At 46.6% G+C, this 71,289-nt stretch overlaps 3 protein-coding genes across 6 annotated transcripts; 1 reads left to right on the forward strand and 2 right to left on the reverse strand.

The window, feature by feature from the left end:
• Window positions 1-16,551: 16,551 nt before the first annotated feature.
• On the reverse strand, window positions 16,552-23,637 carry LOC123164112 (protein FIP1). Of its 2 annotated transcripts, none has more exons than XM_044581528.1 (14): window positions 23,316-23,637; window positions 21,653-21,740; window positions 21,302-21,410; window positions 21,177-21,226; window positions 20,757-20,823; window positions 20,245-20,317; window positions 19,573-19,628; window positions 19,053-19,149; window positions 18,515-18,596; window positions 18,038-18,100; window positions 17,817-17,876; window positions 17,313-17,405; window positions 17,103-17,165; window positions 16,552-17,011 (listed from the first exon to the last, which is right to left on the reverse strand). In XM_044581528.1, the coding sequence occupies exons 1-14, from the start codon at window positions 23,381-23,383 to the stop codon at window positions 16,874-16,876; spliced, it is 1,107 nt and encodes a 368-aa protein (XP_044437463.1). In that variant the 5' UTR covers window positions 23,384-23,637; the 3' UTR covers window positions 16,552-16,873. The 2 variants fall into 2 exon arrangements, with proteins under 2 accessions (XP_044437463.1, XP_044437464.1); XM_044581529.1 differs by having other exon boundaries at window positions 21,302-21,406; window positions 23,316-23,512.
• Window positions 23,638-23,676: 39 nt separating this feature from the next.
• LOC123164113 (UMP-CMP kinase 4) lies at window positions 23,677-27,616 on the forward strand. 3 transcript variants are annotated; one of them, XM_044581530.1, is made up of 10 exons: window positions 23,677-23,882; window positions 24,812-24,904; window positions 25,172-25,226; window positions 25,342-25,459; window positions 25,537-25,693; window positions 25,827-25,907; window positions 26,003-26,110; window positions 26,792-26,863; window positions 26,991-27,033; window positions 27,248-27,616. In XM_044581530.1, exons 2-9 carry the CDS (start codon window positions 24,848-24,850, stop codon window positions 26,997-26,999), a joined length of 657 nt encoding a protein of 218 aa, XP_044437465.1. In that variant the 5' UTR covers window positions 23,677-23,882; window positions 24,812-24,847; the 3' UTR covers window positions 27,000-27,033; window positions 27,248-27,616. The 3 variants fall into 3 exon arrangements, with proteins under 3 accessions (XP_044437465.1, XP_044437466.1, XP_044437468.1); XM_044581531.1 differs by having other exon boundaries at window positions 25,537-25,690; XM_044581533.1 differs by having other exon boundaries at window positions 24,858-24,904; window positions 27,248-27,520.
• Window positions 27,617-68,625: 41,009 nt separating this feature from the next.
• On the reverse strand, window positions 68,626-69,612 carry LOC123170948 (uncharacterized). Its single transcript, XM_044588646.1, has 2 exons — window positions 69,304-69,612; window positions 68,626-68,998 (listed from the first exon to the last, which is right to left on the reverse strand). The coding sequence occupies exons 1-2, from the start codon at window positions 69,610-69,612 to the stop codon at window positions 68,786-68,788; spliced, it is 522 nt and encodes a 173-aa protein (XP_044444581.1). The 3' UTR covers window positions 68,626-68,785.
• Between the last annotated feature and the right edge of the window lie 1,677 nt (window positions 69,613-71,289).

The following is a 71,289-nucleotide window of genomic DNA, read 5'->3' on the forward strand; positions in this document are numbered from 1 at the left end:
AGTTCGACCCGTTGTCAGTGATGATGCTGTGCGGAACTCCATATCTGAATGTCAATTCTCTGATGAAGCTGACGGCAGTACTGGCTTCAAGATTCTTGATAGGCTTGGCTTCAATCCATTTGGTAAACTTGTCGACTGCTACAAGCACATGAGTGAAGCCGCTCCTACCAGTCCTCAGGGGTCCAACCATATCCAATCCCCAAACAGCAAAGGGCCAGACGAGTGGAATAGTCTTCAGGGCTGACGCAGGCTTGTGGGACATATTGGAGTAAAACTGGCAGCCTTCACATTTGTCGACTATATCTTTCGCCATTTCATTTGCTCGTGGCCAATAAAATCCAGCTCGGTATGCTTTGGCCACAATGGTCCGAGAGGACGCATGGTGACCACAGGTCCCCGAGTGGATGTCGTTGAGGATCACTCGACCTTCTTCTGGTGTTATGCATTTCTGGCTGACTCCGGTTACGCTTTCCCTGAACAGTTGTCCTCTTATCACAGTAAAGGCTTTGGATCGACGGACGATCTGTCGAGCCTCTTCTTCATCCTCTGGGAGTTCCTTCCTAAGGATATACGCAATGTATGGCACTGTCCAGTCGGGAGTGATGACCAAAACCTCCATGATCAGGTCGACCACGGCTGGGACTTCGACTTCAGTCGGATCTGTGGCACTCTTAGGCTGCGGGGGCTCTTCAGTGAAAGGATCTTCTTGAACTGAAGGTGTATGAATGTGTTCCAAAAACACGTTGCTGGGAATGGCTTCCCTCTTGGAACCTATCTTTGCCAAATCATCGGCTGCTTGATTTTTCAGTCGGGGTATATGATGGAGCTCTAACCCCTCAAACTTCTTTTCCAACTTCCTCACCGCATTGCAGTAACCAGTCATAGCTGGGCTTCTGACGTCCCACTCCTTCATCACTTGATTGACTACCAAATCTGAGTCGCCGTAGACCATGAGGCGACGGACGCCGAGTGAGATGGCCATACGTAACCCATATAAGAGTGCTTCATATTCCGCTTCGTTATTGGAGGAATCAAAGTGAATCTGGAGAACATATCTGAGCTTGTCTCCTCGGGGGGATACCAGTACCACCCCAGCACCGGAACCATTCAGCATCTTGGAACCATCAAAGAACATGGTCCAGTGCTTCCGAGTGGACTTGAGTCGGCAGTTGCTGTTCGATCCACTCGGCGAGGAAATCTGCTATTGCTTGGGACTTGATAGCTTTCTTTGCCTCAAACTTAATATCCAAGGGAAGGAGTTCAATCGCCCACTTTGCCACTCGACCAGTTGCATCTCTGTTGTTCAGAATCTCTGATAATGGAGCGTCGCTGACGACTGTAATGGAGTGGTCAGAGAAATAATGTGCAACCTTCTTCGTGGTCATATAAATCCCATAAACAAGCTTCTGATAATGTGGATATCTTTGCTTTGATGGAGTCAAAACTTCAGAAACATAATATACTGGGCGCTGAACTTTATAGGCTTTTCCTTCTTCTTCCCGCTCGACCGTAAGTACTGTACTGACGACTTGTCCAGTGGCTGCAATGTAAAGCAGTAAAGGCTCTTTGCTGATTGGGGCAGCAAGCACCGGCTGGGTGGAAAGCAGGGCTTTGAGCTCTGCAAATGCTGCATCAGCTTCAGGAGTCCACTCGAACTTATCAGACTTCTTCATCAGTCGGTAAAGAGGCAATGCCTTTTCACCGAGGCGAGAAATGAATCGACTTAAGGCGGCCAAACAACCTGTAAGCTTCTGGACATCGTGCACACGCACAGGGCGTTTCATTCGGAGAATGGCACCAACTTTCTCTGGGTTAGCGTCGATCCCCCGTTCGGAAACGAGGAAGCCGAGTAATTTTCCGCCCGGAACTCCGAATGTGCACTTTGATGGATTAAGCTTGATATCATACCTTCTGAGGTTGGCAAAAGTTTCAGCAAGGTCAGCCAACAGGTCGGAACCTTTACGTGACTTGACCACAATGTCATCCATGTATGCTTCCACATTCCGACTGATTTGAGTGAGTAAACACTTCTGAATCATCCTCATGAATGTGGCTCCAGCATTCTTCAGGCCGAATGGCATGGTGACATAACAGAAGCACCCAAATGGAGTGATGAAAGCTGTTTTTATCTCATCGGGTCCATACAGTCGGATCTGATGATACCCGGAATAAGCGTCCAAAAAGGACAAGCGCTCACACCCTGCAGTCGAGTCGACTATTTGATCGATGCGGGGGAGAGGAAAGTGATCTTTCGGGCAGGCCCGATTGATATGCTTGAAGTCAATGCACATGCGAAGTGAGTCGTCCTTCTTGGGGACCATGACAACATTGGCTAGCCACTCGGAGTGGTAAATCTCTCGGATAAACTCAGCTGCTAGGAGCCGAGCCACTTCTTCACCGATTGCTTTTCTCTTCTGTACGGCGGACCGTCGAAGATGTTCTTTGACTGGTTTCACTTTTGGGTCGACTCGCAAACGGTGCTCAGCCAGCCCCCTGGGAACACCCGGCATGTCAGAAGGTTTCCATGCAAAGATGTCCCAGTTCTCACGGAGGAACTGGATGAGCGCTTCTTCCTATTTGGAGTCGAGTGTTGTCGAAATGTGAGTCGGAGCAGCATTGGGATCGGTCGGGTGAATATGAATCGGCTTCGTTTCACCAGACGACTGAAATGCTGAATCCGTGGCAGGCTTCTTAGCTCGCAACAAATCACTCGGATCTGCATTTTTTTGATACTCCTGCAATTCCACTACTGCCATTTGCGCATCGGCGATCTTTGAGCCCTTCTGGAAGCACTCTTCTGCCTTCTTCCGATTGCCAGTGATAGTGATCACTCCTTTAGGACCAGGCATCTTCAATTTGAGGTAAACGTAACATGGTCGAGCCATGAAACGTGCATAAGCCGGCCTGCCCAGAATAGCATGATAAGCACTCTGGAAATCGACGACTTCAAACGTCAACTTTTCTTTGCGGTAATTCTTGGAATCACCGAAAACCACATCGAGGGCGATCTGGCCGAGTGACTCAGCCTTCTTGCCAGGAATAACCCCATGGAAACTCATATTGCTTTCACTGAGTCTGGACATCGGAATGCCCATTCCTTTCAAGGTCTCCGCATACAGTATATTCAGGCCACTGCCACCATCCATCAGAACCTTAGTCAACCGAGTGCCTTCGACGACTGGGTCGACCACCAACGCTTGCCTCCCAGGGGTGGCTATGTGTGTCGGGTGATCAGACTGGTCGAATGTAATGGCAGTCTGGGACCACTTCAAATAACTGGGCGTCGCCGGAGCGACCATGTTCACTTCTCTGTTGATGACTTTCAGTCGACTCTTGCTCTCAACATCAGCAAAAATCATCAGAGTGGAATTGACGTGGGGGTAACCATCATCGTCCTCTTCCTTATCCTCAACTTTGTCCGATTCTTTCTCCTTTTCTTTGGGCTGTTTCTCTCGGAACTGCTGGATTAGGAGCCGACATTGTCGAGTGGTATGTTTCGGATAAATGAGATTACCCTCCTCATCCTTTTTGGTGTGAATGTGGCATGGTAAATCCAACACATCATTTCCATCTTGATCTTTTACTTTCTTGGGGTTCCATGGCCCTTTGGGCTTCCCCTTGAACTTTCCTTGAGTCACGGCTAAGGCTTCTCCGGGAGCAGCTGGCTCGGCTTTACGCTTCTGCTTCCGACTGGAGTTCCCTCCCCCGGTTTCGTGGGCGACTGTTTTGTGCTTGCCACTCCGGAGCCGATCCTCCTCTTCACCATTAGCATACTTGGTGGCAATTTCCATCATTCGACTCAGAGACATATCTCCGGTCCGACCGAACTTCAGATTCAATTCTCGATACTTGACGCCTTCCTTGAAGGCACAAACTGCTTGGTGATCAGACACATTCTCCACCGTGTGGTGCAACGTGATCCATCTCTGGATATAATCTCTCAAAGTTTCATTCGACTTCTGCACACAAGACTGTAGCTCTGTTAGCCCTGCTGGCCGTTTGCATGTACCTTCAAATGTTCTGACAAACACTCGGGCAAGCTCTTCCCAGCTATAAATACTGCCAGGTGCTAACTGATTCAACCACGCTCTGGCCGAGCCCTCTAACATCAGAGGAAGGTGCTTCATGGCCACTTCATCATTGCCACCACCAATCTGCACAGCCACTCGGTAGTCCTCAAGCCAAGTGTCAGGCTTGGACTCACCAGTGAACTTGCTGACTCCAGTCGCCAACCTGAAGTTGGGAGGAATCACTGCTGCTCTGATGGCTCTGCTGAAACACTCGGGACCTGAAACATGCACCCTGCTGCCGGTCGGGTAATCTCTATCGTGGCCATCTCTGTGTGCTCTGTTCCTGTCAACCAGACCTTGAACGAGAATGGATCTCGCGTCAAAGCCCGGCTCCCGGGGGTCGACTGGAATCCTTCGCCCACCACTGTGAGGGCGCCTGTCATCGTGTTGCCGAGGCGCGTATGACCCACTCCTTGGGGGAGGCGTGGGTACTCGACGACGATCATACTGCTCACGGTTTCTGTACTGATCCTGTCGATCTCCACGTCCCTCACGCCTTGGAGGTGATCTTGGGCTGTGAGCCGACTGAACTGTGTCTGCCATTACAGATCTACTATGAATCCTATTCCGAGACTGTGACACTGCTGTGTTCTGCTCCCCCGCCGCCCGGAGCAAAGCCCGGATCTGCATCAAACCCCTACCAGCCTCCGACTGGGAAGGCTGAATCGACTCTGCTATTCGGGCAGCAGCTGTGAGATTCTGGATCGGAGTTCGATATACCTGGGTTGGAGGCGGAAAAAGTTGTCGTCGACTGGATTCAGGAACTCGCTGCCGAGCACGCTCGTCGAGTGCGTGCTGGAGATTCTCCAGTCGAGTGCGCTCAGCCAAGTTGGCCAGGCGCACCTCCTCCAAGGCCCGGGCCTCGGGGGTTTCTCCAACGATAGGAGTGTGAAGTGCATCCATGTTACGGCGGCGAAGCTCTTCCCTCTGCTGCGAAGAGAGGGGCTCGGGGCGGTACTCCTCGTGGACACGCGACGGATCGCCTCCGCCATCACCACCGTCGTCGCGGGGGAAGCCAGGAGGACTGCGCGGTCCGTTGACCATCAGAACTTCCGCCGCGGGGTCACTGTTGTCGCACTCAGACGCGGTCTCAACGGAGCCAGTCGAACAGGCCGTAGAGAGTTTCGTCGGGCTTGATTGCCGCGACTTGGGGGGTGGCCGACTGGCGAGCCACCGCGTGCCTCACCCACCGCTGGAGCCTCGACCGACCGGAACGCTTGTGCCGGCGGGCAGCAGGGAGTGAAGACGCCACCGGAGCCGACCGATACTGGGTCGACGGCTGCCGCAGGAGGACGCCGCGGACGCGCGCGCGAAAGTGCGTTGCCCCGCGGACGGGGAGCGCCTCGACGTCGAGTGGAGCTTCTTGGAGCCAAGCGGAGTCGTCGGCGACGAACACGAGCGCGCCGAGATGGATCTCGCGGCCCTCGGCCAATCCTCCGCCTGAAACCATGCTGATGGGGATCGGAAAAATTGCAACTTCTCCAACAAGTCGCTAAGACACCTGCCCCACGGTGGGCGCCAACTGTCGTGGTTCTAAGTCTGACAGTAGAATGGGGGATAGGGATGTAGAGGCAAGATCCTAGCTATGGAGAAGCCGTACGCACAAGTTTTACGAGTTCAGGCCCTTCTCGAAGGAAGTAACAGCCCTACGTCTCGGAGCCCGGAGGCGGTCGACTGAATTATATGCGTGTGTATTACAGGGGGTGCGAACCCTTGTGCATGTGGAGAGGGGGTGGCTTATATAGAGTGCGCCAGGACCCCGGCCAACCCACGTTACAAGGGATTTAAGGTACATCAAGAGGGGGGCGTTGCTGGTAACGTCCGTAATAAAGTGTTATAAATGGCTATTAAGTCTAGGAGTTAATGCTCGACCGTTGCTGTGTAGAGTGACTTTAGGTCTTCTGTCCGTCGAGCGTTTCTTGTTACGGTCGAGTGATCTTGATTCCTCCGCGTGGAAATGTTTCTGGTCGAGTGGGTGATGGTACCCCTCGAATGCTTCTGGGTTTAGAGTGATGTCCTTGGGAGGGTATTTAGGTCAGGCCTGTGACCCTACCCTAGGTACATGTCCTCATCAGCCGGCGCCCGGGCACGCCAGACCGACTGCATGATAGGCGAGGAGGTGGACCCCATGAATTGCAATCGGTATGCCGAAGAGGCCGAGTAGCTGCCAGAGGCCTCAAGCTTCCAGGTGAACATGTCCCTGCCCGTATCAAAGATGGTCGTAGCACTGATCCGGCCCCAGAGAGAAACAAAAGCAGCGAGTAGGTTGCTTGGAACTCGTCCACCTAGGTCGGTTACCCAACGGTTGCCGGTTAGTGCCTGTCGCACGGTGCGGTGCTTGCGTTTGGAGAAGCGAAACAGTTCTGACGCAATGTGGCAAATTGGCGCGTCATGAAGCAAATTGTTTCGGAAGAAAATCCACGTCCCGTGACGCCCCCGCGTTGCCAGCTGTTGTGGCACACACTTTCGCCCGCACGCGGCCTCGGACGCACGCAGAAACGGCAGCGGTCAACCTGGGCGCCGCACGCCCACACCTGCTCCGGTCTGTCGCGCGGCGCTGTCCCGATCGACCCACCGAGAAGCGCTCTCGTGTCGTGTGCCGTCTTCGTTTTGACCGCCCCGCCTTGACCTCGACGGCCTCACGGCCGCCACCTGGACCCGTCTCCGCCTCCGCGCGCGGTGGTGGTACGGGACGAGACGCAACGTACGTACGCAGGGTCAAAATCGGAGTAGTGCCACCACCACGACTGACTCCGCATCCGCGCCGCGGGCGGGCGGGCGGGCGGCAGGAGGGCGACGGCGGAAGCTTCCGAGCCGTGCGTACGGGTACGGCGTACATGTGCCGCACGTTTTCCGAGTGCTCTTCGATCGGTGTCGTCGATGATTGGGTCTGGGTGCGTGTTTCTTTGCACGGACTTCGTGTGCATCGTCACAAGCCGAGTCAAAATGCGGAGGAGCGCCTGGGTATCCACGGTGGTCTGTGTGACACACACAAGCGGCCAATTATAGTCTCTACTATTAAAGGAGAATCGAACGTCGTGATGGTTCAACCTCCTACCTACCCTATCAATACCTCTTCCCCATCCTTCCCCATACTTCTTCAACTCACGTTGATACAACCTAGGAGCTACATGTATCACCTGGCTAGGTAGAGTTACGATTACTGCTCAAAGAAAAGTAGAGTTATGATTCCTATACTACTTGGACAAGCAATCATTGGTGAACTCTAACAATCTGTGAGATCTGTGGGCAACCAAAAGAGAGAACTAGCAAGGCTGGTGAGTTCTCTTTCACTATTTTATCTAGATTCATCGTGCTAATTTAAGTAGTTCTAAGCTATCATGTAAATGTAACATAACTATTTTAAAGGTTATCGATATAATCCATGTTTTGCTTTTCCATTTTTAGCAAATAGAGCGGATTCTGAAATCACATATTTGAATTAGCTTTTGGTCGGTCGACTTGAGTAGTAATTCCTTTTATTATCCCAGTTGTTATTTCTACCTTGCTCTGCTGTATAAGATAACTCCATATAGGAGGTCAAGCTTGAAAAATGTATAATACCCGACTTGTCGAGAATCATGTTAATAAAGCTGTCATGATATTTTCCCTGCTTCAAAGTGCTCCCTGAGGTATTAGTTAACGGTAGTCTGTATTGATTTTTTTGTACAGAATTTGACCATTTGTGCAGGCTTTGGTTCGTGATGGATCGACCTTAAAGTCTTAATGATTACCCTTTCCAACAAGCAACAGTGGGGTTGTTCTGCTCAATCCTGCTATTTTTTTAGTCCAATAATTTGTATGTGTTCTTCGCCTCAGAGATTTTATTAATTTCGGTTGGGTTCTAATTAGAGATGCATATAAATAACTTTGTTCTGGTTTTCATAAAAGTAATATGGCACACACCTAGAAGGTTATTGATTATACGCTGCAACCCATTTTATTAAGTTGGGTTTTCTTGACACCATTTTCTATTGCAGGCTACTGAATATATATAGTTCTTGCAAGAGAACTAACATAAGTGTATTTCGGTGAGGCACCAGATACAACATCTCACTTTCCGTTTTGGAAATTATCTTTATTTAACTCCAAGAGGTCACCAGCTGAAGGTATGGTACATTCTGATCTTTTTGTTTGTCACTAAGCTTGACAACATCTCACCAACTATAGCAGTAATGTGATTCATTCTTTAGGCTGTGTTTGGCAATGGAATAGTAATTTGGCTGCTGAGGTATCAAGGTAAGGACAAAAATATTTCCCATTTTTTTATTTCTATGGTTGTCATAGTCTATTTTAAGCCCGTATTATTTTTGGTGATTGCGAAATGTATTCAACTGCATGTAGAAATAGAAGATAAATCTTGTTTCAAACTTTGAGTGTATACTGAAGTTACATGAAGCCTTCGACACTCCTTTTTAGTTATTGCTGATTTAGTTCAAGTACTAAATCAACGACAACAAATATCGAACAGAGGGAGTATATTATGACCTCCTCTTAACTTGCCTTTAGTAACAAACATGATAGTACCAAAATTAGTTCTAGGAGGATAGTACTAAAACTCTCGTGCCATTGAAAAACTGTTGAGAAATTTTAATTTATTGCATAGTGCAGGCGGAAAAAGTTTAATTCATCCCGAGAAGAGCCCTCCGAGAACAATTGTTTTGGACTTTTGTGGTACTCTCAAGTGAGGGGTATTTTGTGGTCTTGCTAATATAGATAAACCATAACCATATTTTATATGATTTTCAACATCCTTGGAGCGAAAGACAGTAACTGCATAATGAAGTTTGAATCATATTCATTTGTTTGTTTCAGTGATGAGTTTTTCTTTTGTTTGCTTCTTTGACCAGTTTGTAACCAGTCTTCTGGATCAGAGTAACTGAAAGTTGATGTGTAATATTAGGGCTGTGATTGCAGTGTATCAAATGGGCTAATTTTTATATTTGACTCATCACATATAAAATTTGTATTTTTTAAAATCAGGAACAAATATAGTTTAAGTATTTTGAAGTGAGATGTGCTTTTTCAGTTGTTTGCCACATGGTTTGTTTCAGGATGGGATAATGAATTGGTAAATATCACTTTCCTTTGTTGGTACCAATACCAATGCCACCAAGTGCAGTCATATTGACGACAGTCAAATAGCCTTGCAGAATGGACAATGTTCAAAGATAGCAAGCATTATGTCGTGTCTAGATATGAGTGGAAAACGTGCTACGTGTGTACTGCTACTACACCAGCCCAAGTACTTATGTACAGTTCCTCCTGAATTCAGACACTAAGAAGCTAAGCTTTTGCAAATGAATCTACTTATCCAAGAGGCTGGCAACAAGATCGGATGTTCAATAACTAGAGGAGCAACACTCGATCGACAGGAAACTATGAGCATGCATATCATCAAGTTTGCCGGTTCTACATTTTAAACCTTAGCCAACTACCCACTTTCTAATTTTCTTGCATGCAGCGAATTGACTTCCCAAAGAACTACATAGAAGGGATATATGTTTGATTTGTTTTGAATTGATTGCAAGAAATACATGTATGGCACATACAACTCTATTCTCAAAACATATATGAATGAAAATTTATTTGATTTTTTTTAGCAATGTCTTATGTCTAAGTTTATTGTTCCGTGGCAACGCACGGGCATTCAGCTAGTTTTTTTAAGGGTAGTATGCGGCCAATTATAGTTGGCTTCACCTACACACGTACGCTCGTATCGTATGATGATGCAGCAGGGCCGGGCTTCGTGATGGCCGCTGACCATACAGACGTCGAGTTTCCCCACGTACCGTTGGGCTCCACTCTTACGGATGCTTTCTAACCTAAGAGCATCTATTGCCGGACTTCCTGAACCCGTCTGGACGGGTCGACCGGTCACTGATCGGTCATAAAAAACAAACTCAACCGGACGCCTCAAATCGTTCTCAAACATCCGGACTGACCGGCGTTCTTCATACCAAATCCAGATTTAGGGCGAATATGAGGCGGCTCGGATATGCCCGGGCGCGTCCGTCCGGCTCACCTTGACCCCACAAAATCCTCCTCCGGAGCAAACCCTAGTCTCGCTTCACTCCGCTCCGCTCCCATTTCTCCAATCCGCCAACCCCCGAGCGCCGGCGACCATGTTCAGCACCGGCAACCACTCTAACAGCATCTCCAGAGACGAGGACGAGCTTGCGCTCCGTATCGCACGGGAGCGCTCGCGGGTGAATACAAGCGGCAGCTCTGGTTCAGGTGAGACACCACCGCCTGTTGCCCGTGGCCACAGCGCCAGCCCTTCCCACCCGCATGCGGATCTGCAAGGGCAGCTCAATCGGCACCGCACGTCCGTCAGCCTAATCCACCTCCAGCCACGGCTCTGCCAAGGCAGCGGGGGGTTCTACTGCCTGCTCCGCTGGTGCCGCGGATGTGGACTCCAGAAAACGGAGGCGCGCGCCGCCAGCCGCGAGAGGCAGAGGACGCGGCTGTGCAGTCCTCCCGCCGCCGTCGCATGATGCCCGCGATGCCCGACGAGGATGAGCGTCTCATCCAGTGGGTGTACTGCCGGTCACTTACGACAGCGGAGACAGATGCCCGACGGCTCCGGAGGATCAACACCAAGGCGCTCCAGCTCAGCATTGAGCAGTTCGAGCGGGAGGCGGCAGTGGCAGCGAGGGTGGCTAAGCTCAAGCGCAAGTAGGACGGCTACATCGTCATCCCTGGTTCCTCCTCCCTCACGCGCGAATCTGTAGAGCAAAGGGCGGGCGAGGAAGTGGTGAAGCTCCGCCCTCTCGTATAATCCAGCTCCTAGTATCTAGTTATAATTTGCCGGACGTTTGAACTGTGTGAACTATGCCTGTCTGATGATCTTTTGGGGATGTTATATGTGAATTATGCATGTTTACCATAGGTTCATATGTCCGTTTCATGTTGATTTTGGCTGCCATGTGCTCTACATAGTACGTACTACTATACGTTGAATGATTTTGTATGGATATAGAGTGCCGGATATGAAATACGCGGCTGTGAATGCATGAATTTAAAGATTTGCCCGATCATTGTCCATGGATGCACCCGGACGCCCGCAGACGTATAGGATACTGGATTTGGCAAGTCCGACTGTAGATGCTCTAAGCCTCGGCCGCCCGCCCCCCGCGATGCATGGCCTCGCCTCGTGGCCGCACCAGTTAACCTGCTTCCTTGCCACTTTTTAGAGAAAAGGCGCCGGCCGAGCCCGAGAAGAGCTCGAACCTAGCCCGACTTTGAATTAACAAAGCCATTAACCGGCCAGGATACAAGGGCACCACATTACAAAGGGGATGAATGCAAAGCAAAGCGGAAAGAAGATACAAGGTGCTAGGCAGAACAACACAATGGCAACAACCGGAGCCAAGCACACAACACCGTTGCCGACGACCAGCACTACGCCTACACCAACTAGCCAACTGGGAGCCCGAGAGGAGGGACACCCCGTGGAAGCATTGAGCACCGGCTGCATCCACGACCAAACTTGGGCAACACTTGAGATGTCTCCACCGTCGCAAAGGGCCACTACCCTTTCACCCAGGCTCGATGGGTGCCGCACCGGCGACCGGCAGAGTGGCTACCACAAAACCCATCTCAAGGTGACCGAGCTGCCATAGGAGAAGCAGACAACGCTAACCCACGAGCAACGGAAGCCCATCCAGACGAGAACCAGAGCCGGCAGAGGCAGCACGAAGCACATGACGCGAGCTGTCGGACGAAGACGCGCCACCATGAAGAAGACCGAAGAAGGTTCACCACGCAAGGGCGAGCCCGAGCAGGATGAAGTAGGAATATCAGGCCGCCGTGCTTCGAAACCGGGACACCGGCCACTCCACCACCAAGAGCCAATCCCGACCGCCACCTTCAAGAAGGAGCACGCCACCGAGGTGCCGTTGACGCCCAGACCAGGGGAGAGCCGGCTTTCGCCGGAGCTCAAGGGGTAGGCAGGAGGGGGAGGGTCCACCCCAAAGTCTCCAGGGAGGGGATCGGCGCCAAAGACGTCGACTTTGGGGGAGCCGCCGCGCCGGCCAGGGGTTTCCCCCGGAACCACACCCAAACGCCAGATCCGGCCGCCTGGCAGCACAAGGCGACGGACTCCGCCGCCAGGGGCCACCGCCGGCGCAGATCGGAGCAGATCGGGCCGGGACCGAAGCTTCTTCAAGGGACCCGACGGACTGCGAGGAGCCGCTGCTGCGCCGTCGTCCGCGACCTCCACGCTGCCCGCGCAGCCGTGGGAAGCCACCCACCAGCACCCGCCGGCGCCGCGCGCCACCGGCCGGAGCCGTCGCCCCGGGAGCCACAGCCCTCCATCCGAGGAGGAGGCGCCGAATCCCCGCCGCCACCGTCATCAGGGCCACGCGCCGGCGCCGAGCGCCCCTCTGGCAGCGGCGGAGAGGAGGAGGGAGGGGGAGAGCTCGGAGGCGGCGCTAGGGTTGCCCCCGAGTCGCCTCAGAGGAGACGACGCGCGGGGGGATCATTATCACACCTAACTTAGTCTCTTTCAACTGCCTATCCCGCTGCTGCATAGAGCCTTGTTCTGTCCGACGAGGTCCTGCCTTGGCCTTGGCCAATGATCGTCGCTGTCGCTCCTCAAGTCGTCCCTGAAATCGGCCACGTGCAAAGCAGAAAAGTGTTCGACGCTAGAAATTTTCACATGCATCCTAGAATTAGCAAACGACGTTCCCCTGTCTATTACAAAAAGATCGGCTTCCGCAAAAAAAAAAAAAAAAAACTGTTAAACGTACTGCATTGTGGAGAGGAAATCGACGGGTTCGCTGCAGCAGAAATCCGGCCAGGCTCTCGAATCTCACTGCCAACCTTGACCTACGTACGCTACGCACACACTCCCACTAACCTGAGAATATTCTGTGATTTGGCAGCACACTTGCATGGATCTACACTCTACAGGCATGTGCGTAGCGTACATATTTCCTTCCTCTGCCGAAAGAGGGAAAGAAAGGAACCGGCCCGGCTCTGCCCAACCCTAGGACAGCGAGCACAGTACCTAGAAACGGGGGCTCTGCCCAACCTACAGTGCTACGTACGTGCATACGTACATGCATTTCCCAGTGGAAATTTCGTCGGCATGGTACGGGCAGTAGCTCGTGTGGTCGACGACGATCATACTACGACCGAACATGCTCTGCCCAACCCTAACCTAGATAGCTCGTCGGGGTAGCGCGCATTGACGGAGAGACGTCGTCGAGGTCGTCGGTACGGGAGCTTCTGTGGTCGACCATCCCACATTCCTACTATACTTCGTCCCACTTGATACTTCGTCTTTCTGGACCCGCCGGCAATAATACCAGGGAAATGTCGAAAAGCCGAGCGCGGCGTCCTACTTGACGACTGAGTTGATTTTTGCCCAACCCGATAGCTATCTCATCTCATCTCCCGTGCAATGTCCCTATGCATGTACATGCTCTGCCCAACCTAGTACGTATAGTATTTTACAGTGGATGATAGCTCATCGGCATAGCGGTATTGGTGGAGAGACGTCAACAAGGATGTCGGTATGGTCGACCATCATAGGACATCCCAGAGTCCATGACTAATTTAACTATATGCGAGAACCAATCTGTGCTTGGATAGTTGGATTGTTAGAAGGATAGTAATGCCCTCAGCGCACCAGAGATCAAACTTCTAGCGTGACGATTTGGTATCTCGTAAATGTGGAATATTTTTTCAGGGGAGGTGACGTTCCCACCGGTAGCAAGACTCATGCGGTGATTTCATCAATCCCAAGACCTGGCGACCGAGTATCTCAGAGGTCCTCACAATACCAATGCCCCTCCTCTCGTCGCTTTTGGATGGTAAATCCTATTTGCGGTTTGTTACGGCAGATTGGCGCTGAAACGCACATGGCAGGTAGCACAGATTTTAACTGGGCCCGCCTGTTTAGCTAGGTTATTTGTGTGTCCAGTTTCCTGATTTTGAGAACCTTTCGGAAGGTTCCGACTTAGTTCGGGTCCTTTTCTTTTTGTTTTCTTGTTGTCTCTTTTTTTTAAAAAAATTATATTTTTCTCTTAAATCATACGTGTTTAGAAATTTCAAACAATGTTTTTTCTTTCATTAAGAAAAGTCTGTGTTTGTAAAAAATGTTTGTATTTTAAAAAATTCTTCGTATTTACATCTTTGGATTATCAAAAAATGTTTGTGTTATCATAAATTATTCATAATTTCAAGAAAAGTTTGTGTTCACAAAAATGTTCGTGTTTTAAGAAAAATCACATTATCATAATTTTTCCCCCTTTTTAAACAAACCGATAAACCACGTGCTACAGTGCCAAGCCGCCGCAGAAACCAGGTTGCTACAGTGCCACTACAGGGAAAAACGAGTCGCTACGGAAAAACCAACTTGATACAGCAAAATCCGAGTGGCCCGGCTCAGGCAAGCGCGGTATGTGCGTTTGCTCGGCATTCTGCTGCAGCGAGCGGCACATACCTACAGGCAATAATACCAGCAAGGAAATCTCGAAAACTCAAGCACCGAATGCTGCGCGTCCTGCTCAACGATCGGGTTGATTTGCCAAGGAGGTAGCTCGTGCAATGTCCCTATGTGCAACGCCAGCAGCCAGTCGCCACGCCAGTTGCGTAGCGGATGGATGCCTTTCCTCGCGCCCCAGTAAGGGTGCTCGGGCAATGTCCCTATGTGCAACGCCAGCAGCCAGCCGCCACGCCCGTTGCGTAGCGGATGGATGCCTTTCCCTACGCCCCAGCTGGGGGCTATTTTTTTTATATAATACATTTTTAATTAATTTTCATAAATATTACGCTGGATAAATTTTTTTCAAAAATAATGCCTAGTCGGCCCACAGCAGGCCGATTGGATTCCAGTCGGCCTACAGCTGGCCGACTGGCCCCTGTCGGCCCACTGTGGGCTGATTGCGTCCTCGCTGTGTGCTAATTGTTTTTGCAAAAAAAGTAGGCATAAAAAATATATGTTTAAAAATGTTAATCATGTAACTAAAAAATGTTAAACGTGTATAAAAAAATATTCCTGATGTATACAAAAAATGTACAATATATATGCAAAAAAGTTGACATAAAAAATATGTTTTAAAAAGTGTTAAGCATGTATTTAAAAATTGTTAAATGTGTGTATAAAAAATGTTTATTACTATTCAAAAAATATAAAATGTGTATGAAAAAAAGTTGACACCAAAAAAATATGTTTGAAATTTTTTTTCCAGTTCCATACAAAAAGAGCAACCAATTATACTTAGGTCCGTGATGCTCCTATACCGGATCCGGAGCTGGAACATTTTTTTATACACGTTTAACCTTTCATTCCAATACATGAAACATTTTTGTATACTTGTTGAACATTTTTTCAAATACATGATTAACATTTTTTTCACACATATTTTTTGGTGTCAACTTTTTTTCATACACATTCTATATTTTTTGTATAGATAAGGAACATTTTTTCAAATACATGATTAACATTTTTTTCAAACATATTTTTTTGGTGTCAACTTTTTTTCATACGCATTCTATATTTTTTTATAGATAAGGAACATTTTTTATACACACATTTAACAATTTTAAATACATGATTAACACTTTTTAAAACATATTTTTAGTCAACTTTTTTGCATATATATTGTACATTTTTTGTATACATCAGGAACATTTTTTTATACACGTTTAACATTTTTAATTACATGATTAACTTTTTTTAAACATATATTTTTTATGCCTACTTTTTTTGCAAAAACAATTAGCCCACAGCGAGCCAATTAGCTCCAGTCACCCAATCAGCCCACAGTGGGCCGACAGGGGCCAGTCGGTCCAATCGGCCTGCTGTGGGCCGACTAGACCCAGTCGGCCTGCAGCAGGCCGACGGTGTATTATTTTTTTTTTAAAAATACCCAGCGTAATATTTATGAAAATTAATAAAAAATGTATTATTTTAAAAAAATTAGCCAGCTGGGGTGCTCGTGCCATGTCCCTATGTGCAACACCAGCAGCCAGCCGCCACGCCCATTGCATAGCGGATGGATGCCTTTCCCCGCGCCCCAGCTGGGGTGCGTAAGGGTTCATCGCTTTACCCGGATGTCGGAAAAGAAAAATGAGAGAATGCTAGAACACGGGGGCTGTTTGGAACAAGTAAAGAACAGCTCAAGATATATCAGGAAAATTCTGAGTTGACAGAAACTTCACAAATGCATTATAGAACCTGCATGCACTCTAAACTCCTCGAGTAATGAATGAGGCAAGCCTTTTGCCTCTGTTTCAAAAACAATTATGGAGCCTGTACATTTAGATGTGAACTAGAATGTATCCACAGTTTTGTTAATAATAATTCTCTTTTCTTGTGGGCTACAAATTAACATTACTTTCACAAAATTTTACAGACATGTATGTACATGCAGATAAAAAAATAGAATCTTTTTGTGACTTCTCAATGCGAGATTCCTAATTTTTTTTAGAACAGCAGGCTACATAGAGCCCAGGAGACACCAAAACGTCACAGCTCCAGAAACCGCACCGTTCTACTCCCTCCGTTCGGAATTATTTGTATCGAAAATGGATGTATCTAGAATTAAAATACGTCTAGATACATCCATTTATGCGACAAGTAATTCCGAACGAAGGAAGTACTACTTTTAATCGTAGTACTGCATATTTACAAGTGTTCCCATACAGCCAACATACAACATTTCTCATTACTACTGTACTTCAATCTACAACTAACTGATCTCCGAGGTTTGAAGGTTCAAATCTTCACATGACGCCACAAATTTCACCCATGGATTGTTACACAAAAACTGCTGACACAATCACATAAGCTAGAGCACACCTATGGAGGAACTCTCTGATTGAGGAATATCAGGTATTTTCTCCCTGGTTGATTGGCGTTTGAGCTTTGCGCGGTTCTTCTGCAGTTCCATGTTCGACACTCTCTCAGCCTCAAGCGCTCTCTCAAGCTGTCAAGTACACACGTGAACGAGATGATGATAAGGGAAATGCTTCTGTTCAAACTTAAAACAAACATCAGGTTCTGTCATTCATGATTACCTTTGCTGCTCGAGTGCTCCATTCGCCAAGGATAGCTCTTAGTCTCTCGTTTTCTTCAACGTACTGCATGTTATCATGTTCACCATCAACAAATAATGCTTTGCCTCCTCTTACAACGAGTCATATATATTTTGCCAGAACCGACTTGGAACTATTATCCGACTACCGCAAAATTTGCGGACAGACACACAAAACTTAACAGTAACATACTTGATTGTTGTTCCCACGAATGTGCTGGATCTCTGAGTCCTTCTCAGCAATCAAACCACGAGCAAGACGAAGCTCCGAATGCACTTGATTCATCTATAAATGATAGATGAGCAAAGTATTAGTCCATGCTGGACTATTAACAGAAAAGTATGATCTACATATCCTTAAACTAACAAAGAATAGCTTTAGTATTCTTGTTCGCCCAGCACTGTACTTATCCAAGTCGAAGTCTCAGTAACATTTAGAGTATGAACAGAGGCAGAAAGAGAAAATTATGCACCAAGTATATATCCTACAGATTGGTCTGACACAAGTGGTGGAACACACTGACACTCAACAACCAACCTCACCATTCACTTAATTCAGAAATAACTACTACTACTTTGCAGTTATGAAAATAAAGTGATGTAGAAAAGGTAGTTCAAACACCAAATATTTTTAGGTGTTGATACCACCTCTGCCGTATGCATAGTGTGCAATATCTGGTTGACCGAGAGCAATTACCTCAGCAGACAGTGCACGAAGTTCTTGATCACGAGACGCCAAAAGATGAGTAAGATCAACCTGGCGAAATAAGATGAGAAACATAAATACTAAATCATGATGCGCCGATTCATCCAACATTAAGCAGGTTGATTTACAAATAATTAACATTAACAGTTTTCAGTCTGCTTAAGCATTCAACGGATGGCAGGCAAAGGTTTGGCGGTAGATTTAATTTGAACCTGAGGAGTGCTGGCAGCAACACTTCTATGGTACTTACTTAAGCTTTCTTGCAACCTAAGCACCTGATGTAGAAAAAAAACCCACATTAATCAATCAACGCAACACCACTATTCTAATAGCATAAATCAGAAATTGTTCGTAGCGTGTAATGCATTGACTATTCTACTTTGTAATGACAACATGTACAAAATGTCAAAACTTATTACAACACATGCCATTAACCACTTTCTGCAACGGTGTGCTGTGCCCAGCCAGTATCTAGAAAGAAAAAAGGAATGATCAATGATGCCAAATGAGTAACAGACTAAATTACAACACATGTATATTGTAAGGACAACAGTTGAAAATCTTTCTCTTTAATAATATTCTCTACTACTTGACTATTCTTTGATAATAACATAATCGAGGAAAATAAACATGGCCAGTAAATGCAGTTGCTAATCAAGTACATGAAAAAAAAGAATTATTCCAAGTACCTCTTCACTCAGATAATGAATATTCTCCCTCTGGTACTGGAGCAATGCCATTTGTTGGTCAGACAGACGAGAATCATAGTACCTGCAAATATATTATTGTATCAACCCAGAAAGCTCAAATGACAGGAATGTTAATTGATTTCATGAAGAAAGTTCACTGATGGCTACAAGCTTTCAAAATGGCATTGATTTCTATTTTTGATATTCGAAATATTACCACAAAGCTCCTCTTCTCTACGAGACTATACCCTACATTATCATAAAAGCAAACACACAATAACTGGGTGTGGTGGCACTCAGTGAAAGAACAGACAGTTGTACATGCAAAGATAGGAGTATACTCCTATGAAGGAATTTTTAGATGTTAAAACACACGTGCTTTTACTAAAACGGAAAAGCATTTGCATAAGCAGTTAGTATTTGCCAAGAAAAAACACACAACCAATATAATTAGGTAAACCATATCAAGTCCATGTGATAATATATTGTACCTTACTAAGTCCATGTGATTATTAATGAAGCAACAAATATATTGTACCTTATCTCTTCCACCGAACTAGATGGTTGCAGTGCAGAATAAAGTGGCCGTAGAATGTCAGGCTGCTCATTCAAAGAGTTGTATTTATGGATGTGCCCTGCATATCAAAATTTAGAAAAGACAGACATACTATTACAAAATGTCATCTAATTGCTTGCAAGAAATGATTGGGAGCTATCGACTGAACAAAAGTCAGAGAACCCTTAATAACTAACGAGACTACATCTGGAATCACCATGTAATTAATGATTAATGAACAAATATGCAGAATTACCATCTGGTAAGTAAGGCTTATTGCATGTTTCTTGATCTATTGTCTACTGTGATTCAAGGAAAAACAAAGTTAATTGTTGACAGGAATTAAAAATCTAGGAAGATGGTTAATGAACTTTCCAACACTACACGGCCACAAACAGTTAAAGGAAGTCAAGCCCAAAAAGTTACCGAAAAATGACTAGTAATTTATGCTGGCTGCAACATACACAAGAATAAAATAGTTAAACCACACAACAGAATCCACCTATGTATAAGCTCATGAAACATCCAGCGGATATCACTTCAACAACTAGTGCAACCCTGCATAATTAAAAAGTGATAGCATTAAAAACCACATAGGAGTGTTTCATTTCTCTTTAGAACCAAAGCAGAATAGCCGCAGTATCCCGCTACATAAGAAACCAATTTAGCATATGCGTACTGAAATATCATTAAAGTCGGAAAGACATAATACGTCAGTATGCATCATAAGTTCCAGAAATTTACTTGGCTTTGAGGTTGCTGAGGGCAGTGCACAAGATTTAACAAGTATTTTTTGTGTGTAGCTTGCCTACCTAATCATTTTTACTCTAACAAAGTGATGATAATAATCTAAAACTGAAGTTCACTATGCACCTAACACCAGGTGCACTAAAGAATTATAACCATATTTACTGTATCCTACACGCTCCTATAATAAACCTTGAACTTCCTGAATAACCAAGAGCTTCACATGTCATGATATCAGTATAAAAGAATACTAAACCTCCACCTCAAAATGGCATAAACTATGCAAATGCATTCCTTACATTTTCATCCTAAAGATACCAATAATGCTTTTATTTACAGAATGCAGCTTATGGTCTCTTAACCTTTTATGTTAATGACAAGGTTAACTTAAGGAAAGCTTATACTCAACTCAACATAAGAACTGTACCTGAGCAAAACTGAAATTGATAATACTTCTACTTGAGGCTGCCAAACTAGAATTAAGAGCAATAGGGCAGTACCTGCAACCATATTTTTAACAAAATAATTCGTCACTATAATTGCATAAAGAGATCAAACATGTTGATTTTACTCCAAATAATTAATGTAAAATGTAAAATAAAAAGAAATAACAATATTATACTCCCTCCGTTCCAAAATAAATGTCGTGGTTTTTGTTCTATCTAAGGTACCAGCAACTAGCATGAATGTGTTACCAAATCAGCAGATGCAGAAATATAATAACAGTCAAACCAGTATAGATTCTACCACATAATGTCCAGGCTGAGGTAAAAACAACCCAGGTACCAACATATTCACTACAAAATGCAATGCAGATCAGAAGGATAGCAGTTTCTTAGTACAATAATTCTCCTTGAAGGTTTAAAGAAATAAATGGTAGGTGCTGGCATTAGAACATAGCAGATACTCCGTAGCACACATTGGTTAGCTAATACTTACCGCAAGCAATAGCGGCAAATGGAACTCGAGCAATGCGCTTCAGTTTTTGGCTTAAATCATAGTAGCCCTGCATTTACAGGATGAAGCTTGGTAAATGGTATGATAACACTATACCAATAAAATATCCCAACTAACATAAAATTAGATCCAAGGAATTATAAAGCTCGAGCACTGTATCATCAAGTAAACATTACAGAGCTAATATGTAACATTTAGCCATGACTTAAAACAAAGGTTAATGAACAGACTTTAGTCGCAGCAAACCATAACAGTGAATGGTTCATGGCTACACACTGATGGTTGATAGCCCTTTTATATTTTTGAAATTACACATCATCGGCAATATTAATGTGTCAATCCTCTATTTGCGCTGACACAGAATTCATAAAGACCTTCTCTTTCTTTTCTTTCGTGACGTACCTGTAGTCGCACTTTTGTGACCTGATGGACCCAATATTGTTGGAATATACCTGTAGCAAATTTCTGTTAGAGGTTACTCCATAGAAAATCTACCAGTATAGATAACCAGTAAATTAAACAAGAACCTGTAATAATAAGAAGCAGAACATTGCAGCTGCATAGCAATGGAAGGATCATGTCTGGTATAAGAACAAATATCCATGGAGCTGCTATGACAACACCAGCATAACCTGCCTAGAGAAGAAGAAGAAGTTAATCACACAGCTGCCAGAAACTGCAAGGGAGAAAGGAAAACAGTAGCACAATTAAAGGAGTGAAAGGGACTAGCAGGCATAAGATACATATATTCTCCTGGCTAAATATAAAGTAAGATGAAGTAAAAACATGTTTCAAAGGTCTCTCCAGCAAAATAAGAAAAGATAACATGGTCTACAACTATTAATAAAATAATGGAAACCTAGCAAATATTCACTTGCCAATAAGATACAGTACAGAGTGCCACCAACTATGCTTCGAGGCTGCCGCTGACCAGATAGAGGGGCTTCATGTACTACGTCAACAAATCTGGAGAAATGGTAGGAAAGGAGGAAATCAGATTGCAACAACAGATCAACATAAGAAGAAATGAATTAAATGCAATCATATAATACTTGGTGTTGCTATTTATGCTTATGAAGCTTGCTATCCAGGTGCCAGAGCCATGAGTTGGCCGCGAGATCTTATGGGTTTCACCTCTAGCCTACCCCAACTTGTTTGGGACTAAAGGTTGTTGTTGTTTATGCTTATCCTTGTACTAGTGATGTTTGTATTCAGAAAACTAGGCACCGCTGATATAGTGGCATACGTAAAAGGCAGACAAAGCAAACACACACAAAAAATGGAAAAACATAAATCCTGCTGCTGTGGCTTGACAAAGCAAAAGACTAATAAAAAAGTAATACATGATTGGAAGAGTTTTTACGTAACATAAACACATTCAGGAAAAATATCGTGAGGCGTATGTTCATTGCAATTGCACTATGAAATGTACCAAGTATAAGGAAAACTAAGGTTAACATCAACAAAAGAGAGAATACTAAACTATGATGGAAAATAAGAGCCTGTATGAAAGATGACAGCACTGTCATTGCGTTGCAAAACTGTTGTGCATGGAAAACAACAAATCACAGAAAAACCAGGACCACTGCAGAGCCCTGTGTGATCACTGCAATTATCAAACCTGAACGGTAAAAATAAAACTACATGACAGAGACTAAGATCTTTTTGTTCACTAAATGACTACAAATTTGCTTCTCTTGATGAAATGTTAACGCAAATGTCCACCAATAAAACATAACTTCAAATTTATAACCAATATAGTGAACTTATATGAAGATCATTTACAGTTTTTTTCCTCAAAAAGCTCCTTTACGCAGCATGTTGTTGTTCATGCAACAGCTCATTTTTTTTAGTGATTGTGTGAGTGTGCTGTGGGGTGTGCCTTATCTAAGTATATAGAGTGTTCTTCTCTATCATCGATGCAAAGTAATTTTGTTTCTCAACAAAAGAAAGATACAGACTGAAAGTCTAAAACTGCCGCTATTTGTTTACTTATTGGATTTAGACAAGATACCATCATATATTCATGAACTTGCATCAAAACAAATCATATATCATGCATCATCACAATAATCACATAGACTATCAAGGTGGTTGACCACCTTAAACTCAGAATTGCTACATGGACATGCAACTGGTGCCTCCCTCACACACAAATGGGTCATGAAATAGCTAAACCAGTCAAACTCTGCACCAACGATGAAAAGGCAGCACATGAGCTTGTATCTAAACGATGATATACAACATTTTACACACGGACTGCCCTTAGTTCCTCCCCAGCCACACTGCCCAAAGTCACACAGAGCTTCGCAAACCATATGCACAACATGCAGCAGAGCGGAGGCAGGTTGCTGTCCACGGATTCAGCAAACTACGATATGATTCCTCCCTCGAAGAGGGGCTACAAGATCAGATCAGGGATCTGGCATGTTCTACAAGCACCATGGTGCGGTTACGGGGGCGGATCTCTGAAGCCAGATCGAATTCCTCCGCCACAAGCATAACTAGAGCGAGCGTCGAGCCAGGGTTGCGGCGACTCACAGTGCTTCCCCTGCAGCGTCGTGCGCAGCCGCGGACGCCGCCGCCGCGCCGCGCCGCTCGTGCGCCATCTCCTCCGCCGCCTGCGCCCGCCGACGCCGCGGCTGGAGCCGTCAGCGTGGCGCCCCCTCCCAGCACTCCGGAGTCGGATCGGATAGAGGATCGGCCGACGAGCAGCCGCCTAGACCACGGTAGACCAGTGCGGACTCTAGCGTTTCTGCGGGGTAGCGGCGCAGCGCCGCCGAGGAAGACGACGCAAAACGGCGAGAGGCGTGGTGGCCCCTCTCCACCGCGGAACCGTTTCGCCCAGTAGCAACCGTTCGATCGCAATCCAACGGCAGGGAGACGGTCTGCTGAGGCACCTGGCTGGCCATAACTGGCTGGAGTGCGGCCACTTTTTCAGCCGGGTCCTTTCCTCACTCCTCTCGCCGCCGCCGTCGCCGTCACCGCCGACCTCCTCCGCTCCTCCCTTCGCCGCCGCGCCTCCCTCTCCGTCCATCTCCCTGCTATCCGGTACCACTCTCGCCGATTGGACCCACTTCTAGCGGCCCGCCCAGCTCGACAAGTAGGGTACGTGTTTCTCGAACCGATTCTCTGTGCTCTGCCACACTTCTCATCCCGGTTTGATTGTCTAGCCTATAGCGTAGAAGCGCTAGGTCAAAATAAGCTCCATGGCTAGGTCTGCTTGCTTGTCTGCCTGATGGATTCATGGATGCTTTTAACCACTAAATTGGCTCTATTTATTGGGGAAAAGGTTCCCCAAAATAGCGAGATACTCTAACAGAGACCTCTAGTGGCTTACTGGTTAGGTTCTGGTGGAGTGATCTCCTGCGCTGAGCCGCCTGGCAATGGCAGCGTAGGGTATGGATCCGACCAAGAAATAATCAAATAACAGAGGGTTGTGTACCACTAGCCACATCTAGGAGTGGTTGCCGTCATTTTTGTTGCCTTGTGTTTGATACTTTGTTACAGAGCAGCAAATCCAATATTTAGAATGAGCGGCATAGGGTTTGTGTAAGTAATGCCAAATATAAGTGGTCAAGAGTGACTTTATGTACAGCGATGATTGTGTATAAAATGCTAATGTATCGCGTACGCGTAGGCTAATTCAACCCTGAAGAAAGAGTGTAGGCTTACAGGACTGTGCATGTCAACTTTTCTCTCTTGAAATGTTGATGGCTCATCTGCGTGCACAATTTATAATCAGAGCTATGAATCAAGAAATCTAAGGGGAAATCGTGATGAAAAATGAATAGCTGTAGACTGTAGTCACAATGAGATAAGATGGTTTGTCTATATACTGTTACTGCAGCTGAAGCAAAATTATGGCCTCATTTGTTCAGCATTTCAAATCTTAAAATCATGGAAATAAAAGAAACTGCAAGCTCATCTCCTTTCTTGCTAACTATTTAGTTTAATTTTGCTACGTTCTGCTGCACTGCCAGTTTACAGTAGAGTAGTCTTGACACTTTCCCTCTTTTATGCTGAGCTATCCAAAGTTTATTATCCGTTGCTTGCTCAACCTGAGTCATGGAATGCTTGCAGCAATGAGCACAGCCATGGATGCTTCAGTGCCTGTTGCCGAGCAGGAGGTATGTTTTTCACATTAGGGTAAAACTTGCAGTTGTTACTGGATTCCTAGATTACTTTTGAGTCTTCCATCTATGCATCCCATTGCTTTGTAGTTTAAAACTGTACATGACACGTACGTTATACATGCTCATTAATATGTAAGGCAGGTACCCTCAATCTCATTGTTCTATTAAATTTTGATTCCATTTTCAGTGTTACCAGTGAAGTTAATCCTGGATTAAATCCTCACATTCTTACTTTGATCGATTGAATTGCTCGTATTGCAGGATGGTACTGTGAATATCTTGGGTGGGAAGAAAGTCGCAGTTGTATTTGTTCTAGGTAACTTCTGTATTCTGTAACGATGGCTCCAACTTCTTCATAGTGGAAAATGAGCTTGCTGTCAGTACCTATGCTGCTGCCAATTCATGGTTTCTCATTTTATGCAAATCCACAGGTGGTCCTGGAAGTGGAAAAGGTACACAATGTAGCAATATTGTGGAGCATTTCGGATTTACACATCTTAGTGCTGGAGAGCTGTTGCGCTCAGAAATCAAGTCTGGTTCTGAGAATGGGTAACAAACCCGCTCGACCCCAGAGGCTATATTCCTTATTTTATTAATAACACTTACATGGCTATTTTTTCCTACAGAACCATGATTGACAGCATTATAAAGGAAGGGAAAATTGTTCCATCTGAGATAACCGTAAAGCTCTTACAAGAAGCTATGATAAAAAGTGAAAATGACAAATTCCTCATTGATGGATTTCCAAGGAATCAAGAAAACCGTCTGTCATTTGAGAATGTTGTAAGCCCACTTTGTTTTCGGACTTCTATAAAATAATAGAGTTCCTAACTTCAAAATTATTTGGTACTTTGACCTTTTCCTTTTGTGTTTTAAAAGCAAGCTAACAACCTTTAGTTATTTTACATTACTGCAGATAAAAATATCTCCTGAGTTTGTGCTATTCTTTGATTGTTCTGAGGAAGAGTTGGTAAGGCGTCTTCTGGGTCGCAATCAGGTTAGAGTTAATCTCTTATGTTTATTTGCTGGATTGTATGTGACATGATCTCTTCATTGCTTCTAACATTGTTTTCCTTTGTTGATCAACTGCAGGGAAGAGCTGACGATAACATTGAGACTATCAGGAAAAGATTCAGAATTTTTGAAGAATCAAGTTTGCCTGTAGTTCAGTACTATGACTCTAAGGGCAAGGTTAAGAAGGTATATCCATTTTTATGTAAAAGGATGTGACACGCTTCTGCACAACAACTTATTCTTCAGTGTCACATAAATACTCGTTGTGATTTATAATAGGCACATATCACCAGGAAACGATTCAGTATTTTTGTACAATCCAGCTACATATAGTTGAGTACTATGATTCAAAGGCTAGGTTAAGAAGGGGGTATGATTTTGAGTGCAAAAGCATATGTCATTCTTCTGTAGAACAGTTCATTGTTAACAGCCTCATGTATCGACTTTTCATAAATTAAGAGCCATGCTGTAGAATTTTTTAGTATATCTCGTAAATGCTCCTGTAGTTCAGGGTCTAACTGAGTGCAGGTGATACCTGGAATATCAATAATAAGCACACATGAATTCAAGCATGGTGGAAACAAGTAATTTATAGAATACACTGATCTCAGTGAACCAGTGCCACACAACAGAGCATACTATCAGCAGGGACATTGGGAATTTGGAATGAATATCTCATCCTTGAGTAGAGGCTGTAGAGAATATATAGTAGCGAACAAATAGGTGCATTTCTACAAACCGATGTATCAAAATTTTCAGTGTGTCAGGACTTTATTTTTGTGTATGCTCTTCCATTAGCGCTTGGTTGATATGCTTTCTCGATGTATGCACTTTGATCACCTGTTGTCCAATCCACTGTTTAACCAGATTAATGCTGCAAAACCAATCCCTGAGGTGTTTGAAGATGTGAAAACCATTTTCCAGTCTTATGGCCCAAAGGTAATGTCATTTCATACCCAATTGACTAAGTTTCGATAATTTCTTAGTTCACAGATGAAATATAAATACCATTATTTACGACAGACCGTCTTTTTGCAAATGATAACAATATGTTCTTCTCAATCAGGCCGCATAGCGCTCATGCGAAAAATATGTGGTTCGCTAAAACGGTATGAGCTCTCTTAACTGTTTTTTTTTTCTGTTCCATCAACTCAACATTGAAAGTGAGAACTTAAAAGTCATAATTTCCATCTGCCACTCACTTAGGGTCGTAATCATGAAGTAGGATGGAAACCTACTCGGCCAGACTTGCTCGATGAAATAAACTGTTACTGCTGCTGTTGTCGTGCGTGGCCTCATGGCTTCCACTACGTGTGTTTTCAGGTGACCCCAGGAGTACCGAAGGAAAAGGGTGGAAGCTCACGGCGCGCTACCCTGCCAGGATGCCACTAGATAGTTCATCATCTGATTTATAACTATTTCTGATCTTCATTAGTGAGTATAGAGGAACTGGAGCACATATCAGTTTACCTGTGTGCCCACCTCGCTGCCGCAACCTACCGTCCCATTCGGTACTATCGTCAAGTTATGTAGTCTTTATGGACATGGTTAATGATATCTTGTCAGGAAAAAAGATTGCAATTAATCATTCGGCCACATCACTTGTCGTTTGTGATTCAGTAGCAATTCTGTTTGGCCTTCGGGAAAAGATTGCAATTAAGCCATATGCATTATGTCTTTTGTTCAAAACTACTTATTACCTATGTTATCAAAGGCTGATATCACAGTAGCGGGCATTTCAGACAAAATGGTTATTTGTCCACAAGGTGATTAGACTTGCATTATGTACCCTAAAGTTGTCTGTCAGTTGATAAAATACCCAAAAACAGAGTCTATAATAGGGGTATGATTTATCATTGTGTTGAGTCGATTGACGCTTTTGCCTTCATTTCTATGTATTTCTTCCTGAAATGGATAGATGGATGCAAAAATGTTCACGACGTATAGATTAAAAGTACGATTAGGATCACAACGTTGCAACACGCAAGAATGTGGCATTGATGAAGGCGGCGTCGCTGGGACAGCAGCAACAACATTGCTCACGGCTGAGGCTGAGTATTATTTTGTATTTGCGCCAAAATACTTACCGGGTATTTAATCAATTGACAACCAGAACTCCAGATACATAATCCAAGCCTAGTCAACTTCTGGATAAATAACCGCCAATTTTTGCTTGTCTTTCAGTTAGAACTTTAGAGCCAAACAGGGAAGAACTTGGAGCGATTCCAGATAGTACTAGTGTAAGGGAAGGGGAACGGTCGAGGAAATCAACAGGTGTGTGGCCTTGTCGCTGAACCGGTAAATAAGACCTGAGTTAACTGAACTTGAGCCAGGTGTCCAAATATTCAGAGTAAATAGCATAAAACTACCACTTTTCGTCCTATGGTTCCAAAAAACCACCACTTTTTTGTTTGTGACTGATACCTACCACTTTTTTCGTCGGTTGTCTCAAAAAACCCAAATCGCCCGTTGCTAGCGTTTTAAACCGTTTTCTGACGGTCCGGGCCCGCCTGTCAGGCCACGTCAGCGCCGCACGTGACGGCGAGGCCGGTAACGGCCGTTACTCGGACCGACCGGCGCGGTCGGACCGCACCCGCTCGTGCGCTCATTACTCTGCTCCCCTGCCCTCACTCTCACTCTCTCCCCTGCCCGCACTCATTCCTCTGCTCTCACTCTCACTCTCTCGCTCCTCTCCTCTCTGCTCTTCGACGCCGGCGGCGACTTGCGCTGTGGAAGCTCCACCGCCGCCATGCCTTCCTGGAATGACGGGGATACGAGCTCAGAGGATGAGTGCGACATCACAAGCATGGACATGGCTCTTTGGGTAAGTTTTTTGATCTGCTGAGCTAGGGTTAGGGTTCATCTAGGAGCTAGATTAGGTTAGTGTTCATCTTGGTGAGCTAGGGTAAGCTTTGTTTACTGTTATTTAGTAGGCAGGGTTATGGTTGCTGTTTGAGCTATGTTTATGTATGCTTGAAAACTAGGGTTTGGGTTAGGGTTCTTGCTGGATTGGGGAATTAATTTGTGATCTATGTCTGGTTCTGTGAGCTAAGATGATTTTGTTCATCTGTTCATGCAGGAGACCCCTGACACCACCGTGAAGCCTCTTTTCTGTGGCCAGCTGGAGCTTTCTGAACCCACCTGGATGATGCACCACATGAGGCCAATTAAGTGTGTGGCATTTGAAGGAACCTTAACTGGAAGGCGTTTCTATGGTTGTCCAGTGCAGCAGGTATAGTACCTTAATTGGAATCATTTTCTTCTGAACCCACACATGTATTTACAAGGATGACAAGTTGCTGTTCTGAACCCACACAGTATTATGTTGACAAGTTGCTCTTCTGAACCTACACTGTATTATTTAGGATGAACTGCAATATGCCTTGTATTAAGGTATTGAGGGATATGGTTACTATAAAAAATGCTTATGTATAGGAAGCATATATCTGTGAATGTACTTGTACAAGCAGGTTGGGTTTCAGTTATAGTTTGAGTTATATTAAACAACATATTCAGTTTACTTAAGCCTCACCTTTAGTTTCTTAGTCTGATATGATTTGTTGTTATGAAATTGAGTGCACTTAGTGATGTATATTTCAATTTCCAAATGCAGAGTGAAGGTGTTAACTGTGGTGTTATTGAGTGGGTTGACAAGCCCTGGCATCCAATTCTTCAGAATTGCTTGTCCAGGCTGTGGGACATGTACCATGAACAAAATTGTGGCAGGGTAGTTGATAAGCAGAAGTATGAGAAGCATTTGGCCAAGCTTAAGACTGAAAATGACAAGCTGTGCATTGAGTACACAAAGCTTGTCCAAGATGTATCCAAGATGTTTGATTGGTAGGATGGTAGGGTAGGCCACATGGATAGCCAGAAGGCAGTTGAGGAGGAAGAATTTGAGAAGAAGAAGAAAGAGGTAGAAGAGAGAGCTAGGTTGGAGGTTCAGATGGAGAAGCTCAAACTTGCCAAGGAACAAAGGTGCATTTTACAGAGCCAAGCTGACATTATCAAGAATACCAGGAAGGCAAAGAAGGAGGTTGAACAGGAGAGAGATTTGCTTAAGATAGAGAAGGCCAAGCTCGAGCATGTGGTGAATGAGCTGCTGAGTGATGGGCATGCAAGCAAGGAGAAACTTGAGAAAATCAAGGCCATCCTTGATTCATGATGTGTGTTCTGCAGATGGTGAAGTACATCCAAGGCCTTTATAAGTATGTGGCCTAACAATCTGATGTGAAGATATGGGGTGTACATTTTGGGGAATGTGAAGCTAATCTAGTCTATGTCTATGCCAATGTTAAGAACTGTTGTTATGCTGCTAGAACCTTTAATGCTAAGTTATGAACTAAGTTGTAATGACTGTTCTGCCTGTATTTGAACCTCTTCTGCTATGTTATGGAGTCAGTGATAAGCACTGCTGGAGTATGCTATGTGTCTTTTTATGTTTAAAAGGTAGTTATGTTTATTAGTGCTTTCTACCTGGGCTTTGTGGCCCAGTTATATTTACAAACCTAGGCCTACTCCACCCACCCTCCACTGCTCATAAATAGCCTACTCCACCCACCCTCCTCCCTCCAGAACACAACCGCCACACCCCACCTCTAGAAACCCTAGATGGATCCAGAGCTTGGGGAGGTGACAAATGAGGAAGAGGAGGCAGTGCAGGCAGTGGATGTGAGTAGGCAAAGGGCTCGCCCTGCAGTGCAGGCAGTGGAGTGGGAGCTGGAGTTCAAGAGGAGGCTGGCAGAGAAGATCTTGGAGAAGTGCAACTCAGATGAGTTCACAGTTCTTGTCCCTGGCGGCAGGCGCAAGAGCTCAGGGAAGATCATCAGGTGGGCTAGGAGACAGGCAGTACTCGCTCCTCACCCTTCTACCAGAGCAAAGTGGTGTCGTTTCTTCGATCGTTACGATTGAGAGTTGTTGGTAGTAGTTTTTTTAAGTATGAATGAGAGTCTGAGCTATGTATCCCTTCCATTTCTGTACAACTCTTTGTATGAAAGAAAGTTTGGATGGTGGAATCTATGAATGTTTGAATAAATGAATCAATGTTTGCATCGGTGTTCTCTGAATCTATCTAGAAGTCACAAACACTCAGGTTGCATAATGCAACCACTTAGGTTTCAGCAAGCAAATACATAGGTTTCATAAATGCAAACACTCTGGTTTCAGGAAGCAAATACATAGGTTTCATAATGCTAACACTCAAGTTTCAGCAAGCAAATACATAGGTTTAAGGTTGCAAACACTTAGGTTTCAGCACTCATACAACAAGACAACTTTCTCAAATGTTGGAATCTTCAGTAGTTACCACTAGCTGTGAAATATGCCTTCCACTTTCCAGTTGGCTTCCTAACCCTCTTGGACCCAATCTCCATCTCAGAGTTGGCAGCTTGCCTTGGAGCATTGAAAACTGTGTACCCTCTGCTAGCTGTTGATGCTCTGATGTTCTTTGCTGGAGAAGCAATGGATGACCTTGTGTTCTTGGCTGGTGAAGATGTGCTAGGAGCCCCTGTCTTCTTGGTTGCTTTGGTCTTCTTGGTAGGTGCTGATGTGGCTGGTGCTGGAGTAGCAGAAGCAGCTCCCTTGTTCCTCTTTGCTGGTCCTGGAGTAGTTGTGGCTGTTGCAGGCCTCTTCCTAGCTATGGCTGGTGCTAATGGTGCTGATGGTGGTGATGGGGGTGAGGGTGGGGGTGCAACCACACCTGTAGAAGTTCTGGTAGATGAAGAGTAGTTTGACCTATTCTCCTGCACATTTAACAAAGTAAATTATAATTAAACCACCTAGCCTATGAAACAGAAGTTTCTTTATCAATAAGTATACCTGGTGATTATTCTTTCTCATCTGCAGTTTGGGTTTCAGTGGAACACCACAAGTGGTATATCTGTGACCTTGCATATTGCAATTGCTACAGGTCACTGTCCCAATTCTTGATGTATCCTTCTTGGCAGGCACCTCAAAATGTCCTTTCCTCCTAGCTGTCTGCTTTTTACCCTTCTTTTCTTTGAATACTGGAGGAGATATGTCATCCCCCATGGTGTGTGGCCAACAATCAGGGCCTGGAACAGGGTATATAATATGCTTGTAGGTTTCACAGTAGAGGGGCTTCTTGAAGAACTCATGGACAAAATCTTCAGGGTGTAGCTTCACCTTCTGCATTGCTGCTATAGCATGACTACATGGAACAACTGTCATATCCCACCTCCTGCAGTCACAAGTGTAGTTGTTTAGGTTTACACAGTAGGTCTTTTCTGAACTACTTGTAACTTGCCAAATTCCTGGTCCAGCCATATATGCATCACAATATTTTGCCCACTTCTTGGCCTCCTCCAATATCTCAGAGTAAGTGGGTGTGATATCCCACCTACATGTCTCTGTCTTCTCCCTAATCTTCTGAAACTTGATCATGAGTTTTGTCCTAATTCCTTCAAGCATTGTCCTTATGGGCTTGTTCCTAACATCCAGAATAATCCTGTTGAAAACTTCACTAAGATTGTTTACAACAAGGTCTGTCTTGCATATAGTATCCATTCTATGCCTGGCCCAAGTATGGACTGTTATGTTGGACAACCACTTCCATGCCTCCTCACTCTCTTTCTTCAATGCTTCCATGCCCAGACCATGCCCATGTTTAGTGAAAGAATATGCAGCCTGGTCTAGATGTTTTTTCAATTCATCCCCTCTAAACCCAGCTGATTGGAAGTTGGCATATATGTGTCTTAAACAAAATCTTTGAGGGGAATCAGGAAATACATCCTCTATTGCATTGAGCAGACCCTGTTCATTGATTTTGTATTAATAACTAGTGAAGTAAGTAGAGAAAAGCAGTACATAGTGCAAGGAAAAGCAGTACATAGTGCAAGGAAAAGCAGTACATAGTGAAAGGAAAATCAGTCAAATCATGAAGAGTAGTTGTACCTTTTGCCTGTCTGACATAATTGTGTAGGGCCCAAACTTGTTGCCACTACCAATTACTATCCTTAACTGTGTAAGAAACCAAGTCCAACTATCTGTCTCCTCCTTGTCAACAACACCAAATGCAATAGGGAAGATGTTGTTGTTGCCATCCCTCCCTGTTGCTGCCAGGATTTGCTGCCCAGTGCTTAGTTTGATGAAGCATCCATCAAGACCTGCATTTTAAGCCATTAGTAAACAGCAACATGTAATGCAATCCCTATTTAAGCACTATACAGACTAGATTTACCTATGAAAGGCCTGCAACCATTTAGGAACCCCTCCTTACAAGCAAACAGACAATAAAACATGTAATGAAACCTTGGGGTAGGTGCTGGGTGGAGTTCAAATTCCTTTGTTGTCACAACACACCTACTACCAGGGTTTGTGTCCAAAACACACTGCAGATAGTCTCTTAACCTGTAGTATTGTGTCTTGTGATCCCCTTGCACAACATCAACTGCTTTCCTCCTTGCCCTGTAGGCCAAACTTTTTGGAACATGTACTCCAAATTTCTTTTTTGTATAACTCAGTATAGTCTCAACACCTGCACCAGGATTGGATCTTACAGTATCCTCAACAGCCTTTGCAACCCACTTCATGGTAACCTTTGTGTTCTCTCCACTTGCTCCACAGGTGTGATCAAGATTCATCTTCTTGATGCTAAAGGTTGACTCATGGGCAATCTTAGAAGCAGTAATATAAAACTCACAACCATGCTTTCTATCTGAGCACCAGGCTATGATCCTACTTGGATCATTCCTATGGTACTCAAAGTTCCTAAGTGTCCTAACATGGTAGTTTCTCAATGCTTCTCTGAACTCTACCACATTCTGAAAGCACAAATGAATCCTAAACTGTTCATGTGCATCAGGCCTAGAGGAATCATACCATATTCTCTCCTTCTTCTTCTTCTTCAATTTTCTCTTGCTGCCACAAGGCAACCTAGGTGCATCATCTTCTTCATCAGAAATGCCTTCATCACCTGGAAAGCAGAACTCATCAGCTTCTGGCACGAAATCTTCAAACTTTTTGTGATCTGGCTCACTGTGTGATCTGCTTGTTGGGCCTTGTTTCCTCACAGGTATCTTCTGTGCCACAGTTTTCACATGATCTGAAACTTCTTCTTCATCATCTTCTTCAGAACCATTTGGCTCCTGCCAAAACTCTGAGGGTTCAGAAGCACCCCCAAAATAATGCTCAGCCATCTCTTCCTCTTCCCTGTATTGCTGACTTGTTCCTTCACCACCTTCATCTTCTCCCCTAGCCCAAGACTTGTATGAAATTTTCTTCCCTCTGTAATCACCCCTGAAAAACTCAAAATCTGAAGAGGATTTGTCCAACTCATCTTCATCTTGATCTTCTGCTTCAATGCCTTCAATTTCCACTACCTCTTTTCCCTTGTTGAAATTACAGCTCTGTTGTGTGTTAAAATATGGATCAACAGGCACAAGTGGGGGTTGTGAAGAATTTGAGACAGGGAAAAGGACACCTTCTTGGGAAACACTATAAACAATGGGATCACCAACTTGACTAATTGGAATCTGCTCTTCAAGTAAGGTGTGGTCCATGTTTGCATCTGCTGGATTTGGGTCACTAGCCTCTCTCACTGTTATGTTCAATATTTTCTTCTCAGCAAACAAATCTAGCATCTCCTCCACCTTCTCATCACTGTCCAAAACCTCAATCCCCTCCAGCCCCTTACCCTCATCCTTAACATATGACAGATAGGCATCCAACCCATAGCCCTCAAGTTCAATAAGTGCTAACAAAAACAGGTAATTAAAGGAAAACTTCCTTTAATTAAAACAACCTTTCCATGTTGTCTCTACCCTGAAAATGCAGCCTCAATTCCCATACTTCATCATCCAAACTATGCAAAAAAAGAAACAACACATTCAGATTTCTTCAGATTTTCAAGTTAAAAAGTATGCAACAGTTTCACTTGCACAACATATCATCCAAACCTAAAACCCTAATTCATATATTGAGTACAATGTATACATAATAATATACCAAAGAACTAATTCATTAACAATATAAGAAACAAATCCTAACCCTAGTTCATAAATAAACTAAGAAAAATAATTAAAACAATTCATAACTTACTCCACGCCACCAAGTGAGGAGGCCCACTGGTGCCCGCCTTCTGGATCCGCGTGGATGCATTTGGCCACTGCCCTGGCCGCGCGGAACGCCGGCGACATTTGGACCTCCTGCGTCGGTGGCCCAGACGAGCGCTGGGCCGGGAAACTTGCGCTGCCTAGCCACTTGTTGACCTCGGAGTGAGCACCGCCCTCGCCGCTGGCTGTCGGCCCAGGCTCGCCGTCGTCCTTTTTCTTCGCCGCCGCCATCGTCGGGGGAGACAGAGAGCACGGGGGAAGGAGGAGCGAGAGAGAGATGCTGCCGACAGAGAGAGAATGGCAGCGAGCGAGCGGGTGCGGTCCGACCGCACCGGTCGGTCCGAATAACGGCCATTAACGGCCTCGCCGTCACGCGCGGCGCTGACGTGGCCTGACAGGCGGGCCCGGACCGTTAGAAAACGGTTTAAAACGCTAGCAACGGGCGATTTGGGTTTTTTGAGACAACTGACGAAAAAAATGGTAGCTATCAGTCACAAACAAAAAAGTGATGGTTTTTTGGAACCATAGAACGAAAAATGGTAGTTTTATGCTATTTACGCAAATATTCATGCATGCAGTTCAGCACCCGACTGATCCGCGCAAACGTCCCGTCCGCGCACCACCGGTGGGACCGATACGCGGCAGGGGGCTGCGTATGGCAGTCGGAGATCCTCCATCGTACACTCGAGCCTCTCCCGGAAACTCTTGTCAATCGGGCTCCAGGTGTGACAGCCGCCGGCGTGGAGCAGCCGGAGGCGCGGCCAGTGCTTGACGAGAGCGGCCAACGAGGCTCGCTCCATCAGGGAGCTTCTTCGCCACCGCGTGGATGAAGTGCCTGCTCGCCATGTCGTACCAGCACGTCACGTGGAGGCTCCGCAGCAATGGCGCCCTGTTGATAAGAAACATGGCGGATTATCAGTCGGGATCTCGGGTTTAGGAGAGGTTCATACGATCGATCGGCTCGCGTGCGTGCGTACTTGCGGGCGAGGAAGAGCAGGAAGGTGCTGCTGACGCGGCCGCGGAAGGACTCGCAGCGGCCGGCGCTGCGCCGCACGGCGGCACGCGCCATCGCCTGCCAGCCCGACGGTGGGTCTGGGTCCGCGTCCTCGTCAGCGGCGAGGTCGATATGCCGCCATAGCAGCGGCTCGTCGAGGGCCAGCCGCCGCCACGAGGCGCACGCGCGGCCGGCACCGCGGAGGACGTCGGCTTGCGGGACAAGGCTCAGGATGACCCACAGGACGTCGCGGGGCAGCGCCGCCCAGTCCCTCCACTCCGCCTCCCAAGGAAGGCCATGCACATGCCGCACGTCCTTCCTGCGGCGGCGGGACGGCGGATCGGGTGCTGGGGCTCTGGCTCTCCGCCTCGACCTTATTCCCGTTTTGTCTTCTCTGGTTAGGTTTGTGTCTCCACCTAGATCGAGTGGAGCCTATTAATGTAAGAGCTTCTTCAACCGGACCTCTCAAACCCGTCTCATACGCTCAGGGCAAATTGAAAAATAAAATTGAGCGGTTCTGGCATCTAGCGGCAATATAAAAAACTAGTCATTTTGCTTTAAGAATACACAGCTACCAAACATGTCAACATGGTACGCAAGATCCCATCAGAATCAGCTTTAGGCTGATGGTAAAGGGTTTGCATGCATGTGCTGCCATTCTCTCTCTTCGCTCTTCCAAACTAATTAATCCACTAGTAGAAAAAGAGGCTTCCATACGCCCCCATTAGTCCCCAAAATAATCGAACCGCGACCAAAGGGGTTTTTAGTCGCGGTTCGGGAGGAGACCCGCGACCAACTATCTGGGTCCAGCGCGCTCGGTCGACAGCTGGCGGACGGGAGGGGCTTTAGTCGCGGTTGGCCTGGCCAACCGGGACTAAAGGTCCTCAGGCTGGCCCGAAGGCCTTTAGTCGCGGTTGGCCAGACCAACCGGGATTAAAGGTTAGACCTTTAGTCCCGGTTGGTCTGGCCAACCGCGACTAATGGCCCGAACCTTTAGTCGCGGTTGGCCAGACCAACCGGGACTAAAGGTTAGACCTTTAGTCCCGGTTGGTCTGCCCAACCGCGACTAAAGGGATTTGAGGCCTCATTTTCAAACTCTACCCTCCCTGTGGATCGCCTTTTCAGTTTTAGAAAAAACAAAAGAAAATGATGGAGATGTCAAAAAAATAAAATAAAATAAGTTTCCCATGTGATATGTGGTCTAGTTGTTGGGAAAATTAACAAATATGAATTTCGACTTTATTTGCAAAATCTCTCTGGAATTTCTTAAAATGGGCATAACTTTTGCATACAAATATGCTATATAAGCCGAGGGGCCAAGTTCGTAGATCGACAACTTACAATGTCTCGATACATTCCTATGCAATAAAACAGAAGCAGAACATTGGGTATTATCTTCTCTGGAGAGCCTGAACCTGGGTAAAACCTCATCTCAGCTATCATCGTGCCAAGTAGCCTAGCTTAGGATACCCCACCAATGGATCTGCCAAGTTTAGCTCCATACTGGTGTGGCCCATGCAGGTCCTACTAGGTGAAAGCTGTGACGCAATGGGATTTCAGATCAACGCTCAGATCGGTTACGACACGATCTTCGTGTCGGGCAAGATGTTTATCTTTGGCAGCTTCATCCCAACTCGACTAGCCACCTCGGCCAGGATCGAGGCCTTTGCTCTAGGACGGATCATAAGATTCATCAACATGGAGTAAACCATGGACCTCCGTGGAGAGCTGGTCTTCTCAGGTTGCAGGAGTTGCAGGCACCAGATCCGCATCTCCCGATATCGATGTCAAATCGAATCATGGAGTTGCCGGGGGAAGTTGATTTTTTGACCCACCCACCATCCATTTTGTTGCCAACGTCAAAGATCTTACCGACGTCCTCGAAGGAGCCACCGATGAGGTCAAAGACATGGAAGAGGAGGCCGAAGAGTCTGTGGACTGTCGACCACCAGCCACGATTCCCTCGGGCAAGTGGAACGAGACCTCAACCTACGACATCTACATGGTCGTCACGCCAAATGCAAGTAACAACGGCGGCGGCGACAACAACATCAAGGGCAAGAATAGTGCCAACGGAACAACGACAACATCCCTAACAGTCGTTCAAGTGACAGTTCACGTGACGAAAACGAGGATCCGAAAAGTGAGTCCAGGCCCTTCGACGAGGACACCCTAAACGAACCACTTGGCAGCCCGCGACATGATGAATGTCGTGAGAGGCTGGCCAGGTTGGCCAAGAAGGTAGTCAAATATAACAAGGGACTGCTCCAACGGATGCGGGCCGTCGATGATCGCTAGTAATAGATCCTCCAGTATGAGGAGAATTGGAAGAACAAGAAGAAGACGCAGAAGGCGGCCAAGAAGGCAAAAGTCGGAACCCGCTGAAAGACTTGGATGTCACTGCAGACCACACCATGATCTCTAAATGCACGTGGGCTAAAGACCTGCACACCAGTGCAGGAGATCGGCCTCCCCGCCATGATGGTCGGCTGGCCGGTAAGGGAAAACATGCTCCCGAGGTTGCGGGGGGGGGGGGGGGGGGGGGACGAAAAGCAGTGATGATGCATCGCACAACATAGGTAGCTCAGACACCCAAAGTTGGGATAAGTCGAGCTCCTGACCCAAGAAGAGCCACCAAACATAACCCTCGGACGATCTACCAGTCTAGGCTCAATGCGCCACCACGACCTCACACCACCATGAGACATCGGCTGAGCAGACAGCTCGGCTATGCAAATATGCCAGGAACCGATACATGCTAGCTTTCTCCAGATACGCCGAGGATGTCGGCATCAACGACGCGCGTCATAACATTCATGCTCTCTAAGAAATAGGGGCGGCAGTGATAGCTCGAATCTAGGAAATAGATTTGCAAGTTGTGAGCCGCATGTCCTACCAGGCCTCCCTCCCACTGTTGTTTTTGATTTTCCCATCCCTTCCATTTCTGATTTTCTGAGCCGTTCTTAGGGCTTTCAACACATAAGTAATACAGGTTCCATGGAGTCTTCATCGGTGGAGACAGAGTGCCATTCAAGAGCATGGTTCGAGTCGAGATGGTTGCGAAAATGGTGTCTCCCTCTGATGACTTCGGCGGGTACAGCCGGCTCCATGCCCAGAAAGGCACATGGATTAACCGTAGTTCACGTATGGCGAGCGCCATCAGCGCTTGAGGAGCTTGAGAGTAGCTTAGTGTTCTCCAGGAGATGTTTATTTTTAGGGTTCTTTTTGCTCCTGCACAGGTGTATTTCCCGGTTTGTTTATGTAACTTTCATTTTATTTAATGAAATCAGCATATATTTTTCTAACAAAGCATATTGGCTTAAAATTTCCATGGACCAATAGAAAAGAAATGAGTTGAGAGGTGGGTGTATTGCTTGTAGTAAATTAGCGGGCCTTGGACAGACCATAGTTTAACGGGCCAAAATTTTAATTGCATCGGTTGCTATATGGCCGTTGCTCTTGGACCTAGTCAAAATTTGTTGGGCAATTTTTTAATTGGCCTGATTCCGACATGAGCTGCCATGTCAAATGATTTCCCATCTGCACTAGTGCGCCGGCGTTGCCATCTGAGATATTTAGGTCCCCTCGCCTCCGGCTGTTATCTTGGCGCTGAGAGGTGAAGGAACCTCAGATCTTTAAGACCTCGATGTTCTTTGTCATCGTCTAGTGATTGTCATAGTTTTGTGAGAATAAACTTCTTCTTGTTCTTTTGACGGTGCCATGAGTTTAGAGAGTTTTATGTCCTCGCAGATCTGATTATTCGGATTTGATGAGTTTATGTTGCCATGTCAAGCTTTTTTTGTTGGTCTAATTTTTTGTGGAGGTGAAATGTTTCATCTACACACTAGTAGAAAAAGGGTCATCTGTCCCGGTTGGTAAGGGCCTTTTGTCTCGGTTGTTGAACCGGGACTAAAGGGTCGTTACTAATGCCCTAGCCCTTTAGTCCCGGTTCTTACACGAACCGGGACAGATGGGCCTCCACGTGGCCGCTGCGGCCAGCCCAGGCAGGAGGGCCTTTGGTCCCGGTTGGTGACACCAACCGGGACCAAAAGGCATCCACGCGTCAGCATTTCAGTGGCTGGGGTTTTTGTTTTTTTGAAAGGGGGAGGGTTTAGGGGGTAATTTAGGGTGTGTAAGCTAGCTAACAGAGATATATAATAACTGATATATAATAACTCTTCATGCCCGCATCATGCATCATCACAATAACAAGTCCTACTAATCATCATCATACAACTTCTACTCGTTATTAATAACAAGTCATACGATCATCATCCTCATAGTCATCGAACCAACCCTACTTAATTGTTCTTAGCACATGATCATCAGTATTAGGTAGGACCTAAATACCCTCTTTAAGGTAAAATAGCATAAAACAATATAGACCCCGACTCTCCATTATGGAGAATGGAGATCATCCTGTCTCCAATTTTTGCGCTTCACTTCCTTTTGCTTCCAAGAACCTCCTTGCGACTGTCCATACATTTTTTCCATTCTTTGATTTTCATGTCTCCACTTCTTTTAGAAATCCGGTATGGACAGTTGAGATTCGTAGGATGACCTGGTTGTATGTTCAAAACATCAAGGCTACCATTCTGATACATCAAATGAGGCACACAATCCTCTGGGATTATCTGTTGAAAAACATAGTAATAACTTCATAGTTAGCAATGATGTACTAGTTTTAGAAGTATGCAAAAGATGCACGGATGTCGTAATAGTAAGAAATCTTACCAGGGTATCTCCATAGTAGTTACCGTAGTTCAACACGTGCACTAGTGGCACGTATTGACCATAATGTGGAGGAGTTTTACAATAGATATTGTAATTCTCAAGATCAGTACAAAATCCGACCAGATGAGTTTTCTCCTTATAAGTTAACTCAGAGCCATCGGTGTAGTAGGTTCTGTCTACCATGTTCCGCACATTGTTTGAACAATCAAAATAAGCTGTCAATGAAAATAAGCTGTCAACTATTTTGAAATGAACAATATAAATTAGCTAATAACTATGTTTGAGAAACTCACATAGCGGTAGAATTGGAGGCGTATCAACAAGGACCCAAATGTCCATATTGTCTTGCTCGATGTCAGGATCACCAAGATCCATGGTGACAAGCATACCCTCATCAAAACCATACATCTTGCAAAATGCTTCCCAATTTTTGCAACCAAAATGGGTTACGCTCTCAGAATTATACAGATTTACTTCAAAATCTATATCATGATGGGTCCTTAGGTGAATTTTCTTTGTTTCCATACTTTCATGGTCTTCAAAACCCATCCTCTCCAAGACGTAGCGTCTTGCATGGCATGGGATAAGCTAGTCGAATTGTAAAAGATGAAAAGTACACGTTGAAATAGTTGAAGTCGTGCTTAATTACGAAAAAATAACACTTGTCGTCGTTGCGTACCGTTTCAACATCGAAGGTCTCCTCCAGCTTAATACTGAAGCGCCGATCTTCGTCCAGGTGAGGCCTGTCGCACAGACCTCGGTCGTCGTGGCACCAGTCGCACTCCCACGGGAGACTTTCGTCGTCCGAGTACGACATTTCCTATGTTCATAATTCAAATATTAAACATCTACTATTAAATATATGTACTAAAGAACCTAAGTTAGATCATTATTATTCATCACGGGTTGACTATCGGTTTGTCGAGTCTTTTCTTAAAAACTCTCAGCTCACGTGGTGTATACATTCGACCGTTGGTGATGGTCGCTCCTTCTTTCATCCCCGAGTGCATTACACCAAAATGTCTAGCACACTGGAATGAAGGAGAAGCGACCCCCACGACAACAGCCGGGATTCTTCGTCCTCTCATATATATATGGTGGAACTCTCCCTCACTGATTTCTCTCAGACATTTGCGACCGTCGGTGATGGTAGCTCCTTCCTTTCGTTCCCGAGTGCATTACACCAAATTGTCTAGCACACGGAAACGAAGGAGAAGCTACCCCCACGACAACAGTCGGGATTCTTCGTCCTCTCATATATGGTGGAGACTCAATAGACTTAAAGTCAACCCGAAATATCGTTTAATTATCTTTCTAAAACCGGTTCGTGGCTGGTCTCACCTTGAGGTCGGAGGGGGTCGGTGACGGGGACGACGGCGGGGATGATGGAGGGGGGCTCCTAGATTTCTGCGAAAACAAAAACCCTATAAGCTATCAACTAATCATATGCATACGCCTTGCATAGTGCTCTCCAATTTTAGCATTCAAAGTAGGAGTAGTTTTCCAATTTGAGCATTCAATAAGCAAAATCAAATCACAAAATAAAGTATTCAAATTAGGATGCATTCAATTATAAGCAAAACTACATCATCTCCATGCGTCCGTACATCGTCGAATATTATCACTATTACACCTCGAATACTATCATACATATAGCATCGCTAGTATAGCTAGAACCGTAGCGCCCGACGGGTATCGGCGCGGGCGGTGGATACCCAAAGAGAAGGAACCATCACAGGATCATAGCTCCAGTGAGATCCCTGAAGAACCTGCCACGTATTGTCGAACCTGCACTCCAATGCAACCATGTAGCGACGGACGTGCTCGTCCTCCTCGCTGACACGGTGACGTACCACCTCCGCGGTGTCCGGAAGCCTCGGCACCATCACTGGCCCACGCGACCGCCACCAAACAAGGATCGGGTCAATGACGGGCTGGCTCCTCACCAACCTACGCCCCCCGGAAGATAGCACCTCCCAAAACCAGCCCGGCGGAGCCTAGTCCCGGACATGGCCCCTCTGATCAAGCCGGCCTCCTCCGCTGAGTCGACGACGAGGATGCGGGATTGGCATCGTCGACGTCGATGCGGGAATAATTGCTTTAACTAAAAAAATAAACTAGTTCTATTAATTTTCTTGCTAAAAATAAACTACTTCTATAGTAAAATAAACTAGTTTTATTAAATCAACTAGTTCAACTACTAAGCACTTACTATAAATAGAATAAAGTAGTACTTACTAAAAATAAACTAGTTTAACTAGTTCTATTATTTTTCTAACTAATTCTATTAAACACTTTCTCTTCTTATTCTATGAACAAAATTACAACAGAAAAAAATCATAAAAATTCTATGAACAAGATAAAAATTCTATGAACAAAATTACATCAGAAAAAAATTATAAAAATTCTATGAAAAAAATTGACATATTCTTTGCATATATATGAACACACAAACATTTGCATATTCAACAATAATATCACAAAATAATCTATGAACAGAAAAAAATTCTAACTTTTGCATATTCATTTATGAACAAATTACAACAACTCAATTAACTACACATCTAAACTACACATCTAAATTAGGAAAATTCATATGAGCTCACTAAGGGGGCGGTGATCGACGAGGAGGCATGGCACGGGGGCGACGGTGAGGGGCGCGGCCACGGGCGACGAGGAGGCAGGGGGCGGCGACCGCGACGGTGAGGGGCGCGGCGACGGGCGAGGATGAGGCAGGGGGCGGAGGTGAGGGGCGCGGCGACGGGCGACGAGGAGGCAGGGGGCGCGGGGCGGCGACGGCGTCTGGGCGGCGCGGGACGGCGTCTGGGCGGCACGGGACGGCGTCGGAGGCAGTGTAGGAGATATGCCCTAGAGGCAATAATAAATGTTATTGATTATCTCCCTGTTCATAATTATGTCTATGTTCCATGCTATAACTGCTGTGGTTCCCGAGCCCGTATATCCATAAAGGCTCTGGGGAAAACCCATATGCACGTGTGGAATAATAAACGGTAAAATGTATTCCTAGTCGGGCCTCTAAGACTAGCTCAAGTGTTGCATGATGATTATGTTTTCCCAATCATGGGCATGTCTATGCCAAGCAATTTTGAGGGCACAATGTCAGGAAGGACTTTTGTGTTGAATCGACCCGAATTGATGTTATGCTATGAGATACATTCGTCACAAGTTAATGGTTTATAACACAGAGATAGTTAATGTTTGCATAATTCCTTAGACCATGAGAGTATCGAGTTTCTTCTTGCTTGCTTCATGAACTTTGGGGTTTGTTAAACGTCATCCATAACTGGATGGCTATTACGGCGGATTACGGGTTCATGGGAAAGTATGTTAAGTGACTTGATAGCTCGAGATTGGGATTTGCTCCTCCGACAATGGAGAGATATACTCGGGCCCTCTCGGTGTTACGGTGTCCATCATCGTCTGGCCAGACACTTTGTGATTTGATCACGGGGATGCCGGAACACGAAACGAGAAAAGAGAACAAAACCGGTAACGAGGTAACTAGCATAGTGGACAAGTTGTTGATCCACGGGAATGCCAACATGTCTCACCTCAGGTATTTGTAACATATCGCGAAGCAACAGGAATAGCACACGGCAACTGGAGGTTCACTCGAATATTTATTCGTGTGGGTATAGGGGTCAATATGGGTGTCCACGGCTCCGATGTTGATCATTGATCGGAAGGGGTTCCGGGTCATGTCTATACTTCACCGAACCTATAGGGTCACACGCTTAAGGGTCATCTATCTGCTGAATACTAGACAGGGATTGAGAGAAAATCACCGAAAAAGTTTCGGACACCGAAAAGTTTCGGACAGCGGAATCGTACCGCAGAGAGAGGTCATCGGATAAGTTTCGATGATACCGAAAAGTTGTTTCGGGATACACCATTAAGTCAAATTGGTTTCGGCACATGCCTGATAATTCTTGGAGGATGCCAGAATCATTCTGGAAGCTTTTTGGAATTTTCTGAGATAAAAACCGGAAATGTTCCGGAGCTGCCGGAGCCACTTCAGATGTGTTTCGCAGATGAAAATCACTAAAACCGGAATTGTTTTGGAACGCGTTGAAAATCATTTTAATGGGTACTGGAAATGTTCTTAGCCCACATAAATATATTCAATTCGATCAGACGCTGAAAAATGTTGTCGTGAATAGTGAAAATCAGCTTTATGGTTACTTTATGGAAAGCCACCTTTTGGGGCTTTCCTCCAAAAGATCTTGGCGATGACATGGATGGATAGGAGCCATTGTTTGGGCCCCTCATGGGGGTGTGGCTGGCCACATGGGGTATCCCCCCTTGGGGACCCTCTTGTTCATTGGTTTCACTCCTAGGTCCTTGTGGAAGGACTTCATTCATGTGCATTTTGGGTTTTTTGTGAAACTACCCTACCCCCTTGGGATTTCCTATAAATAGAGGTGGAGGGGCAGCCCTCCACACTCATCCTTTGCTCTCATACACATGCCATGCATTATCTGGCTTCTTCTCTCCCTCCCACGAAAAGAGTTTCGTAGAGCCGTAAGGCTGTCTGGGTTCCGGCAGGAACTAGTTCTGGACGGCGAAGCCCTGCCGGATAGATGACACCGTATGTGTGCAACTCTGTAGAGAGATCGTAGTTTCGGTCTTAGTTCGTGAGTGCCTCCCGCAGGGCTGTCCGTGTGACCGTCCGAGTTTCGAAGGTCCTCCCGAAGGGCTGTCCGAGTGACCGTTCGAGTTTCGAAGGTCCTCCCGAAGGGCTGTGCGCGACACCGTCCGGGGGGGGGGGGTGTTCGACCGCCTCCCAGAGGGTTGTCTGAGGAGCAGATGAGGGTATACATCCTCGCGGTTGGGAGGTTGTAAATCCTAGCTGCGGGGATCTGCACCGCCGATCGTCATCGACTCTACTTCCCGCTGCGCTACGAGTCGGTAACAAAAAGATCAAACCATGTATGCAGTCTCCATAGTGGTCCTGGGCTGGTGCGTAGGTCAGAAATTTTTTGTTTTCTGCTGCGTTACTCATCAGTGGCATCATGAGCCGTGCTATGCGTAGATGCAGGTTGCGATCTAGAATACATAGAGATGTATGGGTATTGCATAATATAATTAGGTAGTAGATGAGATCTATTGCTGAAAATTATTTATGCGGGTGACAGATGAAATATGTTACCCGATGTTCTTGTTGCTTCCCTAGAATTTGCGTTTGCTCAATCTCGAGATAGCATGGTGGAATTTGACAAAGTTCTGGCAATCCGTGATCCTGATTGATCATGGAAGTGCTATCAGTTCTTTGGGTTCCGCCGTAGTCAAAAGAAAGATGAAATTCGCAGATGACAGGGCAATGCAGATATGATCTGCACGGGGGTCATGCGTATGACGAAGTTTAGTATGGGGTTCGAGATTTTATTGTCTCGTGCTTCATACACCCTGTAAAGTTAATCTAGCGACATGAACTATCATACTTGATGATGAACGTTGGTCGCTGCGGTTTAAGTCAAAACCTTAGAAGCCACGTAAAATAAATTTTGCATAAACCGATTAGAGGCGTCTAACTTGGTTTTGCAGGATGTGCATGTGATGTGGTATAGCAGTGCTCATACTAATTCGATTATGTATGAGATGACTATATGATGTAATTTGATTAACATGACCTGCGTGTCATGATTCGGCATGATGGCTGGAGCCATATGATTGCACTTTAATCACCTGCGTGTCAACCTTAAGTAATGCATTAATTTTATACGCTATGGAGATAGCAATATTATCTGGTGCATCGACAAGGTGGTGGCAATCTTCGCGAAGGTGAACACCGACGCGAATGCCGAAGACGAAGAAATGAAATACTTCTCCGTCAGAAAGGGCTATACCATATCATGCTATTATGAATTGCCTGAGATGTTTATCCCTTATGATGCACCCTTCTTGATTGCGCGGTAGTCGCTTTTTATTAGGGTGATCTCTCACAAAAATACCAAGTAGTTAGTGTTCTCCCAAGTGTAGCACCGTCACGGCACCTATCTTTTCGGGGTGCGCCGTGTCACACGGGTACGAACGATTAGAGAAGTGTGAGGCGGGTGAGTTGAGACCTCGCAGCGAGATCACTTGGTTGTCTTGACGTTCAGGCATGACCGTCATGATCTCGGAACACACGCATCAAAAGATGAACAAGAGTCACATAGAGATGTGATTGGCAAGTTGGCCTACCGGTTGAGATTTTTCGTCATCAGTGGTGTTACACCAATGGCGAACAATTGAAATGTGGGTCTTGTATCACTCACAATCAATTTTGAGAGATATTGATTTGAGTGGGAGCGCACTGTTGAATTAACATGTTTAATTCTCAATGCAATTAATTTTGAACACTGTCTAAGTGTGGTTTGCATAATAGTTGTAGAATAATGGCTCGCATTTCCACCTTCCCTATTAAAATTGAATAGCAGTTAAATATCTGGTTAAAACTTTACGATTGGTAAAATAATATGAGGATTGTCCTCAAAAGTGCCGAGAAGGACTTTGTCCTATCGCATGCTTTCCGTATCCTCCCGCTAATGCTATGGATCATGTGACTCTCGTCCTTCGATCTAAAAGCTAGAATTCTGTTACGGTCAAATGGAATATGTATGCTTCCATGAAACCCAAACTTCAAAAGTTGGGATAGTTATATGATATTCATGGAACTGAAAATTATTTTCAGATACAAACAAAGCAATGTTTGTTTGCAAGTATTAGTAAAAGTGTTTACTATGCATTTGACTGTTGGGAAAGGGATCCAGAAGAACGCCTGTCATATAATGAAAGGTGAATAAAACAACAACTTAAAGAGAAAGGAAGTGTCCAAAGGGTGTTAGTATGACTTACACGCCTAGGAAGTCCGGGGCTAATGCCACTCTTAAGTTGGGTGCTTCTTCTGAGAGTAGGAGAAATACTAAAAGTTAAACTGTTAGAAGTATAAAGGCAAAATGAAAGAAGACTGGAATATCCAGCTCATGTATGAATGTCATACAAGTTTTTGATGTATAGAAGGCTGGTCAAAGATATAGTTCTTGCGAATTATGGTTAAACATGTTAATCACTAATTCTTGGGTATTGTGAGTTCATCACAAAAATGCCCGCTCGATTGCATTCTGTTGCAACTCGATGTAAGAACTACTATGGCCTGAAAGACTAGCTAGAAATGAGGTTAAGGTATACACAGGGAACATAGTAAATGTTACTATACCTTCCATCGGTGTACTGCCGTCTGTATTTATTTTCATAATTCCTTTAGAGTTTTACAAACTCTATCCCATTGCATAAGGTATCTTGCAAGAAGGTTGTTCATAAGAGAACTTTTTATGTTCGATGTTATGAATAACACAAGGGCCATACTTTCATTGTGAATGAGATGTATGTTATGAATATTGATAATAATACAATACCTCTGGGTTTACTTTCATAATTCATTTTAGAGTTTCATACACTCTAGCCCATTGCACAATGTTTGTTGAAAAAGAGTTGTTCATAAAAACGACAATTGTTGTTAAGTATTATGAATAACATAAGGGCCATACTTCCATCATCGATGGGACGTATGTTATGAATATTGATGGTAATATGATACATCCATAACACTGACGCTGAATGTCGCAAGACTAAAAGAATACCACACAAGTGTGGCACTACATTTGGTCACATTGGAGAAACCCGCATGGAAAATTCCATTATGATGGATTTTGAAGTCTTTTTGATTTTGAATCATCTGACACTTGCAACTTTCCTCCGAAAAGTGAAGTGACTAAAATACCGTTCGCATGCCATAAGGAACGAACAACAAACTTATTAGTGATCATACATTTGATGTGTGTAGTCCGATAAGTGTTGTTAGTGGTGGATTTATTTATCTTCAGAAATGACTCAAGTAGATATATGGATATTTACTTGATGAGACGTAAGTCTGGATCTTTTGAAATCATTCGAAAGGTTCTCAAAAATGAAGTAGAAGTTATTGTAACAAGAAAATTATGTTTCTGCAATTTGATTGCACAAAGGAATATTTGAGTTACATGTTTAGCGAATGTCTGATGAGTTGTGAAAGGGGTTTCATAACTTGCACCTCCCGGAACACCACTGCAAGTGGAAAGTCCGTGGAGATGTAATCAAACCATTTATGACATGGTAAGGTCAAAGATGACATAAATAAATTTGCCATTATCCCTTTTAAAGTGATGCTTTAGAGACTGCGGCTTTTACACTGAAAAGAGCTACATCGGGTCTGTTGAAATGAAGCCATGGTATGGTACGCCCAACCATGTTATATCTTTTCTTAACATTTGGAATATGGGGCTTGTGTAAAAGGTTACAAACCTATTCCAAATCAGACAAGTGCTACTTTGTAGGTTATACCAAAATGTTGGGTATTCCTCCCTCACTATACCGAGGCAAATAGTTTTGCCGCGAAACGGTGTGCTTTTAAAGAGAATGGTTCTTTCAAAAAGGTGAGTGGGAGAATAGTGCAACTCGACGAGATAAACAGTATCTACGTCATCAGATCAAAGGAAAGAGACCTTGGAAGTAATTCCAGAGTTTCCTACTGCGACTGATACGGAAGTCTCTACAATAAAATGTATGAACTTCGGTCGAACTTGCAGCTGAACCACGTAGGCAAGGCTCGTGCAAACCTCTCAGGTGCACAAATGAGATATTGTTGTTAGACAACATTATACCTACGATACACAAGGAAGCGTTGATGGGCCCTGACTCCGGAATTGGCTAAATGCCAATACAACCCGAGTTAGTTTCCATATAAGTGATTCAAGATTTAAACCTTGATACACCTTTCGGAATACTTAGAGTCTAACGAATATTTATGGAACTTAAAACTGATACGGATAAAAAAAATTATCCATAAAGCTCGACTTGTTGAAATAACAAGTTCAAGAGTTGACTACGATGAGATTGTTTTCATCGTAGCGATGCTTAAAGTCGGTTCGGGTTGAACTAGCAATTAATACATATTTCAATCATGAGATATGAAACATGGATGATAAAAGGATTTCCATCTGATGGAAATGAAAGCTAGGACTTGTATATGATACAGTCCAAAGTAATTTGTCGATCCAGAGGATGCTAGTAGGTATGCAAACTTCAGAGTTCCAGCAATGGACGGAAGAGAGCAAAATGGAGTTGGAATCTTCGTGTTTTGATGAAATGGTCAAAGGGGTGTTGACTTCATCAATGGGTAACGAAGATGCTTGTAATTCAAGAAAGTAAGTGGGAGCGTAATAATATTTCTAAAAACCTTATGTGCTTGGCACATTGGTAATTGGAAATAAATTTCTTGACACGAATTAGGACTTCATTTGAAAATAGTTTTTCGATGAAGTGCTTAGGCTAAATAGCCTCAATATTAGGCATGATGATCTATGGAGATAGATTTACCTAATGGGGCTAAGCAATGAATACATATTGACAAGATGCTAAAACCTTTTAGCATTTAAAACGCCAAGGAGTGATTCTTGCCAAAGTCACATGGAAAGAGTTTTTGCAAGACTCGGTGTCCCAAAACACTGATGAGTAAAATACATGATCCAGATTCCACACACTTTTGTGTTTGGATTAATCATGTATTCCATGGTATGTAATGTCCGATACTCCCAAGGTGTTGCGAGTATGGATACCAAAGTGATCAAATTACTGATCATGGGACAACAGTGAAAGATGTCACAGAGTACTAGAGTAAGTGCTGATGACATGGTTTTCTCGCAAGCAGAGATCATGAAGAGTTCATTGTAAAAATGTTACATCGATACAGTCTTCATCTTTTCTCCATGCGATTTTTGATTTAAATTAAGGGTTTTGTGTAACACACAATGTGGTGGCACAGTTAGTTGGAATTTGTTCAAACTAGTTACTGTGGCGAATTCTATAACAAGGGCTAAGTATGTTGACGCTTTAGAAGCGACAAAGAAGATGTTGAATCATATAGTTCATTCATGAACTTAGTATAGTTCCAAGATGGCTTTTGACAATGGGACACTACTGCAGGTAGTTGCTCCATAACTCAGTCTGAGGAATCCAGGTTCGACCTGTGATTCACATACATACAAAGCCAAGTCCACACAAAATATGAATTTTGTGAAAACGTGAAAACGCGAGGACATGCAAAGATACACACGGAACTGAAGTCGTCAGATCCGTTGGACATCAGGCTATACCACAAGCGAAGCATATTTACACCGGTGTGCCACAGGTGTGAAGTGCATTAGCATAAGCTAGATTATTGTCTCTAGTGCAAGTGGGAGTCTGTAGGAGATATGCCCTAGAGGCAATAATAAATGTTATTGATTATCTCCCTGTTCATAATTATGTTTATGTTCCATCCTATAACTGCTGTGGTTCCCGAGCTCGTATATCCATAAAGGCTCTAGGGAGAACCCATATGCACGTGTGGAATAATAAACGGTAAAATGTATTCCTAGTCGTGCCTCTAAGACTAGCTCAAGTGTTGCATGATGATTATGTTTTCCCAATCATGGGCATGTCTATGCCAAGCAATTTTGAGGGCATAATGTCAGGAAGGGCATTTGTGTTGAATCAGCCCGAATTGATGTTATGCTATGAGATACATTCGTCACAAGTTAATGGTTTATAACACAGAGATAGTTAATGTTTGCATAATTCCTTAGACCATGAGAGTATCGAGTTTCTTCTTGCTTGCTTCATGAACTTTGGGGTTTGTTAAACGTCATCCGTAACTGGATGGCTATTACGGCGGCTTACGGGTTCATGGGAAAGTATGTTAAGTGACTTGATAGCTCGAGATTGGGATTTGCTCCTCCGACGATGGAGAGATATACTCGGGCCCTCTCGGTGTTACGGTGTCCATCATCGTCTGGCCAGACACTTTGTGATTTGATCACGGGGATGCCGGAACACGAAACGAGAAAAGAGAACAAAACCGGTAACGAGGTAACTAGCATAGTGGACAAGTTGTTGATCCACGGGAATGCCAACATGTCTCACCTCGGGTATTTGTAACATATCGCGAAGCAACAGGAATAGCACACGGCAACTGGAGGTTCACTCGAATATTTATTCGTGTGGGTATAGGGGTCAATATGGGTGTCCACGGCTCCGATGTTGATCATTGATCGGAAGGGGTTCCGGGTCATGTCTATACTTCACTGAACCTATAGGGTCACACGCTTAAGGGTCATCTATCTGCTGAATACTAGACAGGGAGCTGAGAGAAAATCACCGAAAAAGTTTCGGACACCGAAAAGTTTCGGACAGCGGAATCGTACCGCAGAGAGAGGTCATCGGATAAGTTTCGATGATACCGAAAAGTTGTTTCGGGATACACCATTAAGTCAAATTGGTTTCGGCACATGCCTGATAATTCTTGGAGGATGCCAGAATCATTCTGGAAGCTTTTTGGAATTTTCTGAGATAAAAACCGGAAATGTTCCGGAGCTGCCGGAGCCACTTCAGATGCGTTTCGCAGATGAAAATCACTAAAACCGGAATTGTTTTGGAACGCGTTGAAAATCATTTTAGTGGGTACTGGAAATGTTCTTAGCCCACATAAATATTTTCAGTTCGGTCAGACGCTGAAAAATGTCGTCGTGAATAGTGAAAATCAGCTTTATGGTTACTTTATGGAAAGCCACCTTTTGGGGCTTTCCTCCAAAAGATCTTGGGGATGACATGGATGGATAGGAGCCATTTTTTGGGCCCCTCATGGGGGTGTGGCCGGCCACATGGGGTATCCCCCCTTGGGGACCGTCTTGTTCATTGGTTTCACTCCTAGGTCCTTGTGGAAGGACTTCATTCATGTGCATTTTGGGTTTTTTGTGAAACTACCCTACCCCCTTGGGATTTCCTATAAATAGAGGTGGAGGGGCAGCCCTCCACACTCATCCTTTGCTCTCATACACATGCCATGCATTATCTGGCTTCTTCTCTCCCTCCCACGAAAAGAGTTTCGTAGAGCCGTAAGGCTGTCTGGGTTCCGGCAGGAACTAATTCTGGACGGCGAAGCCCTGCCGGATAGATGACACCGTATGTGTGCAACTCTGTAGAGAGATCGTAGTTTCGGTCTTAGTTCGTGAGTGCCTCCCGAAGGGCTGTCCGTGTGACCGTCCGAGTTTCGAAGGTCCTCCCGAAGGGCTGTCCGAGTGGCCGTTCGAGTTTCGAAGGTCCTCCCGAAGGGCTGTGCGCGACCCCGTCCGGGGGGGCTGTTCGACCGCCTCCCGGAGTGTTGTCTGAGGAGCAGATGAGGGTATACATCCTCGTGGTTGGGAGGTTGTAAATCCTAGCTGCGGGGATCTGCACCGCCGATCGTCATCGACTCTACTTCCCGCTGCGCTACGAGTCGGTAACGAAAAAGATCAAACCATGTATGCAGTCTCCATAGTGGTCCTGGGCTGGTGCGTAGGTCGGAAATTTTTTGTTTTCTGCTGCGTTACCCATCAGGCAGGGGCGACGACGGCGATGGCGAGGCGCAAAGGGGCAGCCTGGCGGCGTCGTCGGGGCGGGGAAGATGAACTGAATGAAAAATTTCACAAGTGCTAGTTATATAGACGAAGCATTGGTCCCGGTTCATGACAGCAACCGGGACGAATGCGACCTTTAGTCCTAGTTGGTGCCACCAACCGGGACCAAAAGGCCTCTTTTCAGCAGCCCAAAGGGCGGGAAGCGGTGGCCTTTGGTCCCGGTTGGTGGCACCAACCGGGACTAAAGGGGGGGCATTGGTTCCGGTTGGTGCCACGAACCGGTACCAAAGCACCCCTTTAGTCCCGGTTGGTGCCACCAACCGGGACCAAAGGCCTTGCACAGCGGGGTGGTGGTGGGAGTTTAGTCCCACCTCGCTAGTTGAGAGGTGCGCGCAGTGGTTTATAAGGCCCACTGCCGCGCCCCTCTTGAGCTCCTCTCCATTGCAGGCTTACGGGCCTAATTGTTACTGCTATGCCTGATGGGCCTACTGGGCCTTCTGCGGGCCTGAATCCTGGCCCATGGATGGGTTTCTAGTCGTATTCAGGCCGTGGTGGCCCAGTAGGTGGCATATTTTTTATTTTTTTGCCTTTTTTTGTTTTCTTTTTTGCTTTATTTATTTTGTTTTGTTTCTACTTACAACAAAAACTTATCTATTTTATTTTATTTTGTTTCTAATTACTTATTTATTTTACTTTATGATAATTCTTTTTGCTATTAAAGTTTCTAACAAAAAAATTTCTTTATGAAATTTCTTTTTGCTTTTAATGATTTTGAACAGAAAATACTTCGATAATTTTAGTTGCATCAATTTTATATAATTTTAGTTTCAATAATACTAGAGGTTTCTTACAATGTTTTGAACAGAAAATACTTTGTTAATTTTAGTTTCATAAATTTTATTAAAGTTTATTTTATTTTGTTTCTACTTATATATTTTAATAAAGTTGATATTATATTGTTTCTAATTACTTATTTATTTTATTTTTTATTTTTCATGCACCATTTTTCATGCATTTATTGATTATTTTGAGTTATAAGACCCTAAAATTGAAAAGCATTTCAAATGAACTCTGAAAAGGTTGAAAGTTGGCATGGTATCATCATTTCATCCACATAGCATGTGCAAGAAAGTTGAGAGGGTTACGGCAAAAACTGGATGCACTTCGTGTACAAAACGGACAATCACTTTCAAAGTATCAGGATTTCATACGGAAACTTGTCTGTTACAAAGGGATTTCATTTTTTAAAACTTATTTGAACTCCTGACTTTTTGTGTGTTCAAAATGCACCATTCAAAGCCACATCATCATTTTTCAATCCTTTCTGACTTCATTTGTTATTTTTCATGCATTTACTAATTATTTTGAGCTATAAGACCCTAAAATTGAAACGCATTTCAAATGAACCTGAAATTGAAAAACCCTACAAATGAACTCTGAAAAGGTTGAAAGTTGGCATGGTATCATCATTTCACCCACATAGCATGTGCTAAAAAGTTGAGAGGGTCCCGGCAAAAGCTGGATGCACTTCGTGAACAAAATGGACAATCTCTTTCGAAGTATCAGGGTTTCGGAAGAAAACTCATCTGTTACAAAGGGATTTCATTTTCTTGAACTTATTTGAACTCCAGACTTTTTGTGTGTTCAAAATGCACCATTCAAAGCCACATCATCAATTTTCAACCCTTTCTGACTTCATTTGTTATTTTTCATGTAGTGACGGATTGTTTTGAGCTAAATGACCCTGAAATTGAAAAGCCCTACAAATGAGCTCTGAAAAGGTTGAAAGTTGGCATGGTATCATCATTTCACCCACATAGCATGTGCTAAAAAGTTGAGGGGGTTACGGCAAAAGCTGGATGCACTTCGTGAACAAAATGGACAATCTCTTTCGAAGTATCAGGGTTTCGGACGAAAACTCATCTGTTACAAAGGGATTTCATTTTCTTGAACTTATTGTGTGTTCAAAATGAACCATTCAAAGCAGAGACTGATTTTGAATGGTGCATATTCAACACACAAAAAGTCTGTAAAGATCGCCAACCCCAACATAAAAAAATGAGCATAGATGCGCCTATAGAGAGAATTCAACCTAAATTCATAATAAATTTCTATGAATTTCAAAGAAATTTACTCTGAATTTAGGTCAAATTCCCTGTATAAGGGCATCTATTTTCACTTTGAGAGGAGCTCAACAAGGCAGAGAGGGACGGACTTATAAACCGGTGTGAGCGCCCTTCGGTTGGCGAGGTGGGACTAAACTCTGACCGCAACGAGGACCAACCCTTTAGTCCCGGTTTGTGGCACAAACCGGGACTAATGGTCATGGGCCAGGGGCGAGGCGCATTGGTCTCGGTTCGTGCGTGGAACCGGGACCAAAAGGTCCAGACGAACCGGGAGCAATGGCCCACGTGGCCCGGCCGGACCCTGGGCTCACGAACCGGGATAGTTGCCTCCTTTGGTCCCGGTTCGTGAGCGAACCGGGATTAATGGTATTACGAGGGCCGAACCAATGCCCTGTTTTCTACTAGTGACACCATGGTGAAGATATAGTGATTCGATGACCTGCATTTCTAGGGGTCATCCCCGGCACAAGTACATTCATCGATCAAGGTTTCCCATCTCTTTCGATGCGCGACTCAAGGCGCTTTCAAAAACCATTATTGGTAATATTCGTGCGGGTGAAAGAGTGACAATATCGTTGCTCCAATCCAATTGCAGCCTCTTTAACGAAGTCTTTGGAATATTTCTTCAAGGAGATATTGATACCGCAAAGAAGGTGTTTTAAAGGAATTTCATTGTAATTCTTAGTCATAGGATTTATTTTGTGTTTTCTTGGATCTTAGGTCCAAGTCATTGTACCTGCAATTGTTATGAGTATAAATAAAGTTACATGTGTTCCTCAAAATAAAATAAATATACGTGACTTTGAATTACCTTAGCAGTTATAGATCTTTCAGCAGCGGCAGATGACGCTTGAACAGTACTCTTAATTCTCATAGGTTTGTTATAAGCAATGAGGATCTAGCTCCCTTGTTGACAACTACATCAATTGGGCAGCCCATATAATTTTGTATATGAAGTCAAATGAATACTCGTTATCCACAAGTTCAGTTGTCCGTCCTACTGTATCTGGAAAAGATCCATAGATTTGCACCCCAAATAAATCCTCTGATGAATGCCGTTGTAGTAAAGCCCACTCTGAAGCTTATCCCTACATGAAGTTTTTTTTCTCAAATACGCATAGCATGCACATCTTTCATTGATGGGAAAGACAAGGGTACAAGAAACCCTCTGCGGAGGGTGTTACACACCCATTCCACCGTTTACATATGCCTACGTTTCGCTAGACTCCCACCTATGTATTCACCCAAAGAAACTCTCTAAGTCCGACTTTAGGAGGCCCGCCATTCTCCAAGCTTTGCCTTCGTTAGAGACCCGTGCTAATAGCCTACCTAGGGATGGTGTTTCGCCATCAAACACGATCCCGTTGCGGTGTTTCTACAATTCCCACAAGGCAAGTATGATGATGGCCCTCACATCCTTCTCCTTCGTGCCATGTATCCGCTTGTTGATGATCCACTCCGGTAGGGTGTCATGTGTGGTTGGCTTCCATTGTGGCATCCCCAATACATGGCAGATCTGCATCCAGAAAGTCCGATATGGTTCATTGTCTCGGCGTCTTGGCTGCAAAACGGGCATGATTGTTGGTGCGGCAACCCCCTCCTTGCTAAGCGATCCGAAGTCCAGCACCTGTTGCGTACCGCTAGCCATGTGAATAAGCGGCATTGTAGGGGGGGGGATACTTCCACGTTGCCTCCGCGGTTGGGGCTATCTCTCTTCCCATGAACTTGGCGGCATACGCCGATCGGGCGGAGTAATGACCATCACGCTCCCAAGCCCACTTGATGGTGTCCAGTATCCCTTCTTGGAGCTGCACGCCCTGAACTCGTGTCCACAGGCTTATGAACTCCATGAGTGTTGGCGCGGCGTGTCAATGTCTGGTCCGATGGTAGCTGCCCACGTCCCGTTTTGCACTGCGTCCTTGACCAAAAGCTGCTTGCGGATTCGGCACGGTACCTTTGCATAAACCATGGGTGCAAGCTCCTCCACCCGGTATCCATCCATCAATCCATCTTCCCAGAAGAGAGAGCGTGTGCCATCTCCCAGCACCGTTCGCATTGCCGCATTGCATAGCTAGAGGGATGCCTTTGGTACTGATATCGTGAACTCGCTACAGGACTTGGTGTCGTCCACACGCACCAACCATGGCCAGCGGGCCTGCATTGCTACATTCATCCAAGCGAGGTCCGGGATCCCGAGGCCTCCGGCCCATTTGGGTGAGCATACTGTGTGCCAAGCCACCGCACAATTTCCTCCGTTCGCCTCCGCCTTGCCACACCAGAGAAAGCCACACAAAATCTTGTTAATTGCCGAGACTGTCTTTGCCGGGAGTTCCAGGGCTAGCATTGTGTGCACTGGCATTGCCGATAGGACAGATTGGATGAGGATCAACTTGTTTCTCTTTGGTAGGGTTGCAGCACGCCAAGTAGGGAGACAAGCAGCAATGTGATCCACTAGGCCTTGGAGCTGTGTGGCCGATTGCTTCCGGATGGTCAGTGGTAGTCCGAGATACCTCATCGGGAAGCCGCCCAGGGAGCAGCCCAGTACACTTATCACCTCCGCCATTTGTTCTTGTGTGCATCTGATTGGTAGGGCGGCACTCTTTGCTAGGTTTGCGTGGAGTCTAGAGGCTGTGGCAAACATGTCCTGTATCGCTGTGCACGTGGTGAGGTCCGTCAAGTGCGGTTTCAGGAAGATGATCACGTCTTCCGCAAATATCGACATACGATTCTTGAGTCCATTCGCCGCCAATGGTGTTAGGAGGCCAAGCTCGGATGCTCTATGAAGCAACCGCTGTAGTGGTTCCATGATTAAGATGAACATCATCGGTGAGAGCGGGTTCCCTTGCCTTAGGCCACATTGGTTGTAGATTGGTTTGCCGGGCACCCCGTTGAGCATGATTCTTGTTGAAGACGTTGCAAGTAATCCACAGATCCACCCAATCCACCGTGTGCCAAACCCCATGATGTGTAGTACCTCAATTAGGAACGGCCATTGGACGGAGTCAAAGGCTTTGGATATGTCAAGCTTCAGAAGCACCGTGTGGTCTCTCAGAGCATGTAGGCGCCGTGACGTGCCTTGCACAAGCATAAAATTGTCGTGCAAGTATCTCCCTTTCACAAAAGCACTCTGGTGCTTCCCCACTAGGTACGGTAGATCCCCGACAATCTTGTGGCCAGTACCTTGTCAAATAACTTGATCACACCATGCACTAAGCTGACTGGTCGGTAGTCTCGTAGTTCTTCCGCGCCATCCATCTTTGGCAGCAAAGACACTAGTGCTTTGTTAACTGCATGCATGCCGCGCATGTCGCCATGATAGAACGCATCCAGCGCCCGCATCAGGTCTGCCTTGATGATGTGCCAGCAGCAGGCATATAATCTGTTTGTAAACCCGTCCGGCCCCGACGCCTTGTCCGGTGGCAGGGCCTTGACCACCTTCTCCACTTCTTCCTCTGTAAACGGCAACTCCAGATGCGATAGATCTCGCCTCGGTAATCCTAGTTCCTCCATTCGTAACGATGCTTCCCTAGTGGAGGCCGAGCCCAGCAACCGGTCATAGAACCCATCCACTTCAGCAGCAATTTGATCATGGCCTGTTATCATCAGCCCATCCTTCTTGATGGAGGTAATCATGTTCCGGCGTTGCCGGTGTCTTGCGTATCGGTGAAAGAACTCAGTGTTGGCGTCCCCCTCCTTCAGCTGAAGCAGCCGGGATCGCTGCCTTGCTATGTTCCTTTCCAATGAGCACAGACCTAGAAGCTTCCTTTTGAGGGTCTTCCGGAGTTGAAGTTCCGCCGTTGTCAGTGCTCTGCTATCTGATGCTTGGTCTAGTCTATATATGAGCTCCATGGCCACGAGAATCTGCATCTTTATATTGCCTATCCATCTGGCGCTCCAGCCCTGTAGTCGTTTGGCCATTGCACGAAGCTTCTTTTCAAGGACGACGAAGGGGTTCCCAATAGATGGGATCAAGTGCCACGCCGTATGAACGGTCTCCATGAACCCCTCCGCGCGTGGCCAGAATGCCTCAAACCTGAAGTGGTGCCCCATGTGCATGTCCGTGTGAAGATCAATGAGCATCGAGCAGTGATCCGAAATAGATGTGCCCAGTGCGGAGAGGAAACAGGATGGGTGAAGGTCGTCCCAGCAGCTGGGTGTTGAACACGTGATCTATCTTCTCCAGGGTAGCATGTTGTCGCTCATTCGACCAAGTATATTTGCGGCCGCTGAGGTAAAGCTCCTTTAGTTCCAACCTGTTCAAAGTAGACCGGAAGTGGCCTATCATCCGCCTATTTATCGCAGTATTGTTCTTGTCACGCTCACTTGCCAGGAGGTTGAAGTCTCCCGCAAGCATCCATGACCCAGCATGTAGGTCTCGTATTTCCACTAGCTCGTCTAGGAATTCCACCTTCTCGTGATCTAGCTGTGGGCCATAAACACATGTAAGTCACCACTCTTGTGCTTCGCTAGGCTTGACCAGCGCCGTTAGTGTGTTTTGTGTGGTATGTGGGTTGCAAAGTGAGACAAGGAGTGCATCCCATGCAATGGCAATGCCCCTCGGGTGCCATCCGCCGGCATGTAATAGAAGTTCTCGAATCTATTTCCGAGGCAATGTCGAACAATATCCACCGTTACAAGTTCTAGCTTGGTCTCTTGTAGACAGACTACCGCCGGGTTCGCCGTTTGTACCACTTGACGTATTGCAGTCCTCCGTGCCGGTGAGTTTAACCCGCGCACGTTTCACACCAAGACTTTCAAAGGTTGTGCAGCCATGGGGGAGGCCTACACGTGTCCGCGCGCCCCTTGTGGCTAGGGGGCCGCCGCCACCGAGCCCGGCACCTCCTGCAAGGGCAGGACCGACGGCTCCCACCCGAAAAGAGCGAGAATTGTTGCGATGTGCGTGTCAGATAATGGGCTGGAGAAGAGATCAATGTAGGCTTGGAGCGCCGTGTCCCCTATCGTCTCCTCCTCGTGTGCAAGGCATAGTTTGCGCATGATTGCCTGCTATTGCTTGGATGCCACCAAGCCACGTCCGGCCCTCTTTGCAATGCGCACGCTGCGTCTGGGTGTGGTCGTCACGAGTTGCTACCGTTTTGTGGGTCGACGCTTGTGGTGGTCTCCGGCGGTTTTGAGATTAATGGAGTGATTGCCCTGGCCACATGCATGCAGAATTTTTCCAACTTTGCTTCAGAGGCTTTCCTCGATTGCGCTTTCGGAGACCCCACATTCCCACCAGTGGCTGCGCTCTGCACCATCGATCGCGCAGGCAATGCTGGCTCGAATCCATCACCTTGTGAGAGCGAGACCCAGAATGTGTCTTGCCCAGGCCCCGCCACTTGTGTTCGTACGTCAGAGAGCTCTTGCATGTGGGAATCAAACTCCTTGAGTTGGTTGAACTGCTCCACGACACTCACGTCCAGCATCTGCATGCGTTTCGGTCCCCCCTAGTCAAACGAGGCGACGTGGCCCATCGTCATTGGTTGCATGGGATCCGTCCCATCTTCCTCGGGCTGTGGAGCATTGGATTTCTCCGCATGCGCATGCCCACAGGAGTTTCCGGCCAATGAGCGATCCTGGGGATCCCCCGTCTCATCCTGCTGTCCTGTCCTTCCTGGCCTTGTCCTCATCTGCAACTCGAGCGAGCCAACCAGAATCCGGCATCCTGTCGGGGTGCGCGCCTCTGTTTGTTTCGCCCGGTCCCGCCACCGAGCAAGGGTGACCGATGGTGGCGATTCCACGTGACCACCCTGGCCCTGCTGATTCGGCTCGTGGCACGAGGCGCCAGAGGACACCGGTTGGGCAGCTCCAGAATGATCCACCAGGCTGTCCGCTTCCTCCACGCTCCGCTGCATGCCTTGCCTTTCCACGTGCTGGCTCGGGTTGGAGTCGTTGGTCTTATTGCGACCGTGGTCAAGGTCGGCCCGACCGCTCTGGCGCCGGTGGGACACCCCTGCTGATAGATCAGATCATCACATCGACTTTGATGATGCAATACCCCTTTAGTTTGAATCTGACCAACGACCGCGTTCGTTGCCGAGGCCGCCGACGGGGCTCCGGCCGCCGGCGGCGAGGCGGCATCTGCACATGAGCTCCACCCAGCTTTCCTGGCGCGTCGGTGGCCATGCTGATCCCCGCTTGCTCCGTCACGAGCCGGCCTGGAGGGGCCGCCGGCGGCCCGGCGGGCTGGCCGGCGGCGAGAGCTCTGGACCGTCGTCCTCATCCACCACTGGCTCCGCCAACTTCACGATCCACCACTGTGCCGCCTCATGTTCGGCTCCTCGATGTAGAGCCGCTGTTGAGTTGGGAGGCGCTCCGGCCGGTCAGTGCGCAGCCACACCTTGAAGCTTGACATGTCGTGCCGGCGAGCTGTGCTTTCCACCACGCCCACGACCAAGCCTAGCCCACGGAGCATCGAATTTGCCGTCCGCCTTGTCCACGCGTGCGCTGGCATGCCCACCAGTGCCAGGGGCACCAGGAACGGGAGCGAGACTCGGTAGCCTGCGCTTGGCGTAGCCATGGCCGCAGAGACAGGGAGAAGCCGGCCGGGGAGGACGGGGACAGGCCACCCTGGCGACTTTTTGTAGGGGCAAGCTTCATGTAGGGAGAAGCCGCCCGACATGAAGCATGCCCCTACAAAAGGTCAAAGTGTTCCCAACAGACCGCTGAGAACGCTAATGTTCTACCTGGGAAGAGAAATGGCACCGCATGAGAAGGCGAAGTCGGTAGTGGCGTAGGCCGCAGGGGCGATGACCGGAGCAGGGTAGGCCATGATGGCACTAGGAGGGGCGGTGCAGGCTGTGCGGTGGGGGCACATCGATACGGAAGGGACGGTAGGGAACGCCACCACACAGCCGGGCGGTTAGAGCATCTCGAACAGTTGCCCAACGCGCGGCGTGTTAAAAACCAGTTTGCAGCGCGACGATCGCCTGGTTTGGCGCGGCGGGCAGTGCTTGCTTCAGCAGCCGCGGTAAAATGAAGCGCGCGTGCGTAGCTCCAGCAGCGTGCAAAAATGAGCACGCGTGCATAGATATTTGTCACCATATATAGTTCAAAGCATAGATAAAAAACGATACAAATATATTTTACATAGTTCATAGCATAGATAAAAAATGATACAAATATATTTTCCATAGTTCATAGCATAGATAGATAAAAAAACTACGGTGCAACTACATAATTAAACTACGGTGCAACTAGAACTACTCCGAGTCGTCCTCATCATCACCCTCGCTGGTGTTGTCCGACGTAGAGATCCACACGTCCTCCCAACGTTCATCGTCGGACGTGAAGAACGACTTCCCACCGGCGTTGACGAGATCGCACTGTGATATGGCCAGTGCCTTCCGCCGACGCCGGTCCACCCGCTCCGCGCGGCGCTTTGCCGTCCTCTCCGCCCAGAAGGCGCGCTCGTTGGTGACGTCCTCCGGGTGGCGCCGGCGCCACTCCGCCATGGCTCGATCTTCCTCCTCGGCGATGAGGAGGTGGCGCTGTCGTCGACGGTGCTCCGCACGGTGCAGGTCCGTGATAAGACGAGGAGGAGGGGCGACGGCCTGCGCCTGCTCAAGCGTGTAGCCGTCGCGGAGGTTCATCTGCGAGCGAGGCCTCTCTAGGCGCCACGCCGCCTCGTCGTACGCGCGGGCGGCCTCGTGCGGGGTCTTGAATGTGCCGAGGCCGAGGCGGACGTCGCCGGACCGGATCTCAGCCTAGTACGCGCCGGAGGGGCACTCGCGGACGCTGCGGTAGCCTGAAGATGACCGGTGGTGCGGCGGCATGGTGGTGGCAGGGCGCTGAAGCGGCGAGAAAGCAGAGGAAGCGGCGAGAAAGCAGTGGAAGCGGCGAGGAGACGGGGGAAACGCGCGCGTGCAGTGTGGCACCGCGTGGCGAGCGCCGCTATTTATAAGCGCGCCGGAAGCGGTGCACCAAATCTACCGCGCGACCGACAACTTTCTCCCGCGTGCGTGCAAACGTTTACCGCGTGTGCTTGTTTCCCGCCTCCGCTGAAGCAGCGAAAACTTCCCGTGCGCGTTAAATGGGCATTTTACCATGCGCGCGCGTCGTTTGGCGTGGCTGTTGGAGATGCTCTTAGGGCATGTACATTACATCAGACGGCAGCTGTCTGTAATCTGTGTCCACGTCATATAAAGATAGAGCTATAGACATATCCTACAATGGGGTGTCTTTTCCACTGTCTGCTAGCAAAGTCGCCGTTGGATGGGCACTAAAATAACTATTTATTAACACTAATTACATGTAGTCTCTGCTCGGATTTACTGCTTGTTCGGCACAGCATAATCTTAGTCTTCTTTCCTCCGTACTATACTCTTCCTCCGCTGTTGAATCTTCTGATTGTTACAGTTTTTCTTTGCCAATTCTTAGCAACATGCAGTAATTAATTACCCTACCAACGACCTAAACATTTCCTCGCGTCCCTCGCGTCCCTCGCGTCGCCATCTCTGGCGGCGGCGGGGAACCCCAGCAACCAGCCGCCACAACCCCTTCCCAACCCCTCAACCACCTCGCCGCCACCGGAGGAGCGGCCGGCGAAGCCCGCGCCGGCTCCCAGGATGGTGGCGGCGGGGCGCCTCCTCCGGCCGCGGCCTCCCTGCCGTCACGCCCGTCCGCCGGCCTCTGTGCCCTCCGACGGCTGATCCGCCCTCCGCCGGCGCGTCTCTGGCGGCGACCTTCTCCCCACCCCGCCCGACCTCGCCTTGCTCCCTTCCCCGTCCGATTTCCACGCCAGATCTCGGCCCGGCGAGGTCTGTCCTGTTGCCGGCGCGTCTTTCTTGCTGGCGCTGGACCCGGGGTTGGGGCTGATGTCCTCCTCGGCTGGCCTTGGGGCTACCCTTGTGGCGCCGCGACGACTTCCCCGATCTGCGGCCATGACTACAAGGATCTGACACCGGGATGGCGCGAGGTGTCGATGGCGGCTGTAGGGTCGTTGCGCTGGGCATGTGGGGCTGCGGCGATGTGCTGGCCTTCCGCGTGTGCCAGCCGAACGGCGACGCTACGTGTTTCGGTTGGTGGTGCTGATCTAGATCAGATCAGTCAGATGGTGGTGTTCGTAGATTGTTCTCCAGAGACTTCCTACGGATCCACGACTGCGCAGGTCATCGAAAAGAGTTCGGGAGGTTTTATCTCTTGATCTGGTTGATGACTTCAGTGGTGTGATACAAATTATGGATGATGACTTGACGCAGAGGGTAAGTTGTGGAGTGGCGGCGGTCCAATTGTAGCTGCTGGGATTGCGGACAAGCGGTGGCGACAACACTTTTGTGACTTGGATGGTGGTGCTGCACGCACCAGGTCTCGAGCTCCGGGGCGAAAGCCTAGGTCAGACCCGAGTGGTTACACCTGGCAATGGCGATGTTTTTATGTCGTTACCTTGTTGGAGGCATTGCTCGGTGATTCTGGCCTTTGTGGTTAGATTCGGTGACGGCGGCGCTTGAGTGTCGCTTCCTTCGTGAAGGCGTTACTGTCGAAGTTCCTCGTCATCATGTGGTGCCAATGGTTGGTGCGAATATGGTCTCAGTTGTAGTTTGTCGATCACTGATCTGATCGTTTTTTTCCTCCTTTTTTCTCGTCCGCACATAGCTTTTGGTCTTATGACTTTGCTAGTTGCGGGTATGTTTCCACGTGAGTGTGTTGGGTTAGCTTTGTGCATCCTAGTTATGCAGAGGCCGGGTGTGTGCTCATTGTGTTATGTATCCTCTTGATGCTTCATTTTGAGCCAATAAAGTCCACCCTTTATCGAAAAAAAACTAAAACTCAGCCTCCATCAATCAAGTTACGGGGCAACAAAATTCTGAAATCAATGCATGTAGGCATGTAGCTACCATTGATGGGAGCAAGTATAGACGGAGTCTGCATGATGATGAATTGAAGACGTTTTTCACGGGAAGAACAGAAGCAGCAGCGGCAGCTGAGTTTGACGGGAAGAAACGAAGAATATCGCTGTTCACGAGGACAATGAGATATATGGGGCTGCCGCTCGCCAAGATTCACGAGCACAGAAGACAGGCCCACTATGGCTTCCGAAAAGAAGGCAGTTAGAGATTTACCGACGCCCATCCATACAACGGCAAAAGAGGCGTCGATAGCCAGCGAGTTTCAAGCGAAGCGCCCGTCTGCAGATTTACCGACGGCCTCCCCTTTTTACCTTATTCTCTCTCCTTCACATCATCTAAAATCCTAACTGCCAGCCCTTATAGACAACTGACTGTACACCGTTATACATGCTCTTGGGCATTGGTGCAAAGTGCTTGTGCCCAGCAGCGAGGCTCTCCAGAGTCCGGGCGCACTACGACGGGGAGAGGATGGCGGCGTGACCGAGGTTCTCGTCGTCTTCCTCGATGGGAATACGCGAGTGGACAGACATGGGCGCATGGGGTGGTGCTGGATCTCGCCTCGGAGGCGATGACGGCGACGTCCGAACTGCGATATCAGGGATTACACGAGATAGTTAGGGAAGGAGAGATCGGAATGGGAGAAATTAAGGATGATACGATGGGGATTGTGCACGCGGCAGAAAATTTCATCCGCTCGGGAGGGAAAATGCTACGTGCACGCGCAGCATCCGGTTAGATCAATCCGATCCATGAGAGCTAATTAAGTGGGGTAATGTAGTAATCAGATCGGGTACACTTGACGGGCGGTCATAAGAAATAAAAATATAAAATGCTCGCTCTTTTAATAGTTATTGGATTGGATAAAAGTCATAAAACAAATGTTGGATACACTTGACGGGTGGTCTTAAAAAAATGTTTGCTCTTTTAATAGTTTTTGGGTAAACAAAGGTTTGTTCTACTGAGATGAGAACAATTCCGATCGGGATCAATCAAATACCCTCACTAACGAATACATATCATATCCCATCTCATTTGTCTCCCCCTCTTCCCTAGAGCCGACCCCCTTTCCTCTCTCAGAGCATCTACAGTCGGACGCCTCAAAATCGCTTCAAACACCCGGGCAGATGGTCTGATCACTGACTGGTCACAAAAATTCTACCTAGACAGGCACCTCATACGTCTGGGTTGACCGGCACCCCTCATATCCAGCCTAAATATGGCGCGGATATGGGGGCGTCTGGGCCCGTCTGCCAACCCCGCTAGAAGTCGTAGTTGTCCCACCTGCAGCCACCGAAGGTCCTTCCTCTCTCGTCGGTGCACCCAAATTTTAGTCACACATCACTGCGCGAGGAGGCAGATCGGCTTAAATAGCGGTGCCGGCGGATGGTGGCAATCTTCTCTGTTATTGCATAGGTCAATCAATTCTCGCTGTGTGGACGCGATAACTTGACACAAGATTGCATCTCATCAACTGATGATTGTTCATCGAGTATGAAGTTTGTCTTGTATACGTTGATACCCCTACTACAATGACATTAGATTTTATTTTGTTCATCGAGTTGTATCGCGACATTGTGATTCAAAAAAAGCAATACTGACATGAATGTTTCTCTCATAGAGGAGATAGACCCTAACTATGAATCTTCTATGTGATAAGCATAGAAGATTTATAGTGATAGTCTATCTTTTTAAGAAGGATTCAATGACGTCAAAAGCTTATCGCTTACGACCCGACTATTTAAGTCGGTCGACTAGCTCGTTTCACAGCGAGGTGGGGCTAATAAGGATGTGTAAATCTTAAGTATGAGCAAGTTTTGGTGTGTGTTGACAGCCCCGCCGGCCTAAGACGGACATGATGATCGTTGTGCATGGCCCCGGCCCGCTTGTAATAGCTATTTTGGAAATAAGGTGTGTGGTTGCAAATGGTAAAATTTCAGACCCGTCCAGTAACTACCTGCGGACATTTAGGGGTCCAAATTTGCAGGTTGCGGGTGTAGATGCTCTCATACACATGGACAATGGCAACTCCCGCCAACCTGGTGGAGCCCTGTGCGCAACTGCTCCTGTTACTGTGCTGGTCTCAATCATGCGACGACGCTCTGCTCTGAGACTAGTCACAGTGGGGAGTAACTTATAGTAGTAACATGCATATGTTACTAGTCTATGTTACTACCTCCACAATGGGTAGTAACATACTCCCTCCTTTCCGGTTTATAAGGTTTATCTCAATTTTTTTGTTTTTTCAATTTAGAGGGCTCATCTCCATCTCTTTTTTAGTTTTCAATGCGCATTAAATCTTCGCATGCAAGAATTAAAGAGGAACACACCAATGCATGTAATGTTCCTACTCATCTAGTGGCCAAGCATGCATGCACTGCAATTAATCCAAATTAATGCATGAGTTTAATTGGGGTAGTTTTGTAAAGTACGAGATACATTCCTCCACTCACAAAATGCCTTGGTTGATGAGATTTGAGATTTGAGCCTTATAAACCGGAAAGGAGGGAGTATGTGTTGTGTCATGCATCACTTTATTTATTAGGTTGTAGACTCATCTTTTCTTGATATGTGTGATGTTACAGTAACTACTCCCTCCTTTCCGGTTTATAAGGCTCAATTCAAAAATCTCACCAACGAAGGTAGATCGTGAGTGGTGAAATACTTTTTGTAGTTTGCAAAAGCACTCAATTAATGCTCTTGTTTTCCTCAAAAAAATATGCTTACCAATGCATTAATTGCAATGCATGCATACATAAATTACATGCATTGGTCAATTTTCTCTTAATACTTGCATGGAATGATTTAATGCACCTTGGAATCTGAACATGAAAAAACTAAAATTTTAAGATAAGCCCTATAAACCGGAAAGGAGGGAGTAGATATGTTACCACATGCCTCTCTTTCTTCATTAATTACATGCTACATCATCTATTTTGCCTAGATAAGTGTAATGTTATCACCCACTTTCATCACTGTGGCTAGTCTGAGCGTTGGCTCATGGTCTCGGGATTCACCAGCGCACACGCCCTACCGGCCGTCTCTTCAGTACCAGCGCCTGCACGGTCGATCTTGTCCACCTCCGACGGCGGGGTGAACACGAGAGACGAAATTGAGCCGGCGTGTCTCCTCCGTTCGCCGCTGCTATACGCGGTCGTGTTGCCCAGTATTTATGACGTTATTGCGGCGGAGCTCGTCGTGACTTGAGAAATATAAATGGCAGCACTTTCCTAAAAGAAACAAATATCCAAATTGTGACACTATTCGCAAAAAGAAAAACAAATTTTCACACATGCATGTTTACTCCAAAAACATATCATTGCGAATGTGTGCGTGCTGGTCATCCGGCGCGACCAGCGCTGGACCGTACAATCTGGCACGCCGTCCCGCGCGTGCCATGGCGATGGCCATGCAACCTGACGTTGCTTGGACATGAGAGCTGCTGTCACGCTGTAGGCCGCTCCTATTTAGTTTGGGGGCTTTCGTGGCCCGCGCAGACGTCCCGTCCGAGGGAACATCGCTCCGTAGCGCAGCAAGAACCCTCCGCGAAACACGTGCACCGGCAGCCGGAGATCCTTGATCTTGCTCTCCAACCTCTCGACCAACTTTTCGTCAAACAAGCTATGGGCGTGACAGCCGCCGGCGTCGAGTACCCGGAGGCGTGGGCAGTGGCCGACGAGAGCGGCCAATGAGGCTAGCTCGACCAGGCCGCTTGACAACACGAGCTGCTCCAGCATAGGGAGCTTCTTCGCCACCAGCACGACAAAGTTCTCGCCGGGCATGTCGTACCGGCACGTCACGTGGAGGCTCCGCAACGATGGCGCCCTGCAGTTGCTGATCGGTTATGAATCATGATATTACTGAGATTCAGGAGAGGCGCGTGTACGTGAGACGAGATCGATAGACCGCCCGATGCGTACGTGCCTACCTGCGGGCGAGGAAGGGCAGGAAATTGTCGTCGACGCGCCATCGCCCGCCACCCGCTGGTGCAGTGGCGGTGCCAGAAATGTTGTCTTGTGTAGTCAATTTAAAACTGTGTAGTCAAATATATGAATTTATACAATTTGTTTCAATATTTCTGCACCTATATGCTAGTTTTATCAAAAAGTTGGGTAGTCAATTGACTACCCAGCTTGTACGTGGCTTCGCCACTGCGCTGGTGGGTCTTTATCCATGTCTTCGGCGGCGGCGAGGTCGATGTGCCGCCACAGCAGCGGCTCGTCGAGGGCCAGCCGCCGCCATGAGGCGCACGCGCGACCCGTGCCGCGGAGGACCTCGGCTTGCGGGACGAGGCTCAGGATGACCCACAGGACGTCGGAGGGCAGCGCCGCCCAGTCCCTCAACTCCACCTCCCAAGGAAGACCATGCGCATGCACGTCCTTCCTGCGGCGGCGGGACGGCGGGTCGGATGCTGGCGCTCTAGCTCTACGCCTCGACCTTATTCCCATCTCGTCTGGTTAGGTTTGTTTCTCCGCCCAGATCGAGCCGCAGTCGGCCTGCGTGCCTGCCGCCAAATATATTGTAGATGGAAATAAGTACGGAGAAGGGCAAAAAAGGCATGGAAATCTCATTGCCCTCAAGTTATCCTGACCATCCAACCATCCCATCCCAGGTGTACTTACGTTTGCATCAAGAGGAGTGACACCACGCATGAAACAATTCTAACCAACCTGAATCACACGATCCACGTTTGACCTTGCATGGTCGTTGCTATCGTGTAAGAAGAACATTTGTGTCCTTCCATCTTCTGTGTTCAACTTCTTGTAATTTCCTCCAATACAAGATTTTAAATTGTGGATTAATTCGTTCCTATCTTCAAATTCTAGCATATTCATGTAGACACGGAGAAAATGAGGTCTTTTGATGTGTTGTAAGCGCATCTCCAATGCCAACCCTCAAATCGGGCATGAATGCGGGAGCTAGTCATCCAACCGCATCTCCTAAACGTCTGTCCACGTCCGATCAATTTAAAATTCAAATGCATAGCACCCGATCACAATCAACGCATCGTTGACATTGATGGATGCCGGTGCCTGCCGAGCTGCTGGGCGGCGTGGAAACAGGGCGGCTTGTATTGGTCAGGCTAGAACGGTGTCTGAATGGACAGGACGGCGGCGACTCCCAGCGGCCCAGGCCCTGCCTCCCCCCCGCACGATCCGCCACCACACCCGCCGCCCTTCTTTTTTAGCAGCACATCCTTTGACTTCTGTTTGAGGCGGTGGGCTTGCCTTGTCGCCGAGGTTATATGATCGATTGCCGTACTATCAAGGGGGGCTCTCGATGAGTAGCTTGATCGTATCGTTCATAGAGAGCTCAAACCATTGCATCCTTGCATCATCTTTGTTGGTTCTTGTTTGGTTCTTCTCTTTGTGAGTTTTGGAGCTTATGGTCATCTTGATGACAAGCTCGAGTTCATCGAAAACGGAGTTCACTCGCATCTTCTATGATGTTTTCGATGTTGGAGGTTATGCCGGTTCTTTCTCAATCCAACAAGCTTGAGTTTGCTCAATTCGGAGCTCATATGAAGAAGTTATGGCAGTTCTGGTTTTCTCCCTGCGGTAGTACCGCGGCCAGAGTGGCAGTACCGCTTATCGCCCCAAGCGGTAGTACCGCTGTCCAAAGCGGTAGTACCGCCTATGGCCATAAGCGGTAGTACGGCTACGGTTCCGCGCTGGTACCGCCTCGATTTTGGGTCTTGCATTTTTCGTGTCGAGTTTTGCAGTAGTTGCACGGCAGTAAGGCACGGCAGTTCTGCCTATAAGCGGTAGTACCGCCCCGATGGGCGGTAGTACCGCCTGTAAGCGGTAGTACCGCTCCGGTCGGCGGTAGTACCGCTACTGCATTTTTGGTCCCGTGTTCTGCTCCTCCAGCGGTAGTACCGCTGGGGTGCGCGGTAGTACCGCTTATAAGCGGTACTACCGCCCCAAGGTTCATGTTTGGTTGCTCCTTTTCCCTGCTTCTTCCGCCAGAGCGGTAGTACCACTCGTGGAGCGGTAGTACCGCTCGTGTGCGGGCTGAGCACATAACGGTTGGATTTTTCCCCTTCTATAAAAGGGGGTCTTCTTCCCCATTGAACCTTATCTTTTGAGCTCGTGTTCTTCCCCCATTGTTGACCTTTTTCGAGC

The sequence above is a fragment of the Triticum aestivum genome, chromosome 7D (assembly GCF_018294505.1).
Source record: "Triticum aestivum cultivar Chinese Spring chromosome 7D, IWGSC CS RefSeq v2.1, whole genome shotgun sequence".
In the NCBI taxonomy this organism is placed as follows: Eukaryota; Viridiplantae; Streptophyta; class Magnoliopsida; order Poales; family Poaceae; genus Triticum; species Triticum aestivum.

Excerpts from the sequence above, each read along its gene's own strand:
- LOC123164113 (XM_044581530.1), top strand. The coding sequence starts at position 24,848 with ATGCTTGCAGCAATGAGCACAGCCATGGATGCTTCAGTGCCTGTTGCC. Across the intron at positions 25,460-25,536 it reads AAGTCTGGTTCTGAGAATGG|AACCATGATTGACAGCATTA; the intron begins GTAACAAACCCG and ends TTTTTCCTACAG. Across the intron at positions 25,908-26,002 it reads GTCTTCTGGGTCGCAATCAG|GGAAGAGCTGACGATAACAT; the intron begins GTTAGAGTTAAT and ends GATCAACTGCAG.
- LOC123164112 (XM_044581528.1), bottom strand. The coding sequence starts at position 23,383 with ATGGCGCACGAGCGGCGCGGCGCGGCGGCGGCGTCCGCGGCTGCGCAC. Across the intron at positions 18,597-19,052 it reads AGTTCGGTGGAAGAGATAAG|GTACTATGATTCTCGTCTGT; the intron begins GTACAATATATT and ends ATATATTTGCAG. Across the intron at positions 17,166-17,312 it reads TTCGTGGGAACAACAATCAA|TACGTTGAAGAAAACGAGAG; the intron begins GTATGTTACTGT and ends GATAACATGCAG.
- LOC123170948 (XM_044588646.1), bottom strand. The coding sequence starts at position 69,612 with ATGGGAATAAGGTCGAGGCGTAGAGCTAGAGCGCCAGCATCCGACCCG. Across the intron at positions 68,999-69,303 it reads CAGCGCAGTGGCGAAGCCAC|CAACTGCAGGGCGCCATCGT; the intron begins GTACAAGCTGGG and ends ATAACCGATCAG.